The following is a 72,089-nucleotide window of genomic DNA, read 5'->3' as shown; positions in this document are numbered from 1 at the left end:
ATTCAGTACCTAGGGCATATTATTTCAACACAGGGTATAGCAATAGATCCATCTAAGATTAAAGCAATTAAAGAGTGGCCCATAACTAGAAATGTATCTGAAGTCAGGAGCTTCATGGGATTAGTTAGATTCTACAAAAAATTTGTCAAAAATTTCTCAAGGATAGCCTATCCAATCACTTCAGTCCAGAGGAAGGGAAAGAAATTTTTTTAGACAGAAAAATGTCAATCAACTTTTGAGTTTCTGAAAGAAAAACTAACTACTGCACTTATCTTGAGGGTATCTGATCCATAGAAATAGTTTATGGTTATCATTGATGCATCAGGTGAAGTTTTAGGGGGTGTATTAATACAGGAAGAACAAGTCATTGCTTATGAGTCTAGGAAACTGAAAAATCACGAACAAAATTATGCACCCCATGACCTTGAATTAGCAGCAATAGTGCATGCCTTGTAAATGTGGATACATTATTTAATTGGAAAACCTTTTGAGCTTCAATATGATCACCAAAGTTTAAAATATATTTTCACCCAACAAAATCTTAATGCTAGACAAAGAAGATGGCTGGAATTTTTAGTAGATTATGAGTTCAACATAAGCTACATTAAAGGAAAGGAAAACAAGGTGGTTGATGCCCTAAGCTGGAGAAGACACATCTCGAAAATGACTATGGTAAATTTTAGGTTGAGAGACCAAATTTTACAACATTTAGAACATGATGAGTTTTATATAGAAATCAGGATGACACTTATTAGAGATTCGTAGGATCAGAAGTATTCAGAGTTTAGCCTAGAAGAAGATGGATTGTTGAGATATCACCACAGAATTTATGTGCCAAATAACCTTGAACTATAGAGATTAATTTTAGGTGAATATCACTCAGCTCCATTCTCAGGACATCTAGGAGTAACGAAAATGTTATCTAATATAAAACCTTTATATTTTTGGAAGGGAATGAAAAGAGAAATAATCGAGTTTGTAGCAGGTTGTTTAGAATGTTAGAGAGTGAAGATAGAACATCAGTACCCAATAGGTTTGTTGCATCCAAATGAGGTACCTTAGTGGAAGTGGTAGGTAATATCCATGGATTTTGTACAAGGGCTACCTATGGCTCATAATCGATAGAACACTATCTTGGTAGTAGTTGATAGATTGACTAAGGTTGCACATTTCATACTAGGGAATTTATCTGATGGAGCACCTGAAATTTCTCATAAGTTCATAAAAGAAATTTTTAGGTTACACGGGGTTCCAGAGAAAATTATTTCTAATAGGGATGCTAGGATAACTTCTAGATTTTGGCAAACATTATTTACAGCCTTGGGCATCAAATTGAATATAAGTTTAGCCTATCATCTTAATACAAATGGTCAGATTGAGCAAGTAAATCAAGTATTAGAGGATCTCCTAAGGGTATATTGTATGGATTGACAGTATCAATGGGAAACATACCTACCTTTGGTTGAATTTGCATATAATAACTCTTATCAGTCTTCAATTAAAATGGATCCTTTTGAGGTTTTGTATAGCCGTAAATACATAACTCTAGTAAGTTGGAATCGATTGGAAGATAGGGTCATAGTCAGGCCTGAAATGCTTCAGGAGATGGAAAAGCAAGTACTTCAAATTTGTCAGAGATTGAAGGAAGCAAACGACAGACAAAATAGTTATGCTGATGCTATAAGGACACCTAGAGAATTCTCAGTAGGAGACAAGGTGTTACTAAGAGTTAAACCTCAGAAGAGTACAATCAAGTTTGGCAAGTATGCGAAATTAATCCCCAGATATGTAGGACCTTTTGAGGTTTTGGAGGTTGTCAACCCAGTGGCTTATAGGATTGCTTTACCACTAGCCCTTGCCAGGATGCATGACGTCTTCCATGTGTCTTACCTTAAAAAGTATATTAGTCACCATGAGCATATGATTGATTGGAAATTACTGCAGGTGCGAGAGTCAGGAGTGGTAGAGGTGAAATCACTCAAAATACTGGAGGTACGTAAGCTACGTTTACGAAATCGAGAAGTAACATAGTGCAAGGTCTAGTGGGACCAATATACAGAAGATAATGCCACCTAGGAAGATTATCATGATATTTTTCAAAGATATCCCTACCTTTTCTTTGAAGTTGAAAACTGAATACTTTATTTCTTTTATTTTTAACTGATTAAGTACTATTTAAAAAATTGTTATTATCTTCATCGAGGATGATGAAAAATCTAAGGGGGTGAGTATGTTACATCCCAAATTTTTCCCTAAAACATTAAACTGATTATAGTTGTTGAATTAAATTATTTCTTCATGATTGTGTGAAATGGAGCTAGTTAATTATAGTCGTTGTTTATTTCTTCATAACATGTGAAAATGAGCTAGTTAAATTATAGCCATTGTTTATTCCTTCATGATCATGTGAAATTGAGTCAATTAATTATAGGTGTTGTATCAATTTGATTATCATATGAAAATGAGTTAGTTAATTATAACCGTTGTATCAATCTATTCATCATCATGTGAAAGTAAGTTAGTTAACTATAGCCATTTTACATATATGATGAGCATGAAAAGTTAGTTACTTTGACATTGATGAAATCCCTAACGGCCACTTGATGACTTTGAATTAGCAATTTATAAATCTTGAATTGATGTTTTGGCGAGAATCTTGTTTTGAGTGATTACAAGAAGAAGACTAAAGAGAGAGGGGAAGCATTGCTAAATGGGGTCATTGAAAGGGGATGGTCGAATAGTCCAATCATTAGAATCAATAGGTTTGACCTAAAACTAGCTTGGCAAGGTTACTAGGGTTTGACAACATATTTCATGTTGGAACCGCATGAGCTATAAGTGGTACATTATAATAAATAATGTAAAATAAACATAAAATCTTACCTTTAAAGAATTATCAAATATTACTATTATTTAATTATTATTTTACATTTCAAATATGATCATATGTAAATAATAATAAAATGACACTATTACATTATAATTAATAATCCAATGATGCCACCCTATCATTACGTGCACGTAAGCATAAATGAGAAAATATAATAATAATAAAATAATTATAACTTTAAAAACCTTTCATCTTCTTTCTTTCTTTTATTCTATAAGTCGAATTGAAATGGATTCAAATGGTTCTTGTAACGGATGGAAGCCGTAGAGTCAGGCTTTTGTTTATATTCTTAAGCCTCCCAAAATTGTATCGTGTTTTTCAAATGTTTCGATTCAGCCTTTCATTACCTTTGCCGCCGAAACCCCAAACTAGCATAGATCAAAATTCAAATTCTTATCAGCCTAAACCTTTCATATCTCTCTGGCCGCGGATCACAGATCAAGGATTACCCAAGCACAAGTCTTTCAAGTCATTCAAGTCGCTTAGAGAAGTCATGTAAGGCACCCATAGCTTCATTACTCTTTTTATTTGCCAAGATTCAATGCACTGCGACCAAGTTTGTTATTATGATTTAAGTTCTACTAGTTCTAAGTTTCCCTTTTCATAATATAACATTGTTTAATGCATAAAGCCTATCGTTTTCCTTGTAGAGTTGTCATTTTCCTTAGTGACAGTATGACAATGATTAATGCATATAGTTTGTCGTATTCCTTTTTAAGTCTATCTTATTGCTTGTAAGGACTATTGTCTTCCTTGTAAAGTTAGTCGATTACCTTCTATGATAATATTACACTGATTATACATAAGTTTGATGTTTTCTTTTATCTATATTTATATCCGAATATGCAGAATTTCTCTGAATCACTTATGGTCAATGGCAAGAAAGTTATCACCCCAGATAGAATCAATTGCATCCTGATATAAATATAAATAACTAAGAGTGAGATATTGAAACCAAAACAAGAAGGAATTCACTAGGTGAAAATGCCAGTATGTGGTGAAGAAGGTGTAAAGTATCATTGTGATTTTTATCTGAAAGCACCAAGGAATCACCAACTTGATGGTCTGAAAATGGTGAGGAGGTGTAGAGAAATCTGCAAAACAAGAATGACATCAAAATAAATAAATAACATGATTAATAAATAATGTAGTAGCTCATGCATGTTCCACTCATGAAGTAAGTTGTCAAGCCGAGTGGTGGAGATTGGGTTTGTTGACCCACATTTTGAAATCCTTGGTGAGGGTGGAATTAGGAAGATTTTTCAAACAAGTGATCTTTGTTGATTGTCCATACGCTTCAGTGATTTTATCGAATAGCTGTTGGGACTTCAACCCACCTGGATATTGTGATGGCTGGACTTATGAACATCCCAAGCCCGATCTTGGGGTAGAGAGGGCCATTCTATTAAATTAGAATAAGTGGGGATAAGTAATGGTCCGCGGTTGGGAGGTTAAGCCTATGTCAATGCTTCTCCTCTCACCAATGCCAGGGCTTGGACAACTAGTAAAAGAAGTTTCACAAATTTCACTGTATGTTCCTTAAACCTCTGAATGTTTAGTTGTTTTTAGATGAAAGTTAATTACTTTTCAAATAGTTATTACTTTAATAAGATAAAGGAGTTAAATGTTCGCAAATATCTCAAATTGTAATTTGATAGATTTGTTACTTATTTTCAATTGAATAATTAGAAGTAGATAAATTATTTCAATACGTAATATCTCCAGTCAAACATTTGTTATTTACTTTCAGCTGAATATGAAGTTAAATGCTAACATCTCTTTTTGTAATCTTGGAAACTCGATAGAATATGTTTGTATTTCTGTTATATACCGTTGATTGAAATCATAGTCATGTGAAATGAAATAGGAAATTAGTTTAAAAATTGATTAGGAAAAACCTTACGTTACACCCATGTTGTGGGTGAGGAATCTAGAGACTCTTGAGGTGGACTTCTAACATTTTTGTTACTATGCCATTCTTGGCTTTATTTGTAATAACCAAGATTCTTTTTAGTGTGCTTTGATCCCCTTTGATGTCTTTAGGTTTTGGTTTTGTAAGGGCCAACCCTGTTGTTATCTTGTTGATCTTAATAAAAGACAACCTCCTTCCGAAGCCATCTATTTATAATTCATAAAAAAAAATTGGGTGGGACATCTCTTCGAGGAATATCATTAGCTATTTATTCTACTCAAGGAAATACCAATCATGAAACATTGCAATGAAACAAATGCAATTTTATGAGTATGGTAATAGATGTCTTGGAAAAAAAATCTTCAAAAACGGTCAGTTACTAAAGCTTTATCCAATGAATGACCATCAATTAAACTACAAGTCATGTCCAAGTCCCAACTTTTAGGTCTATATAGGCACTCACGTAGAAATTGAATATGAATAACCTTATATCCTATCCTTTTATTCATAAGGAATATAGTAACAAGAAGAGGAGCATTTGTTGGAAGTGTTCCAAACTATTTTCCTGCTAATAATGGTTTTTTTCAAGTATTTCGTAATCAAGGTTGCAACATTCAAACCTAAGTATCGAATTATCTTATTCAAACCTAAGTATTAGTTTTTCTTACATCTGTTACACTATAATTTTATCTAAGTGCTATCATCCATGTTTGATATTTCTTGTCAATGTTGATGGTAGCTTTTGTTTCAGTTTAGTTTTTATGTGATATCATGTTGGAACTATTTGTTCAACCTTACAAGCCCATGAATCACCTAACATGTGAGAAGTGAATATCAAGTCAACAATCTAATTGATGTATAAAATAACAATAAACAAATGAATATAATGAGTCCTTCTACAAAGTGTAAACTCTAGAGCAAGATTCAAAATGGTCTTGACAACTAGTAATGCCATAATGGTGAATTTTACAAAATCTTAAAAAATGTTAAATGCATACCCTAGATTCAATTGATCGTGTACTCCTTAAATGATGATCCCTCATAGTGACACCTAACAAAAATGATTTTGCAATGTCAAAGAAAACTTCCTATTTGAAAATATTTTGCAACCTTGACATCCCATTTCATGCTTTATACAATATTAAAAAATATAAAACATTTTAATATGCAAGGTGTACCACATCTTCTTTGTATTTTATTATTCTATGTATACCCTATAGAAGGGCTAAACCTAATAATAACAAATAGTTTTCAAGAGAAAGTATCCAGCATAAGACCTCCTAGAGAAGAGGCTCATAGACTCACAATTAATCATTATATTGTAGACTTTTGTCTAAACAAGAGCTCTAAAAGAGCTAGAGTCCTTGCCTTTTGCAAAAAATAGAAGGTTGATTTGATTTTAATTTCTTTGGTTATATTGCAGTGATTGAATGCAAAAGAGAATACTGAATGTTTAAAATATTCTTAAGTTAAACTATGGCTTTGATGACATTACATGATTTTTTTTGAAATATTCTTAACTACATATATGGCGAGTTACGAAGTTTATTTCTTAACAAATGAAACACCTAATTATTTGTGAAGCCAAAAATTAAAATCTAATTGTTGGTTGTAGGAAGAAAAGAGAAAGTTGATAGTGTAATTATTGGTTGTAGGAAGAAAAGAGAAAGTTAATAATCTAATTATTGGTTGTAGGAAGAAAATAGAAAGTTAATGTAAAAAATGAAAATGTAAAGAAATAAAAGAGCCAAAGAGAATATTGATATTTTAAAATTATCCGTTTGTAGAATTGTGGTCTAATATTTTAAAATTAAATTATACCAAATTTTTTTTTAACATTTGACGAATAATAAAAGTAGATTTAAAAACATCTTTTTATATCTCTAAAAAAGGTTTTAAAAAATTAATATCTTTATAATTTTAATTTTTTTGTGCATTATTTATTATTGGGCTAAATATTTTCAACCAAGAGCTTCTAATTAATTAGATGATTTATGTAGAGGACAAAGATATCGAATAGAGCTTGAATAAGGTACAATAGCTTCACAAAGAGACATTATGTAGGCATAATTAACAAGCATAAATTATAATTCTTCTGAAGCTTTTAGTCTTGTCATATTCCTCTCCTCCGATTGGTGGGCAGTGCTGTTGATCTTAGATCGAAGCACCCAAAACTTCTAGAAGACACTTGGGGTAATGTTAAATTTTTAGCAATTTTCGGAGTAAAAAAATCATTTTAACCCCTAGGAAAATGGGTGATGACCAATAAGAATTCAATATTTAATGAACATAAAAATATTTTAAAAATAAATCATTCCAAACTTTGAAATATTACATATCGATTTCTAGAAAAATTAATTGTGGCACGCTAGTAGAAACATTAGTTCCGTGCCTATTTTATATAGGCAACGACTAATAATACCTCCTACATATTAATCATTAATTTTTAAAATAATATCCTAAAATATTTATATAAGATACAATTCCATATATCGGGTTTAACTGTGGAGGAAACTCTGTAGTTAAGCGCGCTCAGGCTGGAGTAGTACTGGGATGGGTGACCTCCCGGGAAGTCCCGGTGCTTCACCCCTGTGAGCATCACCTAGATCCAATGAGTGCTAAGTGTTCCATTTATTCTCATGAGAGATGGATTCATGTTGAATCACTACTCATGAAACATGGGTCATCGAGTTTGACTCAAAAATCACACAGTTAAATCCTGATATTCACATCACAATTTGACTAGCTGTGGAAATCATCTCCTACTTATCATTCCATATATCATCAAAATTTTAATACAAACCGATATTTACATACATAATTTATTAATGCAAAGAGAAAGATGGCATTCCAACATGCTATCACAATGTAGAGATTATGCCACGTTTGAATTGTTTGATTTCATGTTAAAGGAAATTGTGAAAGATGTTTGACCGATTTTGCGAGTAAGTTTGCATTGGAAGTTGTGAATGGACAATAAACGGAACCAGCGAGATTATGGTGCGAGGAATTTCATAAGTCAAGAGATATTATAAATCGTTTAAAAAACAGAAGTGGGCATTTGGTCTAGTGGTATGATTCTCGCTTTGGGTGCGAGAGGTCCCGAGTTCGATTCTCGGAATGCCCCGTTTTTCGCTTTCTACCGACCAGCTTGTGTTTTTTTCGATTTAATAACTCGCATATATTTTAAGGTTATCAGCGGAGTTGCTAATATCGCGGAACTTAGAACTTATCTTTCATATAGATTGAGGATGTAATCAATTGTCAATTCAGTCAATTTTTCTTAGGTGAAGGTTAACCTTATTGGTCAAGGATATGAGGATGATCTTATGAGGTCAAGGATATGAGGATGATCTTATTGGTTGGCAACCAATTCTTAATTCTTTTCATTTCTACTAATTTTTGTTTGATAACTTGTATGCGAAGGTCAAGGATATGAGGATGATTTTATTGGTTTGCAACCAATTCTTAATTCTATTCATTTCTACCAATTGTTATTTGATAACTTGTATGCAAAGATCAAGGATAGGATGATGACCATATTGGTTAGCAACCAATTCTTAATGCTTTTCATTTCTAGTAATGTGTGTGGTAGGAAAGGATAGTCTTAAACCAATCTTAATTCTTTTCATTTCTACTAATTTTTATTTGATAACTTGTACGCAAAGGTCAAAGATAGGAGGATGATCATATTGGTTAGCAACCAAGTTTTAATGCTTTTCATTTCTAGTAATATATGTGCTAGGAGAGGGTGGTCTTAATGTTTTCATTTTTATCGATGTATGGGGTAAACTAATTCATTATTTGGGCATGGCCCAACATAAATCTTTGATGATTTACTTTCTAATATCTACTTTTCTGTGTGCGAATATTGTTGTATTCTTCTTTAGTAGATATAGAAAACAATGAAGTGTTTGATAATTAACTTTCATTTTTCATAACAAGCTAAATGATGTATTCACAATTAAGATTCAATTATTTAGTTTTTGAGTAAAGCTCATTGATCCATGACTCATATGTAGCGATTCACAAAAAAATGCCTCTCATAAAAATAAGTGACCCACTTTGCACTCATTGCATCTACGCAATGCTAGCGACCCCTTAAGCTCATCAATTGATAAATAGAAGATATTTTTAACAAGTTAAATAATGATATAGCTACCAAGATTCAGCAGTGTGGTTCTTAAGTCAAACTCATTGATCCAACGAGTAGCGGTTCACAAGAACTCATCTCTCATGAGAATGAATGATCCACTTAGCAATAATTTTATCAGGGTGATGCTCACATAAGTGAATCACTGGGCTTTCCTAGGAGTTTGGAGTTTCTAATATCAGGTACTAGAAGTTATCTTTCATATACATTATTTAAAGAAAAATAAAATCCACGTCCACAATACCCAAAAATTGCCAATCAGTTTCTTTAATATATTAAGCAAATAGATTGAGGATGTAATCAATTAATTGTCAATTTTTCTTAGGCGAAGGTCAAGGATAAGAGGATAACCTTATTGGTTTGCAACCAATTCTCAATTCTTTTCATTTCTACCAATTTGTTTTTGATAACTTGTATGCAAAGGTCAAGGATAGGAGGATGATCATATTGGTTAGCAACCAAGTTTTAATGCTTTTCATTTCTAGTAATGTATGTGCTAGGAGAGGGTGGTCTTAATGTTTTCATTTTTATCCATTTATAGGGTAGACTAATTCATTATTTGGGCATGTCCCAACATAAATATTTGATGATTTACTTTCTAATATCTATTTTTCTATGTGTGAATATTGTTGTATTCTTCTTTAGTAGATATAGAAAACAATGAAGTGTTTGATAATTAACTTTCATTTTTCATAACAAGCTAAATGATTTAATCACAATTAAGATTCAATTATTTAGTTTTTGAGTAAAGCTCATTGACCCATGACTCATAAGTAGCGATTCACAAAAAAATGCCTCTCATAAAAATAAGTGACCCACTTTGCACTCATTGCATCTACGCAATGCTAGTGACCCCTTAAGCTCATCAATTGATAAATAGAAGATATTTTTAACAAGTTAAATAATGATATAGCTACCAAGATTCAGCGGTGTGGTTCTTGAGTCAAACTCATTGATCCAACGAGTAGTGGTTCACAAGAACTCATCTCTCATTAGAATGAATGATCCACTTAGCACTAACTTTATTAGGGTGATGCTCACATAAGTGAATCATTGGGTCTTCCTAGGAGTTCATCCATCCACGTGCTACAACTTGGGTGCACTTAACCATGGGGTTTCCTCCAAGGTCCAGGGTTTACTTTAGTGGTGAATATTCGCCAAATGGCTAATCTCACTCATCGGGGACCTTGAATTTGGCGAATGTTTTGGCACTTTTTGGGTGGTGACATTGCTCGCAATTTATGAAAACTAGGTCGTATGCTTAGACCAATTGCCAATAATGATACATAATCATTTTTATTTTGATGATGACTTCGCCAATGGAATCTAATCTTTCCACATGGTAAATTAAATGTTTTCGACCACAATTTCCAAGGCATGTCTTAATTGATGGTTGCATTCACCAATCTATGGTAAACCTTTAAGTTAGGTTATAGGTAAAGTACATATATTTGACAAGTGTCTCTATTCTGGAGACTTTCTTAGGAAACTTTTATCCTTCTAATCTTTGGCCCAAAATAGATTATACTGTGGAAAAGTGTCATTATTTTGGAAACTTTCTCTGAAACTTGTTGTACTTTAACTTTTAAACCCGAAATGGGATTTAGACCATTGATTTAGGATCATCTAATGGTCATTAAATAGGATTATTGTACCTTGGATGATACAAATTTATGGTTTCTATATATTTTTACTTTTGGTTGCAATTTTCTGAAATGATTAAAAATTTGCCACGATTTTGCAAAATAATCATATGACGGGAAAAAAATTGCCAATAAAATTTAAAATTTTTTTATTTTGAAATTTTTTTCCCAATTCAAATTAATTTTTTGCTCTTAAAATAATGTTGGATTCATTATGATTTTATACATTTTTTCAAAGGGGGTTTTCTTAAAGTTATCCTTGCCAAGGTCTAGAACACTTAGTTTTCTACCCCATTTGCAAAATCCTAGGAAGTGTTGTGCCAACATCACCTAGATGTTAGGCCCTAGAAGAAGCATAAATAGATAGAGATCTCATAACATTAGACACCTTATAAAACAATTAATAATGCATTAATACATAAAATATTACAACTTGACCAAATTTTGGTACTCGAAGAGCTCATGGAGAATGATGAATAACCAAACAACTCCTAAGCAAATCCAAAATAGATAGCAGCAACTATAAATTAGTAAAGTGAAAATACATATCTAACCCACAAGGTTTAGTCTTAAGACCACAATACATATTGATCTTATATGTTTAAACTTCATATTTGAATCTGCTTGGGGTTCAAATCACCTCAACTACTCTACCTAGGTATTAAATTCATGATAGACTTTAAGATACAATCAAAAGAGTTCAAACCCGTACATGAAGGTCAAGGAGATGACATTGGTCTTATTGCTTAGCAACCAATCCTTAATGCTTTCACCTCTATTGGTGTATTGGGTAAACTAATTCACTACAAGGGCTTTGCCCAACATAGACTGTGCGAATTTTCCTTCTATCCACCTTTTTTTCTGCAAATATTGTAGTACTCTCCCTTTAGTAGACATCTATTAATTAAGTGTATGATAAGTAAGAGAAATTTTCAACAACAAGCCAAATTGTAATATTGCTATTATGATTCAACTATGTAGTTTTTGAGTCAAACTTATTGACCCATAGTTCATAAGAAGTGGTTCACAAGAAACCGTCTCTCATGAGAATGAATGATCTATTTAGCACTAGTTACATCTCAGTGATGCTTACATAGGTGAAGCACTAAGCATTATTGGAAAGTCACCCATCCAAGTACTGCAACTTGGGTACACTTATCCATAGAATTTCCACCAAGGTTAAAATCACTTAGCTTGTTACCCCACCTGCAAAACCCTCAACAAGTGTTGCATCAACATCACCTAGATGTTAAGCCCCAGAAGAAGCAAAAGTAGATAGAGATCTCATAAACTAAAACACCTTATTAAGAGGTTCATAATGCATTAGCACATAAAATATTGTAACCTAACAAAGTTTTGGATGCCCTAAGAGCTTGTGAAGAATGAAAAATAACCAAATAACTCCTTAGCAAAAGCAAAATAGCCAACAACCACTGTAAATTAGTTTAGTGAAATTACATATCTGGCCAACAAGACCTACTCTAGACACAATAAGACCATAAGACATGTATCGTTATTATGTGTTTAAAATTCATATCCAAACATGCTTGGGTTTCAAACTCACCTTAGCTGCTCTACTTAGGTATTAAATTCATGAAAAGGTTGGTATTAAATTCATGATAAGTTTAAGAAACAATCAAAAGAATTTAAGTCTGTGTAGCATTGATCACTCAACCAATCCTTCCCATCATATTTAAACATACTTGGCTATGGATTATTCCCTAAATTTTTTAGGAGAAACCTTATTAGACATGAAAGGAAATGTGTCAATGATAGATCTTAAATCGTGGCTAGCTTTAAATGTGGACAAAAATAATTGTAAAAACTAAAATCACTATTACAATAGAAAGTTTTTGATCAATTGAAATTCCCAAACATATCACATGTTAATTGTTTTAAATCATCCTTATTAGGAAAAATACAAACAATCTATTTTCCCATCCATTTGCTTAAATTTAACAATACACTGGCTAATAAGTGAGTTGCCATCTTGAATACTAAATAACTCCAAACTTGCTTAAATCATATAATGATTGTCACATATTTATCACTTAAGAGAAATGGTTTCCTTTAAAGTACTTGAGTTTATATGAAACACTAGAATTGGGCCTCATATTGTTGTCTAAGCATATAAAAACATCATAGGACCATTTACCCTTTCAAGAAACTTCATAATGAATGAATTATTATACTTCAACATAGATCAACAACCAAGATTTATTTCCATAAAGATACATTGACAATGAAAAAAATGAGCTATAGTCCATGATAATATTATTTAGCTTGGTCCATAATATTATTAATTATAATATTATTATTTATCTTGATCAAGGATCACACATGTGTGATGCCTAATCATCAACTGTAGATAAAATATACACATTTGCCTTATCATCATGAACTTACATAAACATTTGAAAACAATTACAAGACCATGAAATGTTCACATCATTGTGTGGATGTTGATAAAATTAGTTCATGTTCAGAGGGCCCCAATTTGATCTAAATGGAAGTAATTTCTTGTTAGCTACCATATTAGACACCACCAAAAATCTATAGCTCCATAAAATATTTTAAGATATCGTGTTTCCACATATAAAATTGAACTACAATAATGAACTCATGCACAAAAAAATACCAAAAATGTTTACTTAACAAAAAAGAACCAATACAACTCGAGCTTGACATTGTAGATTTGAACTAAAAGAACATGCATAGCATTGGTGGGACTAGAGCAACTAGACAAACTTGTAGAAATTATATCGCATCATACTTGAAAAGTTCTTGGATAAGAAGATAGTGTGTAATGTAGGAGTACTTATTATGAGTCACGTCCCACCTAGAAGGTATACACATTGTAATGTATGATCACTAGTAATAAGGTGAATATAGGGGAAGCATAAGAAAATATTAGAATATATCAAAGAGGTAAATGACTGAATAGTACAAATCAATTATTCTTTAGCTTCATTCTAATGTTTTATGTATGTTCTTAGCATTCTATTAAATTATCATCTATCAAATTTTGTTCTATGTCATTTAAAAAAAATTTGAGGCAACATTAGAGATTCACTAGTCTACATCCCCATATATCTTGTTGATATTCGTTCCACTGCCAAGACTCTACTTATGTCTTGTTGAGGATAGTAGGGAAATTTTTTAATTTAAATGACATACTAGATCAAAATGATAAGAGGATGACAAGGAAGATATGGAAATGTGCTACACTATGCTCTCAAATTATACACTATGGGAAGTGGTTAGGAGCCAAGGTATTGGGGAATGTAAAGGTCAAGAGGTCCAAAAGGGCCCCATCAAAACATGTGGTAGATAAGAAAAAATTCTAAATAATTACCCTATGGGGTAATAAAGGAGTAATGGAATCCAAACAAAAACATCCATAGAAAGTGGAGATAACTAGAATACTAGATAAATCAAGGATGAAAATTGAATTGGGAAAGAAGTAATAATAATAAGCCTAACTAGAGAGAAATGTGGACAAAAATTATGATGGCGAAATAAGAGAGACATCATAAGAGAAATGAAGACTTCAATTAATTTGAGGTATGGTACACTAATGTGTTTCTATTGTTATAAATAAGAAAGACATCAAAGGAAGTGAAGGAGATACCCTGAAGAGCTTACCTGCATGTCAAAATGAGGCATATAGTAACTAAATAATATAGAGAAAACTATTGTAGATTATGATAGATCTAGGACATCATTGTTAGGATAATCTAATATCACGAATACCCATACCCTACACAATCTCCTACAAACCTTAAAAGAAGGATTTATCCTCCATTACAATTAATCCAAATGGTGTATTCTTTGATTTTTCATAAATTTTGGAAATCATATTAACATTAAATTACATATATATGGAAAAGTAAGTCAATAGAAGTACAAGGAAATCAAGAAAGGAAGAAACAGATAAAGGAAAATCCATTTTAAAATTTGACAAAATAATCACAGTCACTAACTAATCAGATGCCACTTACAAAGAGAATAGTGAAATGCTTCTTTGAGTAATCAAAACCCTTTGACCAAGACCCATTCCCATAATCAGGTAAAACTATGACAATTTTTAGTAAAAGAAATACCATCAACAAAATAAGAAGAAAAGAAAGAATCACAAGATATCTCTTGGTGATAAATCTTGGGAGTTAGATTCCTCTTAAAATAAGATAAGGACAAAGAGAATAACATTATATAGTCCAAAGCATCAAGAATGAGAAAAGGTAAATCCCTCAAGTTTATAAACTTAAACAAGAGAATGAACCACATAAGACGAAAGCCTTAATCAAGATACCTATTTTTTGTGAGGACACTACTAAGCCCAGTGAACATGTATTATTATTGGAATCCTTATGAAGGAGAATATTTAAAATAATATGGGGACTTACTGGATCTTGCATTCTCTTTAAAAAGGAAGAACTAAACCTATACATCCAAAAACCATATGGTGATTTCAAAATCTTTAGTTTTTCTTCTCCATTTGAATATTCTTATTTACCTCAATTTGCACCTTTATTCTCTTCTTTTTTATCCTATATTTCTTCCTCTTGTAACATAACCTACTCCTACCAAGATGCAATATCAAACTCTAGAGACTCTTAGATCTATCTACTTTCTCTTCTTCAACATGAGTGTCGTGCATTAACATTGTTATTGTGTAGTGCTTGCCCCTAAGTCGCATTTCAGTTATCATTGCCAAACTCTTTTAGGCCAGTTTTATGTTTGATGATTAGTATTATTATTTTGTAGATTATCAGATGTTGTTTTAGATTCAGTTTATTATATGATGAGATTACTTGGTACTCTATATTTCATGTATGTATGATGATTATCACAGTGTTTGCAGTTATCGATGATGATTAGTTAGATGGTTATTGTACATGTTTTCTTATGAATAGTTACCCCATACTTGCATGTGTATGGTGTGCATGTTTGTTTCTTTATGTATGGCGTTTCTGATGTGGTTGAGGAAGGGAGTCGTAGTCACCTGCTAGTCGGGATCTACATGATGCATCACTTCCTGCCATTGCTTGTTTAGCTTAGAATATTGTGTCTGTACATGCATGGATTTTATGCAGGTTGCAGGTACCAGGTATCGACTTTCCTGAATTGCCAGGATGAGCGTACCCTATCGCATTATCTCAATGGTAAGAGAGGGGAGATAAATTCTTAAGTCCAAAATCCCAACCCTTTAAGCCATTTGTCCTAATTGACAATTAGGACAAGTATCTAAGTTGAGTACCCTCCGAATGCATCGAATGACGTTAATTTGTGATTATAACCCTTTGTTTGATTTAGTATGTGTTTTGCTATGATGGGTTTTCGTATGTTGTCTTTATGAGTCTTTGGTGTATTTTCTATTAATTAAGTCTAATTAAAAGATTAAATTAATGATTAAATTTAATAGAAATTATTATGACACTTTAATATTTAATTGTATTTAATTAATTGAGAAATTAATTAAATAAGAGAATTAAATTTGAAGATAAAGTTATTAGTTTAAATTTAGAACGTGATAATATTTATTTAATTTAATAATAATATATATTTAGAGTTCATTTTTAGATAAATGCTAAATATTATTATTATTTAAGTTAATAAATATTTTATCAATTAAACTTTCTAAAATAAATTAAAAAAGTGAAAAGATATTAAATTATTAAAAGATTCCAGATCGCATGATGTATGCATGAGGTTAAAATAAAAGAAATTAATTCAAAAGATAAAATAAGTGAAGATAATACTGTTATTTTTAATGTCATAAAGTGCACATGAGATTAAAAGTAATATATTAATTAAAAATAGAAGTCAAGTGGAAAATTAAATAAAGTTATTTAATAATCTGGTTAATGTGCATGAAAAGATAAACCAAAGATTAATAAAAGTTAATTTAGAGTTGAGTCTTGTGAGCAAAGAGTTCTCTGGGGGTGAACACACGATTAGTGCCCCGATTTTAGGGAGAGAACTCCTTTTCACAATTTGGGGGTTCATTTTTCAGGGAGTGGGGAATTTTGGAAGAGGAGAAAGTTTTGAAAGGGGGAATTGTTCTCTACAAATTTTTGGAGCGTAGCAAATTAGCATTAGTGTCCAGGTAGACGCTTGTGAAAATTTGCATAATTTAAATACGTTCTTTTAATTCTTGTCTTCTTCGTGTCTATGAAATATTTGTGCGTACTTCTTTGCAACAAATCTTTCAGTATTATATTTTGAATTTACTGGAATGCTCGTGGGTTCTTCTGTATGCGTGGGGATTAATATATCGTTAAAAAAACTCCTTTCAGTAGATGCGAAATTGTAAATTTATCTAGGAAGGGTTTGATTTTGAAAATGGAAATTTTTAGTTAAAAAAATTGAATGGTTATACTTAATTTTCCTATTAGATTAAAATTGCAATTATATATAAAAATAATAATTAAAAAAAAAATAATAATAATGATAATAAATTTTTTTTAAATGTTGGAGGGGAGAATTATATTAAAAACGTATTTAATAAATTTCATATAAATGAAGATGTTTTTTAAAATAATAATAATAATAATAAAAAGAATTGGGACAGGGGGTTTTACCCCACCCCGTCCCCACTTATCGTCGACAACCTTAATGCTGCGCTGACCGTAGTACAGACTATGGTAGCAGCTGGCCTGCGGCCGACAGTGTTTCAATAAGCCATGCGGGCTATAAACGCAGTGATATATATATATATATATATATATATAAATTTTAATTATCATTTTTAATATATTAAAATATATTAAAATTTGTTAATAGTTATTTTAATATATATTAATTTTTAATTATTATTTTAATTAATAATATTTATTAACAAGTTTAATATTATTAATAGATTTTAATATTAAATTAAATATTATTTAATAATATTTTGTTAATAATATTTATAATGTGAACTACATTATTGTTTATTAATATTGATAAACTTTATTATTATTTATAATGTTTTTTAAATATAGTTAAATTTTAATTAATAAAATTATTGATAATTTTATTAATTATTAAATAATAATTGTTGAGTTGGATAATCATTAATCAATTTAATTTATATATATAGTTTAATTAAATTAATGATGGATTAGTTAATATCAAAATTGTAGATCTATTTTAATATTATTTTTAATAATATTGTTTAGATCGAAACTACTTATTTATTTCAATAAGTTAAATAAATAACTTGCCTTTTTAGATCATTTTAGAAAATTGATTTAAACCAAGTTGGATAATTGACTTTCATTCAGATATGGGACTTGGGTTAATTGTAAGGGGTTAATTGCGAAAACTTATTACTTGAGACGTACCTAACACTGGAACTTAAACCTTACATTAACTCAACGATATATTATCAGTCATAACCAACTATGTAATGATTTTTGTTTTCTATGGGACTATTCTATTGTCTATGCTCTGGAGTTTTGGATTGATTTAGTTTGACCAATCTTAAGGTGTTTACCAGAGGCTTGGGGTTATGTGATTGTGATGTTGTGATGTCTTGTTTTCGATATTTTTTAACCCAACCATGGTGATGTGTTGATATGCTCTATGATGGATGTTTTATTGTTTATTATTGTTTTCCAGTTTCCTTGTGTGGAGCTGAGGTGTATGTTATGAGATACTCGACTTAACCATTTTTGAGTCCTCGATCAGTTATATTTGATTTTTCTTGTAGTCACTTTGGGAGGACTAAAGTGTATGATTTGTTCTTGATGATGTCATTGTGTGACATGTTTTGACTTGACCATTTTGGAGTCTTTGATCAGTATTGTGATTTATTTTGGGATACTTTCTGGTCGCTCGTTGGAGAACCATTGGATAATATGATTTATCATGGATGCCTTCAGATGCTGATAGAGATCTATCGTGATCATTATGATTATTATTTGATGCTAATCAGTTGCCCATGGAGAACTGATGTGGTTATTGTGGATTATATATATATGATGTTTTCACTCGCTTATATAGGACTGAGGTGATTTTATTATGATTCTTTGATTTGAGATTTCATGAGCCTAGGGTAGGTTATCTATGTGTAGTGTTGGGAAGTGGCTTGCAATGGGGGTCGGGGCCCTAAGAGGCTGCCTGGAGAAACCCATTGTAAGTTGTTTTAATAAGTGATAACATTTACACTAAATGGGGATTAAAATGAACCTAATAAGATAATTGTATGTTGTCTCCCATGCCTTGAGTGCTAGTACAGACTAGGATGGGGTAGAGAGAACGCTTGGTTGCGACCTTGCATTCCGTAGTATGCCTCGTCAGTACGAGAGGATACTAGTGGCCGCAGGAACACAGGGGACCCGAGATTCCTAGGGGATTGCTCAGGTAACTTCCAACGTGATTTGTGCGATGACACTTTCTCGCTTGCAGAGTAGGTTTCTTACGTTTCTGTGTGGTGCCTCTGGGTCTAGATGTCGATCTATGTGTTGGAACCTTTGAGTTAGTATACTTTTAGGATTTTTTGGACTTAGAGAGTATTTGTGATTATGTGATTTGATATCCTATTTGGGACTTGAGACTATCTCCTCAGCGTGGTGGGAGTGGACCATTTAGGTTCTAAACGATCGGGTGGTAGTGCTTTTTACTCTTACCATTTGAGATCCGTCCGTTGCTACCATGGCTGGAGCTTCTTGGGATGCTTGTTCATCATGTTTAGGTGATGTTATCTACTTTGGAGGATCATTTTATGCTTTATTCTTGCATGTTAGATTTCTTTATGCATATGTTGTAGCATGTTTTAGGTGTGACATCCCTATTACTATAGTACCGATGATATCTTCAGTGGCTTGGGATGTTATGTGTGGGGGATGGCTAGGGCCCATGATGGTCTAATGATGTTATTGACGGTTGGGAGGAACCACACACTTAGATTAGTTGTGTTGTATGATAGATAAATAGTTGTATTTTATGTTGGATGTTTATATCTTTTATGATGGATGGATGTATCATGTGTGGTATATGGTTTCATTTATTTTACTGTACTTTGTATCATGGATTCTTGGAGGATGATGTATCTTTATTTCTACTTATGTATATTCTTTTAGCCTTTCATACCCTGTGACATGTATAGTGGATGATTGAGCATTCCAAATTAATTTGCCAAGAGGCATTCAGAACAGATGTATATTAAATGGACATTGGACTTTATAATTATTCTTTCATGTGGATGTGGTAGTTGTTAGACTTAGATTAATTAAATTTAAATGTGACTCAATGTTTTGGGATCCATAAGGAATGTAACCTGTTATGTATGTTTGTTGATCATTACATGTTATTGCTTCTGCTACTATGTGTTTGATGTGTACGTTATACTTTCTTGTTTAAAAAAATAAAAAATGTTTGGCAAACTTAGTAAAACTTTAGGTTAATTCTTTTGGATCCCTTGGCGGGGCATTACATATTGTAAGAAAACATTTTTCATTATTGATTTTATTTACAACATAATGTTCTATCTTTTCAATGCATTTAGAAATACACTTTTGAACTTTCAAATCATTCTTCCACATTAAACAGGACACATTTTTCCAATCTATAATAGAATATCAATATTTCTTGCTTTCTATTGTATGACCTTCATCTTTACCAATCTCTTTACTTAGTAAAACATCATTAAGGAATCCCACATCTACTCATCTATATGCTTCCTCACTTCTAGCTACAATTTGATCTTACAAGGGATGCATCGCTACAATATCCTTTCCCATATTATTGTTCTTATCAAAATATTCATTGAAGTCAAACTTTTCCTTTTCTATTATAAAAATTTCTCTTCTTAACCTTAAAGCAATCCATACTTTTTCAACCTATAGCAGTGTATCATATTCTTCATCCTAATCACTTTTAACAAATTATTTGATAAATAAAACCAAATAAGTCATGGTAATTTTACAAAAAACAAAAACAGTTTCTCCTTCAGAGGTTGAAACATATGAAAAACTTCATCCTTTGTCAATGAATAGGTATTTGTAAATCTATCATGTACTATAATTTGATCAAATTGTTATGGTCTTTATAGTAATAAATAACAAGCATTCATAAGAATATGCTAACACATAGTACCTCACATGATAGTTCTTAATCTTGAACTTTACCATACATTTCTTATTTACCAATACTCTATGATTATCCTACAACTTTGTGATGCAAGAGCATTTGGGTGTAAAAGAAATCTTGCATCACCCAAAAATATTGTTTAGTTTTCCAATAAGGTCTATATAGTGTAGAGTTACTATTTCTTAAATAATTCCATTTTTAGTAAGTTGTTCATTTGAGATTAGAATTTTTAATTTCTTTCCTAGAGGTTCACTTTGGTTGTATGAACCTCCCACTAAAGTTCCATTGTGAGATCAAGTTTGGTTTGATGATATTGAAGCTTTTTTTGTATTAGCAGTAGGGTGAAAAAAGATGAACTCATATTTGAAGGCTATCATGGCTATAAAAGGGGGTTGAGCCTTGACTAAATTTGATTCTTCCAATAATTTTATAGAGAACTTCACGCCATTTTCAAAATGGGGCTATAATGGCCCAACAAGTGAATAAATGAAGAGTTATGATCTCCAAAAGTTGCACTACTTAAAATAGTAAAATAAAATTCTTTCAAAAACTCATTTGAGTTCCAAAAATTGTTAGGAGCCTACTCCAATTTGACTTGCTATAGAAAATATCTCCTACTTTTCAATTGATGAGCTTAAGGGGATTTCTAATGAATGGTTCATAAGGTGCAACACTTAGTGAAGGTTGTGCAAATGGGGTTGCAAGCAAAGTGGGTTTAACAATGGAGGAAACTCCATAGTTAAGTGTGCTCAAGCTGGAGTAGTACTAGGATGGGTGACCTCTCGAGATGTTCTAGTGCTTCACCTCTGTGACCATCACCTAGATTTAATGAGTGCTAAGTGTTCCATTTATTCTAATGAGAGATTGATTTGTGTGAATCATCACTCGTGAAACATGGGTCAATGAGTTTGACTAAAAAACTACACAGTAAAATCCTGATAGCAATATCACAAGCCTACTCCAATGTAAGAAATGATAAATACATATATTTTAGGGATATTTTGCCTCAAAATTAGGGTTTAGAGTTCCCAAAACCTTCTTGGTGGTTAAAATCCCCATGTATAAAGAAAGCTCACAGGGTTATTTAAGGGAGTTCTGATGGAGTATAGGTCACCTTGCATTTAATTGTGATGAAAATGCCCATGTGGTTATAACATGTCATATTTTTTGAATGTTGTAATGTCATTTAATTTCAGATGATAGAAATAAAATTTCATGTTCTTGCAGTTGTTCTATTCTTGCAATTTTTTTTAAATTTCTATATTCTGGTGTGTATTGTGTTGTTACGGGGTGCACCATTCATCACTATCCAATCCAGTGTGATAGGAATCTTGCATTTACACATGACTACTATTTATAGTATGTTTATATTTGAGAACAAATATTTTCCAAACTTCTTTTGAAAGATTCGAATGAGTTGGATAAGAATGACAAAAATCTTTCATTGTAGGATTATGTCTAGGTTTGAAGATATTAAAGTTTTCATTTTCAAAGTTATTGAAAGAATCATTTAAGTTAAAATTTTAAGGCCTTAAAGGATCTAAAATAACTTGAACATGTCTATGACAGGAAGAGTGTGTTATATGCTGATAGAATAGGTCATGAATAATCTAGCTCTTCAAATTGTTCTTCAATTAGACACCCAATTACAACGTCTCGAAGTTGGGTTATCTTAAAATACAAAATGTAAAAACACATTGAGCACATAAATGAGTTGTAAAAGATAGGTATATGTGCTGGTGTGTGATTTTCAACACATCATAATCCTTCTTAGGTTGGAGATAATATGTGCATTAATTTTTGGGTGATTTATAACCCATGGTTAGGTATTATTTTTTGATGACTTCATTAATTGTATTTTTATATATTAGAGGTGCGAGACAACAATGTGGTGTAAAAGTCTAATAGTTTTAAAGTCACCTTTGGATCTATGGTTGGTAATGCTGATATGGGCACTTTCTCTACAAGTTTATTATAATTTGTTGTTGTTTTCTCCATTATATCTTGGGTGGATTTTTTAGTTTTGATTCTTCTCATTAAATAGTCTTTCCCCATGTAAATCATTGTGATGTGTCGTGCATGTTACTTATGATTATAAAGGTTTGAGGAAGTTTGTACTTAAACACCCCTTAAGATTAGCGTAGGAAGTTATTTCACTACCATGATTTCCTTACAAGTGGTATCAAAGCCTAATCCCTTTGCTTTCAATTGTGGGTTGTTGGGGGTTTTCTAAAAAATCTAAATTTGATAAAGAGATTATGTAGAAGATACTTTGTGATCTTTTTGGAAGAATTTTCATATGGAAAGTTCATAAAGGAGAATAGAGGTGGATAATTTTTTTGAAAATAGTTTTGTAACATGGAACCTAAAGATGGGAGTCTATGACTAGATAGATTTTTGGGAAGTTATTGATGAGAATGTCATGAGACCTACAAATACTTCAAGAGGAGGTAAGTTTTTCTTACCTCCTCTTGAAGCATTTTGTGAGCTACTTGCTCCATTTGCTCTTCCTGAGCTTTCTGCTACAACATTCTGCAATTAATTCATTTTCATTCATTTGAAGGTTCTCAAGCTCCCTCCTTATATTCTGTAGCTTTACTATACAGACTTTATCAGTCCCCTTGAAGTTTGTCTCAAGGATATCCCATGCTTCCTTTACATAATTTGCTGCTGCAATCTTGGGAAATACTGTCTCTGTCATTGCTGCTTCAATAAGACTTAATGCCTTAGCATCCTTCCTCCTTGACTCTTTCAAATGATTCTTTTGATTATTGGTAAGAGTAGCATACTGAGCTCAGTCTGTCACATCATTGAACCCATTAACTTCAAACTCCCACAAATCATTAGCAACCATTATGGTCTTCATCTTCTTTGCCCATGTATCATAATTTTGTCCATTGAAGGGTGGTGGCTGCTACCATATCTTTCTTGCATCTCCTGCCCTGTTAAATATCCCAGAAAAATTTCCCTAACTCACTATGGATGTGGGGCCTCAAAGCTCTGATACCATGTGAAAAATAAATCACAAATTTAAAAAAATTGCTTGGCACATGAAGGTGTCGAGTGACACTTTTGTTCGGCACCTTAAGGAGCCGAGTGGTAGGAGGGTGCCGAGTGAGCTTGACACTCAAAGGGAAATGCTTGGCAACAATGGATGCCGAGTGAGCTTGGCTCAAACTGAGAAAATTATAACTTAGAGAAATTTCAACGTGAATGTTTCCACCATTAAAACCAGAGAGCCAAAGCTTGAAGCTTCTAAAAAAACTTTTCAAATGCAATGAATAGAAGAAGAACAATCGATTCAAGTATGCCTGCTTGCTTTCTATTCAACTTTGATTAAAAATATTACAAAATTTGGGAGCATTCGGCTTCAACTAGAAAACCCTAAAATAACCCTAAAACTTGAACAACTTCAATATGTCAAAACTTTAAACTTGCAGCTCTAATGGCTGCATACAATGGTGCCTAGAGCAATCACTACTTCAACAGGACAAATCCAACAATAAAAAACTTACAGAATGAATAGAGGAAGAAACATGTGTAACTACAGGCACAAACTTCTTTCCTTCTTCCTTCTCTGCTCTCTGACGACTGGATCTGTTGATCACTTCTTTTTCTGTGCAACTTCTAATCTCTTCAACTAGCTCTCACTCTCTATCTGGTCGAATGAATCTGATCATTCCATTTTGTCTTTTGACCTAAAACGCTTTTCCCTCTCATTTTTTAAACTCACCTACCTGCATTAATTTTTTTGGATGTTCTGCAATCCGTTAGGTGGTAGGTGGGCGTTTGGCTCCAGGGGCAAGACAACCACCGCATTAAATTCCAACAAGATTACCCGCATTCAAAAACTCTATCACATCTTGAGGCATCTGTGCAATCAGCTTCTAGGATGAGTCTGAAGTCATATTTGAATTATTCTCAAACTCCAACTCCCACAAACAGAGTTGATATAAATCCATAGAACTTCTCCCATTATTATCGCATGCTCTCGCCTGAGTATCAGCATGGGAAGTTCAACAAAAGAATCCCTTGCTGGATTGCATACCAAAACCCTTTCCACTTCAACGAAACCCTCCAGGGGAAATGTATACCTCTACTAGTGAGCAGATAGTACAAAAGGAGATCATTCCATGACCTAAGAGACAAGAGGACTAACCCTCCCACTGATGCCAAGAAGTCACCATTCACAGGAAAGTGCTTTGCTGTCATTGACGACATGTTTAAACGGTAACAATCTGATTGACTGTTACTGTTGAGAGTAAGCAGGAATTTCTCCCTCCACAGGGTGAAGCATTTCTCATCGGATAGACGACTGTTCCATTCCTTGCTCACTAGAAAGAACCTGGCAATTGATTCAAACGGAAGACGCTTCAAAATGCTCTCTATTACATCATCGTGTAACTCAGGCCATTTATCTGAATCCCAATCCCTACTTTCCATTGCACTACATTCAACCATAATTGCTTCAAAATGCTCTCTTATATGAAACAAATCTGGACAGAGGAACCCAACTGAAACCCTAAGTTTGCATAAAGCTTGTAGCTCCAATAGGATCGTGAACACATAATTTGTTTGCTTCAGTACCTAGTATTTTTATATGTGCGCACAAGGTTATGAAACATTATTTAGTATTTCTAGATATAGATCTGCACAAGGTCATGCAACTTTATTTAGTTTTTATAAATATAGATCTGCCAATTTTGGACTTCAAAAAAACAAAAGAGAGATTAATTACTATTATTTGTTAGGCATGACTATGTTCGAGCTTAAGACCTCTTCAATAAGAGACTCACAATTTATCTGTGTTGTAGGCTCTTATTTTTTATAGATTAGTTATTTATGTATTAAAAAAAAAAAAAAAAAAAACAATTATTATATTATATTATGAAATTATTTAAGATTTATTTATTGTTTAATTTGTTTAAGAAATATTATTTTTACTTTATGTTTAAAAGTTGTAGAATATTAATTAATATTATTTATATAATAAATCTTTTAGTTCAAACTCTGCAATTTAATTATATACAACATATTCTATTACTAGCAGTCACATGCTTTTGTACATGCAACGAGTGCATCGATAGGAGATGAGATTTAAGTAACAAATGTAGAATAAACATTAAATAATGTAAATATAAGTTTAAAAAAAAATGAAAATACAAACATAAAAAGGTTGAAGATTAAAACATAGATATAAAATTTACAATATTTAGGAAATTTGAATATTGCTTAAAAAATGTGTTCAATAATTTCAATATTTTACAATTAAATTCAATTTATCAAATATGAAAAAAAAAATCATTTAAAAAAAATCCCTCAAAAAATATACGAAAAATTAATAAGAGAAATACAAAAAAATAATATGAAAAATAACGACATCTCTAACAAATATTCTATTCACTAAATAAATTATAGAAATTGAAAAAACAATATTTAAAGAAAAACTAAACTAATATAAAAAATAATTTAAAGTAATTTAAAAACTAAAACTTATATCAATTTAAAAAATAAAAAATTTAATAAATAGAGATCACAACATAATCTAATGTGGAGATCACAAGTAATTATTTTTTAAATAAATAAGAAAAGAAAAACAATAGTTAAAAGTGAATATTTAAATTATAATCGTATATTATTCAAAATTTTCATTTAAATTATGCTAAAAAATATTAAATTTACCTTAGAGTTGAATAAAAAATGATAAATTAATTTATATAACTTTATAGAAGACATATAGCAAATTGATTTAAAACAAATATTTTAAAGTATAATAAAAGTATTATATATTCATCTCTTACTTAAAAAAAAATATTTTAATTAAATTATATTCTTAAAATAAAAATTGAAATCTATTTTTACTTAAAATACAAACTTATACAATATAGTGAAAACACATTATAATGAAGTATCTTAAAATTAAAATCATTTAAGTAAATTGAGACATGGCTAAAATTGGATTGATTTGGCCTATGGATGTACAGGTTGTTGCACATACAGAAGAATAAAAAATGTCTCTATCAAAATCGAAACAGAAATAATATGAACACACTTATCATTTAAGAAGACTTGATTCACAAAATTTGGTAGTGAACAAAGTGAGAGGTAATGTCAGTTTAATTACTCATTCTATTCTCGATGCAAGAGACTACGATTGATATCATTATTGAGGGTAATTGATACAAAGAAATATAAGAAAAATAGATAAGTATAGAGTGGGTGTTCCTACATTAAAATTTAAAATCTGGTGCAATAGGGAGTGAAAGAGTTCTAAAGAGTTTCGGGGTGAGGAAGAGAAGAAGAAGAAGAGAGGAGAATAAAAGAGAGAAAAGAAGGAGAAGAGGAAGGAGAAAGAAAAGCCAAAGGATGGAAGGATAAAAGAATGGAATGATGTGGAGGGTGGTAGGCACATTCCTAATCTGTAACACATGTCTTACGCAGGTAGGCTGTTGCTGTGGTTGTATAGTGTCACCTGAAGGAGGCATGGATGTGCGAGTAAAATTATCGGCTGGAGCAGTTTGTGTGCTGTTGTGTTTAGGGACATGAGTACCGGGTGAAACAGTGACTTCCAACTTCATTCCTACATTGCAGTGAGCGGGAATTCCACAAATGAAATACCTTGTCCCCGTACTGGTAAGTGAAATCCTATTATTACCCCCTTGAAACTCCTCTATTGGATTACTTGTGTTGCATGATTCATACACCCACTTCTCAACCTCCAAAACGTTATGCCATTCACCTCGGTACTTGAACACTATTTTAGTTGATTCAATAAACCTCTTGTTATTACTATTACTATTACTATTAACAAGGAAGAGGAGAAGAGTTAAAAGATAAATTTACCCAAGGTGTCGCCCATGTGGAATGTCTTGGTGGAAGCCTAGGCGGTATAATCTATATGCCAAAGTCCCACCTCTGTTCGTCTCCAACAGTGTACTGGGTGCCCATGGCCTTTGCAGATGCACACAAACACATACACAAAACTAACAACTTCACCAGGGCTGCCATTCCTTTAGTCCTCAATGTGCCCTTTTTCTTGTTCAAACTACAAAACAAGAGCAGAGAGGGGTAGGCATTTATGGTCCAGACCCTCAGTATTTATTGTCCCTAGCCTCCCCTTCCCACCCCCTTTTTCTCCTTCCACTAGTTGTTAAATGTTATTTCTAGATTTTCAAAATAAAAATACACCACGTTCCTATTAAAATTTTAAAAAATAATAGTGACAACCCTTTGTTTCTTCTAATTAAGGTGGACTCTAGATTAAATTTATCTTTTCTGTTGGTTTCCACACCACTAGTTACATTATTATTATTGTTGTTTCTATAATATAATGAGAATTCTTTGTTTTTTTTTTCTAATTAGGATGCACTAATTAATTAAGACTCAAGCTTAAATCTAGGTTCTCATACTAGTTAGATTATTATTATTATTACTATTTTTTTCATTGTTTCCATAATAAAATTTATAGGTGCTATTGTTAGTGTAGTTTTTTATTTTTCCTATTTTGCTAGGTTTTTCCTACACTTTTAATAATCTTGCTTAGGTTAATAAAACATGTCTTATTAGGTGAATGGTTGTGAGGTGTCACCTTCCTACATGTGAGCATCCATTAGCTATCTTGGGAAAATACTTTGCTAGCTTTAGTCCGATAGATGGTTGCTCCTAATTGGTTGGTGTTGCCACCTCCTCCCTCTTCCTAGCCTATATAAGCATGCTACCTGGCTTGTATTTGCATCTCTTGTTTTTGCGTCCTCTTAATGCTATTTTGCTTCCAGCATTTGCATTATTCTCTTGGAGACTAACTCTATGATGCTATTTTGATTTTGTATCATTTGCATTCATAGTTTAGATATTTACTCTTTGCACTAGTTTTCTGGGTTATTAATCTTTTCAGATTCTAACATGGTATCAGAGCTTTTCTATGTGCAAGAGTAGATTTTAGTTTCCTTATTTGAGAAATTCGAGGGGGGCAAATAAATTTTATTATAGTTTTTTGAAAAACGAAGTATGCTCTTCTCTTGCATCTTTGGATGATCCTGAGAATCATAAAAGCTTTGACAAAAATAATTTTTCTCTGGGGTTTCAATCTCAAATCTAACAACCAACTTGCATATTTGGAGTTTTCAATCAGTTTTGTAGGTTCCAGCATGCCATTGATGGACTTAAGAAGCTGATCCAACATTTGCATGTCATATTTTGGTTGCTGGGGTCATTTTTTGATTTTTGGAGCCGTTTTTTACTGTTAAAGGCATCTAATTTACACTACAGCAACATCTTTTGTACATCAACAAGAAAAACGATTTCTGAGTTTTGTTCGCAGCCCTGAAAAACCATCTGGGTATCTTTTAGATTTTGCATGCAAGCTGTATATTTTTCAGAATTGAGCATGCAAAGCTACAGCCATACCCCTCTCCATTGGCAGTCGCAGATTTGAATGCAGTTTTCAAATGTCTCGTTCTTGCTCATACGGACTCCAATTTTGATGATTCTTGTTATGAACTTTTTTTTGTGCTCTATCCACTAGTGGAGTTGTTTTTTTATTTTCATGCACGAATTCTTTAGAAATTGCAGATTTTCAGCCGTGACTGTGCACAGTTCTCGTTTTGGAAACTTCGGAGGATCATAACTTTCTCATATGACCTCGTATCGAGGCGATTCCTTTTTTGAAAGTGCATGATTTTTCGAGTAGATCATAGTGGTTCTATTTTTTTCTTTGATTATTGTGCCCAAGTTTCACTTCTAGCATATGCTCTTCATGAGGGTTTGTAATGCATTGAAATCAAGACCACTAAGTATCTCTTTCTAGTGGTAGTTGTAAATGCACTAAAATAAAGTGCCAAATCATATTTATTTGGGGGGGGGGTTCTTTGATTGAGTAAAAAAGAGGGGGCATTGTCGTGGCTGGGTTCTCTTCTTTCTAGCATTTCTTCTCTGCATTTCTTCATCATGGATCAAACAAATATGCCCATCCTAACTCCATACAATTACTTTGAGTGGAAATCACGCATGACAATTCACTTAAGGAAAGCTGGATTAAATAGGATAACTATGGGACTTGAAACTGAACCTGCTAAAGATGAAGATAAGCCTAAGTGGTTTAACAAATGTGATGAGGTATTTGGAACATTGTGTTTGTCTATTTCTCTTGACTTGCTATTTCACATTGAGTCTTTGGATACACCAAATGAAGTATGGACAAAGCTAGAAACACTATTTGGCACACAAGATTCAATGAGGGGTCATATGTTGGAAAATGAATTAATTAGTTTGAGTCCAAGCAATTTCAACACAATCCAAGATTTCTTCACCAAATTGAAATCACTAAGCCTGCAGTTAAAACAATGTGGAATTGAAAAGAAAGATGAACAACTGATTCTTAGTATTCTTTCTAAGCTAAGTTCAGAATATTCTGTGTTTGTCTCTACCTTATATGCTACTAAGGGTACACTTGGTACTCAATTCACCATGCCATCTTTAGATGATTTTGCTGTCAATCTCACTCGAGAACAGGACAAGCTAATCCAGATGGGCATTCTTAAGTCCTCTAAGTCACATGCCTTGGCTGCCAACCAAGGCACAAAAGAACAACAAGGACAAAGTAGTAACAACAATAGTAAGGACAAAAAACAAAAGAATAGCGAGGAGAAGAAGGATCAGATGCTGGTTTCTTCAAAAGAAACTATTGATACACCATCTTCCAAGGGCGATAAGCCTAAGAAAGAAAAGGTCAAATGTGCCTATTGTAAAAGCCCTGGTCATGATGAACATAAATATTTGCAGAAACAACTTGATCACTTGACATACATTCTTGAGAAGAATAATATCAATGTTCCTAAGTCTATCAAACAAAGTTCTATTGAAGGGTCTAACAAAGAAAAAGAAAATAGCAAGGGGAAAGGAAAGGGCAAGGCCCTTTTTGCAGTTGCTTCCTCACCATCCACTTGGGTTCTTGATTCGGGTGCTTCACACCACATGGCTTCATCTAAGGAAGAACTTGCATCCTTGGAGCCGTGTACTATGCCTTCTATTTTGATGGGTGATAACACTCTGGTTGAGGTGTGTGGGAGAGGGTCTGTTGATGTGGGGGATGGCACATTCCATGATGTTCCTTATGTACCCTCATTTTCAACTAATCTCCTATCGGTACACCAGATCACTCCCACAGGTTTAGGCAAACGGGTTGAGTTCACTCCTGATTCAGTGGAGATACGTGAGTTGCACAATGATTCTGCAGTTGCAGTTGGGAGAGCAGATCATCAGTCATGACTCTCTATGTTTTCTCACTTTGTTCTTGATCCTCCTTTGACTGTTTTGCTCACTCACTTTAATGATGTGAGCAGATTATGGCATGAGCAGTTTGGCAGTCTTAACTTCCACTACTTGCATCAGCTTAACTAGTAGAGCATGGTCACAGGGTTGCCTTCTACCTTGACACTGGAGTCACTTGGAATACATGATAGATCTTCTAATGGGTCAGATTCACTTGAGCAGTCTTCTACCTCCACTTTTGATGCAGAGAGTGATTCAGAGGACTCACCTCCTTCCTCTCCTAGTCATCATTCACAGGTTGATGATTCTCCTCTAGATTCTCCATCTTTTGGTCCACTTTGGGCTAGACAGACCTTGCAGTTTGCAGGTGATTGGGTTGGGGATCCATCAGACACCAAGTAGACTCGTTCACAATTCCAGGATGCTCTACATATCTTCATTGCTACTGTCTCAAATCCACAGTCCTTTCATGAGGCTTCTGGTATTTTTGAGTGGGATACAACTATGTAGGAAGAGTATAGTTCCTTGATGAGGAACAACACTTGGGATCTTGTCCCTTTTCCTAAGGGAAGAAAACTTGTTCGATGTAAGTGGATCTACCAAACAAAATTTGCAAGCTTTGCTGGAGGTGCGGGATGCTTCATCTTTTGGGGGGGCCTCTTCCTCTCACTTGGAGTCCTAATTTTCTTTGGGGAGTCTCTTTTCTCTCTCTTTTGGGGGAATTTTATGTACATGGGTACCTCATCAGGCTTGACTTGTCGGGACCCACTTCTACATCCACCTAAGCTTCGCTTATGGAGGGGTGTTAGTGTAGTTTTTTATTTTTCCTATTTTGCTAGGTTTTTCCTACACTTTTAATAATCTTGCTTAGGTTAATAAAACATGTCTTATTAGGTGAATGGTTGTGAGGTGTCACCTTCCTACATGTGAGCATCCATTAGCTATCTTGGGAAGATACTTTGCTATCTTTAGTCCGATAGATGGTTGCTCCTCATTGGTTGGTGTTGCCACCTCCTCCCTCTTCCTAGCCTATATAAGCATGCTACCTGGCTTGTATTTGCATCTCTTGTTTTTGCGTCCTCTTAATGCTATTTTGCTTCCAACATTTGCATTACTCTCTTGGAGACTAACTCTATGATGCTATTTTGATTTTGTATCATTTGCATTCATAGTTTAGATATTTACTCTTTGCACTAGTTTTCTGGGTTATTAATCTTTTCAGATTCTAACAACTATAAATTTATCAGTTCCATTCTTTATCACTCTACTTAGATTACATTTTGTTATATATGAAGACAATTTCTTTCCTATACAATCAGAATTCTCCACTTAAAATAAAATACAATATATACTTTACAACAAGAATCCTCCACTTTAAAAAATATAATATATCGAAACTAAATTTAACATTTTTTAATCAATATTTTTGAACTACAAGAAAGTTCATGATTTTCTAAATTTCTCATCAAGCATTGCCTAATGTAATTAGTTGAACACAGAGATAACATATACAAAGAACCTTCCAATAAAATTATGGAATGCAAAAGTGGAAAAGAAAAGAATTAAACAAGCTTTCTAAAGTTCTCACAACTTCTTACATGTAGCCTTTTTGAATCCTTACACTCTAGATCATCCTAGATACCTACTTACACTAATAACATGCAATTTGATTTTATTTTTTATTGTCCTATTCACAAATGGTTTTATCCTTTTTTTTTTCATTAATTTTAATTTTAAAAAATCAATTCTCAATAACATTTCAAGAACTTAATTGAATAATTTATTGGTCTTTTTAAATTATTCACAGTATTTATTTTTAGTAAGTACATCACATACACTAAAGCCCAATAGAAAAGGGGAATTGTATTGACTAGATACTACCTCAATAAATTTGAATCCCCCTCTATGTGTTGTAAATTGTTCTTTCTATTATGATTGAATCTTTATCTATGCACTGTGAATTCTAAAATTTGTGTTTTACCCATGTTGTGATCTATTCAGTTAACTTTTGACTTTTAAAATTGATTTAGATTTTAGTTTTTAAATTATTTTAATTTAGTTTTTAAATTATTTCAAATTTTTCTTTAAATATTAGTTTTTAGTTTCTATAATTTATTTAGTCAATAGACTTTTTGTTAGACATTTTTTTTTTTGTATTTCTCTTATTAATTTTTCATAATAGATTTTTTTGATGGGTTTTTTTAAAATGATTATTTTTTCATATTTGATAAATTTAATTTAAATAAATAATATTTATTAATCTATTTAAAATATTTTAGTAAACATTATGTTATTTAAATTAAAAATTATTAATAATCTAATTTGTTCACATAAGATTATATTTTAAATATCCACTTTTAACTTTTTTTTCTTTTCTTATTTATTTAAAAAATAAAAATAATTACTCGTGATCTACACATTAGATTATGTGCTGTTCTCTATTTATTAAACTTTTGATTTTTTAAATTGATTTAGGTTTTAGTTTTTAAAATACTTTAAATAATTTTTTTATATTAGTTTAGTTTTTTCTTTAAGTATTGTTTTTTTAGTTTCTATAATTTATTTAGTCAATAGAATATTTGTTAGAGATGTCATTATTTTTCATATTATTTTTTTGTATTTCTCTTGTTCATTTTTTGTAATAAATTTTTTGATGAGTTTTTTTTAAATGATTTTTTTTTAAGTATTTGATGAATTGAATTTAATTGTAAAATGTTGAAATTATTGGGCATATTTCTTAAGCAATATTCAAATTTCTTAAATATTGTAAATTTTTTTATCTATGTTTTAATCTTCAACTTTTTTTATTTTTGTATTTTCATTTTTTTAAAAACTTATATTTACATTATTTAATATTCATTCTACATTTTTCTCTTAAATCTCATCTCTTATCGGCACACTCGTTGCATGTACAAAAGCATGCGACTTTTAGTAAATAGAAAAGAAAAGCAATAGTTAAAAGTAGAGATAACAACTAATAAATATCAAAATAAGAGTTAAAAATGGAGGGAGATAAAAACTCACAGATAAATAATCAATGGAAAATATTTTCAATTTTTTGGCCAAACTCTTGAAAAATTTCTGTCAAAAATTTAATTTTCAGGAACAAAGTGTCTATCGGCTAAAATATATACATTTCACAAAATACAATTTAATTATATACAACATATTCTCTTAATATATACATTTTCACAAAATTCAAGTAATGAATCTATATTTTTATCTTTAAATTATATTTTCTAATAATAAGTATATATAATAATCATATTCTCATTATAGCTATATAAAATATAATAATTATTTTTAAGAAATGTATTTAATAGGCATCTACATCAAATTTTCAACTCACAATTCGATTTTCATTTAAATAAAAGAAATTGTGAGAGTTTTGAGAGGGATATATTTATTCATAATCCTCACTCTAATTTAAAGAAGAAGAAAATTGTTTTAGATCTATCAATTATATCTATTATTTTTTAAATTGTATATGCACCAATTTTCATGCACATAAAATCATACAAGATTTGTACACAATTATTATATACTAATTTTTTTCGATAATTTTGAAATATCAACTTTGATATTGACATAAATATAAAATTGTCAATAATTACAATGAATAACAATTTCTAAATATATGAAAAGATCATTTAAAATAGTTTTCTACGTATACCTTTTTATTGTTGTATTAGTTTTTAAAGATTAATTACTTATTAAATAATTATTCTATTTATTTCCTATAACATATAATATATCTTTTAGTTCAAAATTTACAATTTGATTATATACAAAATATTTTACTGATATATTTATTCATATCTTTTTTTCATATAAATTTTTATAATAATTATTATTATGAAATGTGTTTAATAGGCAATTATATCTCTCAATCTATTTTATTTATATATTAGAAAAATAAGACTTATATAAAAAATTATTGATAACTTCATAATTTAAATTTCTCCACCTACTGTTCAATTTTCAAATGAAATAAGGGAAAGGGGGTGAGGGGTCCATAATATAAAGGTTAAGCAAAAGTATTTTCATGATATGGAGGAAAATAATGTGTTTCTATGGAGTGGGTCCATAGAGTTTGTCATGTAGTTTTATGAAAATTCTCCCAAATGTTGAAGGAACTGAGAGTAACATCCAAATTCTCAATGAGTTGTGACTAACTAACTAACCACCATGTTTATGTCGATGAATTGTGAATGGTCCCATTGGGCATGCCAGAATATAGATTGTTGATGCCTTCAATATCTCTTAGATGAACAACCTTATGGGAAGCTTCAATGAATGTGCTTTTCACAGGGCAACCTCTAGAATTTTAGAAATTGACTCTTCATTTGTCTTTTGGAAGAAATGAGATAGAAATATCTTGAAATATTAAGAGGTGATATGCCAAATCATAAGAATGCCACTAAACCAACTGTCTAGGTTATTCTAGAAATATAATCTTGAGGCAATTATCTAACCAATAAATATCAATCATAAAAGCACAAATTTAAAGCCCATAACCATAGACATAAAATGAAATACATAGTAATAGCTATAAAGTAGATAAACTAAAATAGCTTAATCTATTTCAGTATTAACTATAGATATTATCACTAAAGTCACTTAAACAACACATAAGTAAATAGAAAAATGAGACTTTGATTCCCAAAGATTCCACAATTGATTCGTATTGACTCAACTGGAGTATTTAGGTACAACTTAAGGCTAAATAGACTAGCTTTTCATTAAGTACTCCTAAATTCAAAAGTTCTCATAATTCGTTTTCATTACAAAATACATAATGAATCCCATGAGCTCCTTGTTAAGCCAATAGGCTTTGTGTGCCGAAAATGTATTTTGTTGTCAAAAAGTCGCAAGACTCTTTCCAAATAATTATCTTTTCTGGTTAGTCCTCAACTTTTTTATTAAAAAAACATAATGTTTTCTTTTGCAATTTAATCATGCACTTTTTAAAAACTATAACTAGTGGATAAGTTATTAAAATAGGAAAATTCCATATGAATTTAGTTGTTTCTAGAATAACTTTGGGAAACTTTCCTCTTCTTATTCTAAATGTGTTGGGAAACTTGTCTTGCCTTTCCCTCTTCTTATATCCATCACTTTTTCATAACTTTTCATTATTTTATACTGCATAGCCTTCTTTCTATCTCTCTTTGTTTGCATAATGTGGGAAATGAGCTCACTAACTTTACCATAGAGAACAAGATGGTGTTCATGTTTGTCAACAGTTTAGTGGTTTGCTATAGCTTTGCATTCACTACTTATGGTTTTATGTATACAGTCTAGATGATGATGGCACATGTAAGGAAAATACTTTCCCAGGGTAGTTTTGGGAAGTCTGATGTTCATTACTTTGTGCGAGGTTCTTGCATGTGTACATCGATTGCAATGAAGTTGTGGGAAAGATATTACTGCCTTTGTGCTACATAGCTCTTTTACTTGATGGAATTAATCAAAATGTATGGTTAGGAGTAGAACGCTACGTAAGGAAAATGGTAAACAAAAATTCCTTCTCATAACTTTAGAATTCCTCTTACAAAAATTATTAAGATGAGAAACAATATGAATTTAATGTGAAAATATGAGAACCTATTAAAATTATATATATATGTTCTTATTATTTATGACTAGTTTTCTTTTTCCTCGAATTTAGCATCCAAACTAGTACTTGCAAGTTCTAGACAGGAAAAATTGATATAATTTAAACCATGAGTCATTCCAACTCTAAAGATTTATGAATATTTTTTATATTATGCATCAAATTACTTTTTCTTTTCTTCTCACATATTCAAGTTTTTTTCTTTGTATTACTTTAATAAATCAAGGAAACAATTTGGTATATTTTAAAGTTTGAGTTGAAATTAAAAAATATATCAGCCAATAAAATTACTCTACTTAGAATAAAACAAGACATAAATTAGTAATATTTGTAAAAATCTCAAACATGTTCTAAATATATTTATATTTCCTAAATATTTAAAAATTCATCTCTTATATTCTTAATTTTTAACTTTAAATAAGATCTATGATTACATTATATTTTACATTTTTATTTTAAATCGCATCTCCTATGCAACTACTAGTAATTAATGTGTAAGGATGTTTTTTGCCTTCGCTTGTTATGCCTAGTCTACGCTTGGAACCTACAACATAATGAATACCATGAGCTCTAGAAACCCCACCAAGGGATGACATTTATACTATAAATAAGTAGAATGCTATCCATTTGCCAATTTAAAAATCTTAAAAGCAGTAATGTTTTCGAGACTTTTAACGAAACCATTAGTTAAAAGTGAGGGGTTATAATAAATATAAACATATTTAAAATCTAATAACGTAAATCACATATTAAAACTAATCATATCCTTCTTTAAAAATAGTAATATTTAAATGCAACTACTTATATATATATATATATATATATATATATATATATATATATATATATATATATATATACACATTTAAAAACATATAATTAATTTTTTTTAAATACATTAATAAAAAAAAAAATCCTTATGAGGTGGGGTTGTGTCGGCAACACGCTGCCAAAGGTAGTTGTGCACTACTCTTAGGAATAGTGGTGTGTTGCCCTTAAGGCAGTCCCACGCTGTCCTTTGGACAACCATGCAAGGGGGTAACCCCCTCCCTAAAATAATTGTTTTATTTTTAATTTAAAATTGATATATAATATAAAATTTTAATTATATATATTTTTAAATATTTGTAGGTATAGGCTTGGAAGTTGAACTTTTTCCCAAGAATTTTTTTTAATAAAAAAAAACATCTACAAAGATATTTAAATCAAAATGTAAATTCAATTGAAATAAAATTTTAATCAACTGTAGCCTCAAAATTAATTCTCTCCCTAAAATTTTCTTCTGTAGAACAATTGAGAATCTAAATTGCGTTGATACGGATTTGGGAAAAAAATCAAGAATAACAACTAAGATTCAAGCACCTAGAAAACACAAAGCAAATAGATATTTTCCAATGAAACATTTAATCTCGGGCTTTCAAACCCCACCTCATGCTAATGCTAAAAATATGGCAGCTAGGTGAAATTCCTTCAACCAAATTCTTCGAGCCACCAAAATTCTCTTCTTTTCCAAACCCTTGAGTTGCTCCCCAAAAACCTATGTGTGCAATAATGACCAAAAAACCCTCTAAGATAGAATTCTAATTCCCTATTAAGGTTTCTGTCTCCATAAGCTCTAAAAATATAATTATTTAATTTAATTATTCCTTTCATGCATAATTACTTATTTTTAAATTAAAATATTCTTTTTTTTCTCCACTTTATTATTTAAAGAAAATTCATAAAAAGATATTTATTTATTATTTAATTAATAAAGATAACTTAAGTGCATTATTTAAATGTCACTAAATTTTAAATCTTTATTAATTAAATAATAATGCTATACATTATTTAAAGTTTAATATTTAAATTTAAATTTTTAAATCCTTTAAATCTAGTTTTTTAAATTAGGACTTTAAATTAAATCTTTTAATTTAATGAATATCTGTATAATTCCAATAATGAAAAAATTGTCCTATTTTACCATTTTTCCATTTAAAAAAAATTAAATAACATTTAATAATTCAATATCAATGATTAATCCAAGAATCATAAATAAGTATTCTATCAGGCAAATCACAAAGTCAAACCACATGAAGCGCATAAAGAAATCAACCAAAGTGAAAATCAAACTACATAAGCACGTAAAGACTTGCGGATTTAAAGAGGATAGACAGTCTATTATGAGTTCTCCTTGCAGGACAAGTATTTATGCTATGTCTGGGATTGGACCTAATCATTATCTTCCCATTCTCACCATTTAAGTATTGTAATAGGACATGCTCATCCTGGCAATTTAGGAAAATTGATTCTTGGTACCTACATCCTGCATACAAGATGACCATGTACATGTACATAAATATATCTAAACTAAATAGACAATGGCAGGGAGTGGTACACCATTAACACATAAGTAGCCATAATCATTAACAATATTTGAAATGTAATCAACTAAGCAATTATTACCGATATATCTGCAATCTAGGTTATGCAACAATATCATATAGTTGAACTCAAATATCTCTAAAACTAACCAATGCATGAAATAAGTCTAAAAGAGTTTGGCAATCAGAACATAAAAGCGAACTACAAGAAGGCATTACAACCAAAATGTAATTTCCTTCTATCTATCATGAGGGTCATGCCACTAATTCTCAGAAGAAACTATGAAAAGGATGAAGAACTAAGCACAGATGATAATTGCCTTTGTGAAGATGGAAAGATAGTGTTTATAGTTATCATGTCTTTCCTCTTTTATATCTCCACCAAACATCTCTCAATATATTTTCATGAACTTTCAATTTGGTCTTTGTGAATTTTCCCTTATTGGGATATTCCACCTCTTCATGCTCAAAGTACTTCTTAGAATCATTGATCCACTCAAGCAACTCTTATGAACTTAGGTTACCATAAAATGTAAACAATACCACCTTTTGCCTCTTCCTAATATTGGAAATTGCCTTCAAAAATATACCTTCTTTAAGGTCTCTCATATATATAGTCTTTTTATTCTTTGAATAGTCCTTCTTCATCAACTACATATTCAATTTTATCTTGACCTCTTCAATCCATTTTTTTGTCTAACTCCTTGTGTAGTGCTTAAATTTTTCTCTTGAGAAATGTAAAATTCATTTTAGGAAGTAGATTTGTTATGCTAGCATTTATTCCACAATGCATCACTTGTGGAGGCATCTTGATCATGAGGGCACCCAACCATAAGTTGTAGTGAAAATTTCTTGAGGTTCAAGACTTCGTCTACGCACTCAAAAACTGATGATCTAATACCACTTGATGAAGAGAAAATCCACATTGCAACAACAAAGGAAACACAAGAAGAAAATACTTTCTTATTGCTCCAATTAGATAGAAAATTACAACACTCCAAACTCAAATTAGTAGAAGTTGGCAGTTGGAAATTGTGTAGGTTTTGAGTCAAACTCATTGACCCACGTTTCACGAGTAGTGATTCACACATGAATCCATCTCTTATAAGAATAAATGGAACACTATGCTCTCATTGAATCTAAGTGATGTTCAAAGACGTGAAATACTTAGCTGCGATTTATAACTTGATTAGAGATCTTACATTGAAGCATAAACAAGAGAGAAACATCCAGATCTCTCTCTCAAAACTCTCTTAGCTACTCGTGATAAGATTTCTTTATCCCCAGAGTCTTCATAAGTTGTGTTTTTCCCCTTCGCTTGTTATGCCCTACAAGTCTACGCTTGGAACCTACAACATAATGAATCCCATGAGCTCCAGGCAATTCATGTGTAAGGAAACCCTACCAAGATATGGCATTTATAATATGAACATGCAGAAAGCTATTTATTTGCCAATTTAAAACTTCATCTTCACCGCGTAGAGGAAAACGTTGCCTCGCCCCGTACAGGCGATAAAAGGGCACTGAGTATAAACGCTAGAAGGAGGGCTTGAACCTCCGACCTTGTGGTTAACAGCCACACGCTCTAACCAACTGAGCTATTCCAGCAAGTGTGAAGAAGAACTGCATTACTCCTTTACCTTGTATCAAGCCGAGATGTAATTTTCCCGTGTAAAGGCAAAATGGTCCAATCGAAAAGGTCCCACCGAGATTTGAACTCGGGTTACTGGATTCAGAGTCCAATGTCCTCACCACTAGACCATGGGACCGCTGTGAAATCTCCTTAGGCCATCACTCTACTTTACTATACAATGAAACATCGAATACTATTTGTCATCCCCAATAATTTATATTGCACTTTGTGCCTCGGCGAATAAGCACCTAGATCGCATTCTTGACTCGTGGACCTTAGTAGCTCAAGATCACTCCAAACTCACATGGGGCAACATGGATTTACACTATCACCTAATGGTCATATTTGATGCGTTATTTCTCCTTGTGGGAAGAACCTTGTAATTCTCTTCATGATTTTATTTATTTACATGGCAAAGGGAGAGAGAGAGTAGAATCTTTCCAATGAATGCAGGGGCTCAAATGCTAGAGCTAGACGTGGACGTAGAGAACTCCAAGAGAAAAAGGAAACCTCCCATTAGCAGCATTGATAATAGTTGCCTTTAGAATAGTAGGGCCCGATCTAGCCTATTATTATAGTTTAGTTATCCCTACTATTCTCCTTGAACAAATTATTTCCCCACTATTCTATGGTGGAGATAGTTCAGTCAACACCCTCGAATTATAAGTGATTGGTGTAATAATTGGTCTTTCTCTTTCCAACTAATCCCAGAATGAGTGTTAGAGACACATCGAACAATAATGTGTACCCTGATTATGAATGCATAGCCTATAGATAGTAGGGGATGACGCTTTATCAAGGATCAATCGGTTGTGCCTCAAGGATCGATGTAAGGTTGTGTCCCCAACAAACTTGAAGGGCAGTTGAACACGCGGGCAGAAACACATTCAACTAAGGACAGTGGATGGGAGAATAGGGGTGAGAGAGGGAGGGGGGATAAGAGAGGGTGGGATAGGGGGAGAGAGAGAGAGAGAGAGAGAGAGAGAGAGAGAGAGAGAGAGTAGGGGATGGGAGAGTAGGGGGTGGGGATGGGAGAGTAGGGGGTGGGAGAGAGAGAGAGAGAGAGAGAGAGAGAGAGAGAGAGAGAGAGAAGGGGATGAAAGAGTAGGGGTTGGGAGAGGGAGAGAGGGAGAGAGAGAATAGGGGATGGGAGAGGGTGGGATAGGGGAGAGAGCGAGAGTAGGGGATGGGAGAGGATGGAATATGGGGAGAGAGAGAGTAGGGGATGGGAGAGCATGGGATAGGGAGAGAGAGATATTTCACATAGTGCATGTACACCTAATAGTGCATATGCACTATATGAAAATACCAAAAAATGGTTATAAGGAAAGTTTGAGTCCCTAGTAACCCATATTCTCTTTTTTGTTTGTTGTCTTGATGTAATGCACTTTGATGTAACACAACTTTGAACCTCATAGCTACAAAACTTCACTCTTCAAACATAAATCACCTCCTTCAATATTCTAGTAAATGATAAACTGCCCATTCTAAGACACATTACTCAAAACAAATAAGTGAGTACGGGTTCCCATCTACGAACTAGACATTCCTTTCGAATGTAGAGATAATAAACAATCTCATATACCTGCTATTTGTCTTTGTGTTCTTACCAAGACCGGACTCCACCTTGTTGTGTTCGAGTTTTTCCACTGAAACCAAGCTTACCTCTTCATCTTATTGGGTTCATTTTCCCCATTCATGGCCTCCTTTCACTTCTATGTTGCCCTCTCTATTTGGTTATGTTGTTGTCACCCATCATCTCGAGTGTCTTACGAATATCACCACCTATGGCTTTGATGCATGCCACCACCTACTCAGCCTTTGACTCACTACAAATCGGGTTCTCGTTTCATCTTCTTCAATGTTATCAGCATCCTCCTATCTCCATGACCATTTAAACATATGAGTTAGTTGCCAAATACTTATGCATGGTGGCATTCTCAAACAAAAATATACTCCCCTTCCATTATTGTTTTTGAACAAGAACCATTTTATTGTGTGTTAATGGGTTCTATAAGCTATAAGATGACAAACCAGCCATTTGAGATATATGCACACAAATACCAGATCATTATCCTTGTCATTTAGTTTTATACCAATGCTCATTAATCCTTCACTTAATAAAAAACAAGAACTTGCTATTGGTTTCTAGCTGATTCTTCATTCATAGAACCAAAATTAGATTTCTTTCCCATATTGTTATGTTGAAATAATAACACATTATTGTAATAAGTTACTATAACCGAATTCTCTTCAACCCACTATCAAGAATGATAGTTGTGGAGGAAATATGAATGGTTGAAACATATTCATAGCTTCATCATCCCAATTGGGATTGTTATCATGACAAATCAATCAAAAAGACAGAGAAAACTAGCTCCACAAACTTCATTACATTAAAAACCAAAGCATGAAATATAAAGCATAAACAATATGCATGACTGTCTGGCTAAAGGCTAGAGTGCCAACTCTTTATTCTATTCTTTTGTGATCTCACTCTCTAAACTCTTTTTCGTAACCTCTCTACTCTCGGTTTCCTCTCTATCTCATTACATGCAAATCTCTTTCTTTTAAAGAGATGTATTCTTGGTTTGTTATAAGAGCCAACCACTAACCACTATGGATGACATTTAATCCATTTTTTAAATACATCACAATGGTAATTTAAACCATTTTCTAACACGTTACAATGATATTTTAATCATTTAGACCATTTCATCACATGATTCTCAAAAAATGCAACATGTCTGCAAACATTTCATGGAATTTGTAATATTTCTCCAATGGTGAGGTGCCTCTGCACCATGTTTGTTCTGTTGTTCTGACAGAAAACATAGGTTTCATGCTATTGGAAGTTGGCAAACACCTAATTCAATCATTGGATACACTATTTGAAGGCTTTTTGAACATTATTTGTATAGAAAAGGTTAGTGGAGTCCTTTTTAAATATTTTTTGTTACTATATAGACAAATTTCATTATAATTTGACAAGTTGTTTAATATATAGTGAATTCATTGAATTATGTAATGTTTGAATGAATTGTTATTTGGAAATGGTTAGAAATTTGACAAGTTGTTTAATATATATTGTATATTCATTGAAATAATCGTAATTTATATATGTATTTGAATGTTTTTTAGTTTACAAATTGTAAGTAATTCAGATGTTTGAGTAATTTGACAAGTTGTTTAACATATAGTGAATTCATTGAAATTCATATATTTGAATGAATTATTATTTGGAAATGGTTAGAAATTTGACAAGTTGTTAAATACATTGTGTATTCATTGAAATAATTGTAATTTGTATATGTATTTGAATGATTTGTTATTTACAAATTGTAAGTAATTTAGATGTTTGAATAATTTGCCATATAAAAATCATCATCATGCCAAGGAAGAAACCAAAAACTCAAACAACAGAAGAGAGGGAGAGAGATTTTGAAATTAAAAGAGATAAAATGAAACTACCATTGAGCTGTTGTTTTGCATGATGCTTAATGATAAGAATCCTTTCAAACTCCTCTCTTGAAAAGCTAATCTAGGGATCAAATCCAAGGTTTCGGGTGATCTTGCAACCTACTAGAATCTCCTTAGTTGAAGATAGAGGAGAGTGTTCACAAGGAGGCCTTTGTTGGTTCAAATAACTTCAGATAAGATGTTGAATTTGTTTGCTACTTCAAAATAAGACACACAAAAAGAACTATGTTTTTGTATTTTTTTGCTTTTCAATGAATGCAATCTAACTATGCAACTAATATGAAATCCTAAATTAACAAGGGGTTAGTAAAGAAAATAATAAAGGTAGGGCAACAAAAGGTTTAAGCAAATAACATGAAAATAAAATCCTAATAGACATAAGATATAGAAATAACACGTCTGTGAGTTAAGCCTTTGAAGAAATCGGTGGATAACCAATGAACATAGGAGCAACGCTTCCTTAATTTCACTGATGCAATTGTTGATGGGAATTTAGCAACTGTTAGATATTTCATTTTTCATCAAATCACAAGGCCACAGAAAATGTGCTCATACGAGACAAAAAATTATGCAAGAACAAAATGGGTGATCTCTTCTTGAACTAGATATGTCAGCAAAATTTGTAAAACTGTAGCAAACACCAAAATTAAAAAATCACACAACTAGAAATAATGCAATAAACTTTTGGCTCAATCACATTCCACAAACATACATTCACAAAACATAACACACTTAGGTAAGAATCACTACACTTCAAATGTGAGCACCAAAAGCATATATTATTGCAAAATAACAACAACCCTGATTACATATTACAATCTCGTATTTGTAAGAAATCCTCTCCTCAATTTGTGTTGAGAGTGATAGATATCTTTATGTAATCATATGCTTCTAAATTAATAAAACAAACTAATTATGACAATTTGACTCTCTAACTGGTGCTTAATAGGACTCTAGCCATTTTTATATCATTAATTGGATACATGAGCCTTTACATGTCTTAAAACAAAAAAATAATGAGAAAATAAGAATAAGAGAGCCATTATTTTATGTAAGAGTGTCTAGAAGTGTCAAAAATAGAAGCTGCATCTTTACTAGGCATCTGTCAGAGTTAAACTGCTGTTAGAATGTGTTTCTGATGCATGGAAAGCTCTAATTTTGGAATTGACAGTTAACTATTAGTGCACCTCAAAATAAACACACCTCAAGCACTAGTGCACCTCTAATGTGATAGATATCTTTATGTAATCATATGCTTCTAAATTAATAAAACAAACTAATTATGTACAATTTGACTCTCTAACTGGTGCTTAATAGGACTCTATCCATTTTTATATCATTAATTGGATACATGAGCCTTTACATGTCTTAAAACAAAAAAATCATGAGAAAATAAGAAGAGAGACATCATTTGATGTAAGAGTGTTTTTAAGTGTCAAAAATAGAAGCTCTGTCTTTACTAGGCATCTGTCAGAGTTAAACTACTGTTAGAATGCGTTTTTGATGCATGGAAAGCTCTAATTTTGGAAATGGCAGTTAACTGTCAGTGCACCTCAGAATAAGTGCACCTCTGATTCTCTCAAAAACTTCCAAAACACTTGTTTGCAAAAAGTGCATCAGCACACCTAGCACACCAATGCAACAACGCACCTCAGAGATCAAAAAATGCAAAATTACACCGAGTGTCAAAAATGAAATTCCTGGCTTCCTCTTTTATACCAGAGCTATGTCTGGGTACTTGCCCTTGAATTTCTCAATTATCTCAATGACTTGTGCTGCATCTGATAAATCTAAGGCATTACATTTATCCTTTACCTTTTTCTTATAGTTACCCACCTCTATACGAGTTTCAGCAAAATCCCTGAGTTTTGTATTGATCTCTAATAAAACTTCCTCTGTCCTAAATGCCTGTTGGATATCTTCATCATTGGAAATTTCATCAAAAGTCTTCCAGAATCTCTCAACTACTACCTCTATAGGTATTAATTTCTCCCGTGCATCATCCTCATAAATGTCTAGACATGCATCACTATAATGTCTCTCAACTTCCAAAATTCACTCTTAGGCTTGGTCCTTAAGCCTGTGGATCTTCGCATGTAATGATTCCATTATTTTATTACTATCCACTATCTTCTCAATCCAATCATCTAACTTCTCTAGCTCCTTAGTTGTATACACATCCATTAATATTCGATACCTCTGGCCTTTGATTGCTTGTAATGCCTATAGATCCTTTCCCCAGGTATGCATCTCATCCATTACGCCAAAATCTTGGTTCAAAATTGCTACCAACTTATCCACATTCTCCTGCATAACATGTAATAGCTAGATTCCCTTGGATAATTAGTATGCCTTTCTCCTCAAAACTTTCTTGTCATTGTTGACAGGCATTCAAAAATGGTGTAATTGCACTGCTCCCCTATCCCTTCTCTGAATTGTTGCATTTAGAGTTTCTTTTAGGTTAACAAGATCCAAGGGGCCAACAAATTCGTTCAAATATCCCTTAAGGATCTCATTATGTCATTGAAGTGTTATCAATTTCGCCCCATCCTATTCTAGGCTCTTGAAAACTTCCTTCATCCCTATTGTAACCATTAGCTTTGCAGTTTCTAAGGTTGGCTTCCCAAGCATGACTTCATGGATATGATAATCCATAGGAGTCAATTCTTCAACATTTGATTTTGGAGGAGGCATAGCTACATGAGCAAAAAGGTCATGATTCTGATCACTCATGATAAAGGCTAGTGCTTGTGCATCCTTTGGAGGTGAATCAAGTTTCCTTAGTACTTCTATTAGTTCCATTCTATCCTCCTCTTCGGTAGTGAACTATTTTTTTTTGTTTCTGATCACTTCTTTTTAGAGCCACCTTAGAACATGCTACACTGGGGACTTTCCTTTAGAGGATGAAGGAGTTTGTTGTACAATGCCTTTCCCCTTATAACTCCTTTTTTGAGTCTTCTCCTTTTGTGAAGGATCCACACTGAGAGTCTTCATTTTCGTGGACTCCACAGTCCTCACCTTTGTGTCCTAAGAAGTTTTTTGTGGTTGTTCACTTTCCCTTCCTTCTTCCAACTTCCTTGGTGGATACTTGTTGTGGCTCTTCTTGATTTTTCATTTGGACTTGTTCAATTTTTGCCCCTGGAGGAAGAGGGGTAGTCGATCCCTTGTCAACCAAAAATGTGACTTGTACCTGGGATTCCAAAACTATCTTAGGTCCTTGTGATTTAGGGGGCATCTGAGTCCAATCCTTCTATTGAGGTTGATTGGTCAATGTGTCTCTGATCTTATCCCCAATCAACTTGGTACCCATAGGCATAAAGTCAAAATATGACATCGTAAAGACATCAATTCCTTCTACATACTATTCACCTATCCATTGTTGTATCTCATCCTCCGATGTGGTGGTTTCCAAAGGTCCATCCGTGATAGATGATGGCATAATCATAGAGCTTCTTCTTCGTTCTTGCTCTATAGCCCTGGCTAGCCAAGTCCTTTGACTCAAGGGTAGATCATCCTCCTCATCCTCATTACCCTCTTAACTTTAGCTTCTTCCATAATGGGTTCGTGGATGGATGGAAAAGGGATCACCTTCTTGATGACCTTTTGTCTCCTCTTCACTAGGGTCTTAATCTTTCTTCTTTTTAGCACTAAGGGGAAGACTTGTTCTACTTGTCGAGGTGGGGAAATGTCTTGAATCTTAGTTTCTGCCTCTATTTGGCTTAGTGCAATGGTGGCACTTGAGGATCACCCTAGGCTTGTGTGGCTTCCGCATTCTCCGATCCTGGTATGTTTTCCTCTCCTTGATGTAGAGGTGTCAGGATTTCTCCTTCTTCTAGTTTAGCTTGTTGGGAAGAATTCCTCTTCCTTTTACCCTTGGCTTTACCCTTTTGAGCTCTATAATAACCAATTCGCCAATCAAGTTGGTGCACTATCTTTGGCCTTACTGGCGACTAGGTTGTAAACGTAGGGATGGTGACCTTTTTCCCTCTACCTTTGGCTAGACAGGCTTGTGCATGAAAGATTATTGTTTTAGGAATTGGATCAAGTTTGAAAGGTTTCTTGATCCAACCCTATGTCATTTTAATGATGTACCTCACCCTATGGCTGATATCTGAATTCTCTTCTCTGTCAACCTTAGCATTCATGATAGGCCTTTCCCTAATTTGATCCCTATTGAACAAATGATCAAGCAATTCCTCTAAGTCTTTTTGTAGTGTGTTGAATGGAATTTTTATCTTCAAGGCCTTCTCAGTCAGATACAAAGTCATCCTACAATAGTCCTTGATTCAAATATCATAGTAATTTTTTTGCATTCATCCAATGATCTTTAATGGCTTCCTCATGGTTAAATGCTTTGCAAGCCAAGTATTGTACTCTCTCGATATTATCAAAACATGGCCGATGAGAATTGTATTCTTCCAAGGGATATTGATCCCATTCACATTCAAAAGAGGGCATAACTTGCCTTTGATCCACCTAAAAAGGTCCTATAGTCATAGGCCAGGTCCAACATATTTTATGTTGCTTTCTAACTCTATCATAGGAAGACAAGAGTGGTCAAGAAATCTCTAGGAGAACAAGTCTATCACTGGGATACTTTGGAAGCTTCTTGGGGTTAATGGTTGTACCTACCACCCTTAGATATGTAAATGTCCTGAATTAGATATAATAAGCCCTGACTAGTAATATCTGTGCCACTGCATCATTTGATAATCTCTTTGCATAATCCCCTTCTATGAACTGGATTATAGCGAATATGAAGGCATCATTTATAATTTAGTACTCTTTTCTTTTCTCTAAAAGCCTCTTCTTCACCAATTGATGGTATACGATATATGGCCAAACATTCACATCTTGCATGCTACCCCTCTTGTATAGCCCAGGATAATATGTGGCTCTCACAGCTAACAAGTACACCAAGTATGATGTCGTATAGAATTTCCTATCGTTCTTTACTACCACCAACTACTCACACAAATTTTGGATAAGATTGAAAGTCCAATCCAATGGCATTTCTGGTTTCTTTACTATTTCAATAAAATGCATCATAAAGATATTCACGTGTCTAGTTGTCGATAAACCCATAACTCTACTCAAGAGTACGATTGAGTATCCAAGATCTTCTTTCATATATCCTCTGGTCATGTCCACTTTGCTAATTTTCTTTCCCAGAGGAGTCTTCTCAATAAGGTACGAAGATTGGATAATCTCAGAAGCCTCTTCAATGTGTTCCCGATACCATCTTTTTGCTTGCTCATAGGTTAACCTGATGAACTAATCTGCCCTCAGGAGATGGAACACTTTCTTGATGTTCTTAGGTCAAAGATCAAGAATAATCTCTCCCATTATGCTCTTTGCAACCCTCTCTTTGGGAACAAAGTTTTTTGCAAGTTTCATAATAAGTTCTGAAGATTACACTGACACCGAGTGTGAAACTGCATTGAAAAGTCCTGATCAGATGAGTGTGGAAATTATTTGGGACCTCTGAGTGGGTTTGTTTCATATCTTGAAGAATTCTCCCAGATCTGTATGTCCCAAATCAATATCTCAGATTTCAGATTTTCATCTTGAAAGCGTGAATTTGTTGGATTGCCTTGGAACTTAAAAATACAGGTTTTGGTGCCATTTTCTCACCAAGGGAAGATGAGGAAGATGCCATTGTATATGCATAATAGGATTTTCATTAGTCCAAAATTAAGAATGATAATCATTAAAATAACACCTAGTCCTATCCCAAACAAAAATCCTAAAAGTTAGATGCTTCGAAAACACAAAAATAACCCCATTTTCCCTTAGAAAGTCAAATGGTGCACCTGGCACACCTAATAGGTGTGCTTGGTGCACCCATTTTCAAAACAAATTTTCACTTATAATGTGTGCATCAATGCACCTTATGGGTTGCATTGATGGTCACCTCATAATTACTTAGTCATTCTATGTTTAAAGGGTGTGAAGTAGCACATCTAGTTAGGTACGCTACTGCACACCCTAATTCTGTTTAGGCTTAAGTTTGTTTTTAAATTATTTTAGTGTGCTTTTTGGGTGTGCACTAGCCACAAGCTAGGTGCATTAGTTTTTAAAGTTTTCAATGGGTTTGGAGGGTGCAGAGTAGTGCACCCTACAAGGTGTGCTACTATGCACCCTCTTAAGGGTTTTGTGTTTGTGTTTTTGCAGGGTGTGGAGATGGAAGGAGTACCACACCTTTGTTACTATAGAGCTACAACAATGTGGGGGGTATAGAGATAGAAGTGGGAGAAAACCAAATGAGAGCGAAGGTGATGGGAAATAGGGAAGTGGGGGCTTATATAAAACCCCCACCTTTTTGGAGCTGTGCAGGTGCACATGTGCACAAAGGAGATGCCTTTAGACTTTAAAGGTTTCTAGTACACCAAGCACACCTATTGAGGTGTGTTGGTGCACCTTTTATTTGTAAAAAAGGCTCCCTTCATCCAAATTTTTGTCTTTTTATCAACTAGGTTCTTCAGTTAGGATCGGGACATGGACTAGGAGACTATGTAAGACCTCAAAAGGACTCAAATCCTAGACTAGGAATCCGAAAAGCTCAAAAAGAAGTAAGGGGTCCCCATTTAGTTAAGTAAATAAGGCGTGTATTGTGGAACCACAACAACTACATGAACAAAGAAAATTGCAATGCAATAATGAAGAATTGTCTTTTGAAGATGATCTGGTGGATATTTTCAATGAAAATTGAAGTGTCTCATTTCTCTCTAGAATCTGCACCATCAGAAAGATCTTAGCGTCCTGATTCCAACGCAACTTGAACAGACAAAAACAGAGTCTGTATGCAAAAGTTATGCTTGGTCAAAGTTTGGTCAAGTAGGTGAACCAGAAGGCTAGATAAAGAGTGAAATTGGACCATCTCAAAAGTGGTCAATAGTGGATTTCAAAATTAAGAGTCCAATGAGAGCTTTCCAACAGTGTTTGTTTCATCAAAAACGGAGCTTGTATGAAGAAGTTATGGCAATTTGAATTGTGGAGGCAAAATGTAATAGTGCTGACATCAGCATGCACGGTTATCATTTTGATCCAATCTTAGAATGACACGTGGCATAAGCAGGCAAATTAATTTGTGCCACATGGCACCTCCTCCACCAAAGTGGCATTTGGGTTTTGGTAAAGTTATTGTTTTGGGTTTTGAACCCATAACCTCCCATCATCTATTTTCCCTCCTATCCACTAGGCCATGCAAAATCCTTTGGATTTTTTTTTGTGCACTTTTTATTTGAATCTTTAAAATCAATCCTCCACACATAATTAAGCACACCAACCACTCCATTATGCACGTTTTTCAAGATATGGTAGTGGTTTCGCAAAAGGTTAAAACAATATATGGTTTAGTAGTTTTGGGATATGGTTTAGCGCCAATCAATTTCTAATTGATGTCAAGAAGCCTTATTTTAGGCTTTGAAATTTGTTAAAATACCCCAAATTTAATATATGGTTAAAAATGAATCATATATATTTTGTTTATTGTTTTGGGGTTAGTTTTATTTGTAAGGCTCATAATTATAAAAGCCAAAATGGGTTATTTTGTTATCTAAAAATGGGGCTATGTAATTATTATGTTGGTTATATGGTTTTAAGACATTTTTGGTCAAAATTATGTATAAAAGGAGGTGATTTTGTACTTGGAGAGGCAATCAAAGTTGGAGAATTATTGTAATTCTAGAAGGGAGACTTGGTGAAATTCTTCAAAGGAATAGGGAGATTTTTCTAGGAGATTTTTGGAGCCATTTTTGTACTTTTGAGATTTGCTATGCTGTTGAAGTGCTAGAAGAAATGGTCTTGGTGCATAATTGTAATTGATTTCTAGAGATTAATCGCATTGGTCATACTCTATTGGAGTCGACCCGGAGACGTAGTCATGTTTGTGGCAAACTCTAAAATCAAATTTTGTTTGCACTTTCTATCTTCTTCTCTCTCTCAATTCCGTTTATTTCACCTCAAGTTTTTTTTAGCTTTTGATGCTTAATTTCATTTATGTATAAATGTATTAAGACTTCCAATAATTTGATTTTATTTAAGCATTCAATACTACAATTAGTCTAGATCTGTTTACAAATCAGAAGAGAAACATGAACAACCAATACAAAGAAACAAAGAGAAAGAATTGGAAAGACAAAGAGAATGAATGAGACTCTTATGCTCAAAAAGCCAATTGAATTGTGAAGCTACATCATCTTCCAATGTTGGAGTCATATCATTAGCTCATATTGAAGAGATGCTAATTTCTACATTTGATAATGTACACACTCCATCATGTCATGTTGAAGGCACACACAAAGAGAGAGAGAGAGAGAGAGAGAGAGAGAGAGAGAGAGAGAGAGAGAGAGACTAGGGGATGGGAAAGACTAGAGGAGATGTTTGAATAATTTGACAAGTTGTTTAATATATCGCTAATTCATTAAAAATTATATATTTGAATGAATTGTTATTTGGAAATGGTTAAAAATTTGACAAGTTGTTTAATATATATTACGTATTCATTGAAATAATTGTAATTTTTATATGTATTTGAATGATTTGTTATTCACAAATTGTAAATAATTCAGATGTTTGAATAATTTGACATATAGAAATCATCATTATGCCAAGGAAGAAACCAAAAAATCAAACAATGGAAGAGAGGGAGAGAGATTTGGTAATTAAAAGAGATAAAATGAAACTACTACATGAACAAAGAAAATTGCAATTCAATAATAGAGATTTGTCTTTCGAAGAGGAACATGGACCACCAATACAAAGAAACAAAGAGAGAGAACTGGAAAGACAAAGAGAACGAATGAGACTCTTGCACTCAAGAAAACAATTGAATTGTGAAGCTACACCATCTTCCACTGTTGGAGTCATATCATCATCTCTATTGAAGAGACACTAATTTCTACATCCAACAATGTACACACTCCATCATGCCATGTTGAAGGCAGAGAGAGAGAGAGAGAGAGAGAGAGAGAGAGAGAGAGAGAGAGAGAGAGAGAGTAGGTGATGAGAGAGGGTGGAATAGAGATAGATGAAGGGAGAAATGGAGAGAAAGAGAGTAGGAGATGGGAGAGGGTGGGAGAGAGAGAGAGAGAGAGAGAGAGAGAGAGAGAGAGAGAGAGAGAGAGAGAGAGAGAGAGAAGGGGATGAGAAAGTAAGGGGTGAGAGAGAGAGAGGGAGGGAGAGAGAGTATGGGATAGGAGAGTAGGGGGTGAGAGAGAGAGAAAGTAGGGGAAGGGAGAGGGTAGGGTGGGGCATGGGAGAGGGAGTAGGGGGTGGGAGAGGGAGCATGCACGAGAGAGAGAGAGAGAGATGGGAGAGGGTGGGATGAGGGGGGGGGGGGAGAGAGTAGGGGATGGGAGAGGGTGGGAGAGAGAGTAGGGGATGGGAGAGGGTGAGATAGGGGAGAGAGAGAGAGAGATTAGGGATGGGAGAGCGTGGGATAGAGAGAGAGAGAGATTCTTCACATAGTGCGCGCACACCTAATAGTGCACACACACTATATGAAACACCAAAAAATAGTTAGAAGAAAAGTTTGGGTCCCTACTGGCCCATATTCTCTTTTTTGTCTATTCTTTGTTCTACTATTCCGATAGAAAACATAGGTTTCATGCTATTGGAATCTAACAAACACCAAATCCAATCATTGGATTTACTATTTGAAGGCTTTTTGAAAATTCTTTGTATAGAAACAGTTAGTGTATTCCTTTTTAAATATTTTTTGTAACTATATAGACAAATTTCATTATAATTTGACAAGTTGTTTAATATATAGTGATTTCATTGAAATTTGTATGTTTGAATGAATTGTTATTTGGAAATGGTTAGAAATTTGACAAGTCATTTAATATATATTGTGTATTCATTGAAATAATTGTAATTTGTATATGTATTTGAATGATTTGTTATTTAAAAATTGAAAGTAATTCAAATGTTTGAGTAATTTGACAAGTTGTTTAATATATATTGTGTATTCATTGAAATAATTGTAATTTATATATGTATTTGAATGATTTTTTATTTACAAACTATAAGTATTTTAGGTGTTTGAATAATTTGACATATAGAAATCATCATCATGCTAGGGAAGAAACCAAAAACTCAAACAACAGAAGAGAGGGAGAGATATTTGGAAATTAAAAGAGATAAAATGAAACTACTATGGAAACAAAGAAAATTACAATGCAATAATAAAGAATTGTCTTTCGAAAAGGAACACGAACCACCAATACAAAGAAACAAAGAGGAAGAATTGGAAAGATAAAGAGAATGAATGAGACTCTTACGCTCAAGAAGACAATTGAATTGTGAAGCTACACCATCTTCTAATGTTGGAGTCATATTATCATCTCATGTTGAAGAGACACTAATTTCTACATCCAACAATGTAAACACTCCATCATGTCATGTTGAAGGCACAACATCAACATATCAAGTAGGTGATATTCCATCTTTTGCATCTTATTTCCAAGACACATCATCTTCGATTCAAGGTACACAAAACACTCAACCTTATGTTGATGTTCAAAAGGTTGAGGGAATGGAAGAGATTATAAAACCTTTTAGAATTCATTTTAGAAGACCAAAATATTTGATTGATATTGATTCTAACATTTTGAAATCAATGCCTGACAAGATTAGCAAGCGTACTTGTCAAAGTTAAATTTAATCATATGTGGAGATTATTCTTTGAATAATTAAATATTATAAGTCAATGCCAATTATTTGTTGAAGTGATGAAGAATTTGAAATTTAGGCCCATGATGAAGATTCTTGGGCTAAGAACGGTGGATGATTCAAATGAAAAAATTATTGTAAAGAATCTAATGAGTGCATATGACAAAGTGAGTTCTATATCACACACCAATGATAGTAATATAACAAGATGTGTACTTACATCAACAATAGTAAGTACCCAAATGAAGAAATCTTGACTCATGAGAAAGATAAGCAAAAGATTGAAAATTGGTAGAGGTACTCTAAGGAGAGCCATGGTAAGGCATGCGAGAGTGGAAGATCCAATGAAAAATGAGTTATGAAAATTTAGCAATAGACTACCACGAAAGGATAAAGAAATTAGTGAAGCTTTGAAATCATTGATTGAAGATTTTTGGACAAATAACACACATGTTTCCACTAATCAAAGAGATGTTGTAGGAAAGAGGATTGGTAGCCAAAATCATGATCCACATGCAAAACATTTTTTGGACCCAACTCAGACACATTTTTTTGCAAATTTAATTGGTATGTGTCCTCAAATTTGAATAAGTAAAAAGTTTTTTGAGATGGGTAAAAATTTTTATGTGAAGATAAATCACACACACATAACTTGCTATTGTAGGATACATATTGAATTTTCTAACCATTTTGATGTTTTTAGGCATGCATGTGTGTTTTTGCATTCTATGTTTGTTTTGTAGGATTGTGACATGAATGAGCTACCTAGATCTTCAAGGGAATTCATATCCAACATTTTATGTGAAATAGGGGACATTCAACAATTTGACAATATGTCATGCTTGGATGGTACATTCTTATTTTGTGGGTCTTTGCAACTTATATCAATTTGTGAGCATATGGATAATAAACATACAATTGGCAATGAAATAGTAGATTATGAAAAATATAAGACACTGACATATGCTCTAAATGATGGGAAATAGGGTAAAAGATTTAATTTAGTCATTGCAAAAGTTCCAGTGTATGAGTTCATGAAGATTATTTGTGAAAAGATTATTTACGAGTATGCAAGGCATACACATAGAGCTCGATGGTTGGATTTGCAATTCAAGTTGTGCAAGGATACATTTCCATTGGATACCTTTGCTTTAGTTGTAGACTTCACAAATAACTACACACTACAACCACAGAATGAGGTGAAAGTAAGGAATTATACTTCTCAATAGGTTTCCATATTTTTTAACATAACATTCATGCATTCACCTACAAGTACAAAGGATGATAGGAAGATATTGAGGGAGTACCATTTTTACATGAACGATGATCAATCACATTCTACAGAGTTTTTACATGGTTGTTTTCAACTACTTTATGGAGATTTGGAAAACAAGGGCATACCATATTGCCAACACATTATTTGGTTAGACAATTGCACATCTAAATTCAAGAATGCATAGATGTTCCATTGGTTGAGCAGGATGCACAAGTTATCTAGAATTCAATATATGTGGAATTTCATAAAGGCTAGTCATGGAAAGGGAGAGCACAATGGTGTAGGTGCATGCATCAAAAGAGCCTTAGCTCATGAAGAATTAAAGTACATAGATGGAGAAACATTGAAAAATGCAAAATCTATTTTCTAGTGGTGTAACACTATAATGAGTCTAGGTAAGGAAGTTGAGTCTATGGTTCATATTTTTTTTGGTTGATAAATAATAATAATATTACACCATATGAGGATTGTTGCACACTGATCTGATCAAGTGAGTTGCACTCTTTTAGAAGCTCTGATGCAGGTTCATGAAGTATCCACACGTAAAAAATAACATGCTTTTGTCCATCATGTGCAGAGAAAAATTGGGATGAGTTTGAGTCAACTGAATGGGTGGACACATGGGATATATGGGTTTTGGATCCAATTGACACCTATCATCCCCCACAACCACTAGAAATGGTAGAGATGGATTTATCCATTGACTTTGACCACTTGTTTGATCTAGTGCAACCTGGTTATATATATATATATATATATATATATATACAATGAAGAAGGGACATATTATTATTTTTTTCATTGTGTCGAGGTCAAAAAAAATTGGATCACTTGGTTACAAATGGTGAAGGTTTAGAGTACCATATAGGTACAATGGTTGTAATTAGTACATGGCTTAGACAATATTCTATGAAGAACCCTAACTTGTGTTATTCGAGAATTCGTAAATAGAGAGGAAGACTCTTCATTATTCAAACCTTGTTGTTGTGTCAAATGTACACTTGATAAAATATGGTGGAAAACCACATAATAAGACTCTTTGGAAGGTTCGTGAGCCAAACCATGAGGAAATACTTGAGATATTAAAATGTAGAGCAGATCCAACTAGTTCATTAGATTGAATATAATTATAAAAACATGGACCTCTCTCACTTTTTTTGATGCAAAGTGCACAACTCAATACTCAAGAATGATTGGAAAAACTAAAATAACTTATTCCCAAATTCTCAAGCCTTCAATGTCATGTCCCCTTTTCAAATAATTAAAAATAATAATCTTTGCTAAGGCAGGCAGGCCCAAAAAGGTGAAGTTTCAGCAAAAAGGGATAATATTTGGAAGCGAATGGACTAATAAATAAAAATTATTATTAAAATATGTTTTATTAACCCCTCTTGGATGTGAGTTAGGGTTATTCCCTCTTTTAAGGGGTTTGGATTCATTTTGAGCTCATTCCAGAACTTGATTTTTGCTCATTTCTTTGTTATTCTTCAGAGGCTGCCAAACCTGTGGAGAAGGAGACCCAAGAACGAGAGTTTGCAGGTTTCTAGGGAGACCCAAGAATAGGAGTTTGCAGGTTTCTAGGAAGGCTAAGGATGGGAATTTGAAGCCATTCCATGTGCATGCTCATGCAGAGTTTGCCTTTGTGCTGAACAGTGCAGATTTGTGAATTTTCGGGTGTGTTTTTTGTAAGAGTTTGGTGTTTTCAGTTGAGTATTTCATATCAGTTTGGGTTGCTGCTATATATCAGACTTTTAAATGTTAAAATAGAGTTGAATATATGTATTGCGATGTGATTAAACTTCTGAGATAGATTATTAGTGTTTTTGTGGTGTTTCCGGGCATTCTTGTGTTAATTTCGAGAGCCTGATGAGCATAGTTTTTGTCTTACATTTGTGAACTATTGTGTAAAGGCTATACAGATATGGAAATGTCATTTTGTAGGCTGTTATGCTGCTGAAATTTTTGTAAAAATGTCCATTTTTAGATTTATTAATAATTTGTGAAGTGAAGTTTTTGGCACTATTTCGGTCATACCCGATTTGGGTTTTATTGAGAAATTGGTGGATCTTTGTAATATTGGTTGTTTGATTTTAAAGATCTGATTTGAGGCTTGAAATATCATGTAAAATCAAAAAAGGGACATTTCATTCAACAAGTTCAAAAATCCTGCCATTCACCAAACAACACACTACAAAAGGTCAAATCCCTCAAGGCACTTGACCTAGGGCTTAGTTGGAAAAATCACAAAACACATCCTCCAGTTTAGGAACCCTGGAATCTTCAATAGGACCCTACTAATTACCAGTTCGCATGTGGCCATGAAATTCTAACTAGGGCGATTGCAGTTAGAGGTCCATCTTTGCTGAATGCACCAAAATGTTGTCCTAAAATCCTTGCTTAACTAAAAATGCAATAACTTGAACAAGAAAGCACATAGAAATATGAAACCAAAAGAAAATGAAATCTAATTCAATGATCTATCTCAAAAATCCATCATATCTGGTTTGACAATCCATATAGTATGGGAAGAATCCAAAAAATAGAGAAAATGACTCCAAAATTGAATTTTATTCTTTGTAAATTCTTCCAATCCGGACATTAATACCCCCTAGACCTCACAAATGAGGCATTTGTCTCTCCCATTTCTATTCCAATGGTTACAACCAAGATTTGAATGGTTATAACCCATAACCACTAAGTTGCATTTTTCAGCAACTTTTACAAATTTGCAACTATGCAACTTTGCATAAAAAGTGCAATTTTTGCATTTTTCACTTGATTCCACTTCTAGGATTTGGAAAAGGTTCCAAAATACCTAAAACCAACTAAAACCACCTAATTCTAGGCTTTCTCTATTAGGAAGGTTTTAAGCTTTTTTAGGCTTGTGCAAATGATTAGAGGATGGATTAGGATGGTTTATGATTAGCTTAGGGATAGGCAAGTGGATGGCATTTAATGAGGGTGGGTGAAGGAGGAGATATTTGTTAACTTTGGCTTGGGTTAGTAAGTTTTAGCCCATGTTTAGAGAATGTGACAAGGTTAGGAGGGGATTAGGATTAGGTTTAAAGACATCTTCTAGAAGAGTCTAGACTTTGGATGAGGATAAAGACTTTCTAGAATAGTCTAGAATTTCCTAGGATGAGGATGAAGACTTTCTAGAAGAGTCTAGAACTTCTTAGGATGAGGATAAATTAGATTTTTAGGAAATAAATAAAGTTTTATTTATTTCAAGGGTTTGGATTGAGGAGATATTTATTAAAAAATTTTTAATAAACATGAGGATTAATATTTAATCTTAATTAAATATTTTGAGTTGGGATTAGGGGTAGGAAATGATGGGATTAGCCTTTAATCGAAATTAAAGAAGGATTAGAAGATTTTGGAAGAGGTTATTGGTCATAAGGAAATTGGCCAAGTTTTTGGCAAATTTTTTTATTATTATTTATTTTTAGGATTTTTGGTCAATTTATTAATTAAATAATTAATAAATAAAGAAATAATGTTTAAATAAGATTTAAACATTTTTGGGAGGGATTCTTTAATTAAATATTTTTAATTAAGATAAAGAGATTTAATGGCATAAAAATTAATTAATTAATTAATAAATGATGATGTCATCAGGGATTTTTTCAAAAAAATAAAAATACTTTATTTTTTAAAGGATTTTTAGGTGTCTACATTTTGCCCCTCTTTGATGTGATGCCGCAAGTGGCATGGCATCAAAGATAAGAAAATAAGATGCCCAAGGCTAGAGCAGAAGAGGAGAGAATGGACTGTGAGATGCCCCCTCAAGAAGGCAGCGGGGAGAGAAAGCGAGGCTTGGTGGCTTCTTGAAAAATACAAAAATCTGGGATGAGCAAGGAGACTCAGATTGGATTAAGAGAAGAGGTTTAGTTAGCTCAAACTCTTACTATGGGAGAATGATAAAGGGAGAATCAGAGGCACAAGAGGAAGCAAGCTTAAGATCTCAGGGATTGCAGAGGATGAAGGAGCGGAGCGCTATAAAAAAAGAATCCAGGATAGGGAAATGGATGAGGGGATTATAAAGCTGATGCAACAGGATTTCAAAGAGTTAGATTGGTGGAAGATGGGTTTCGGAGATCCTTAGGACTAGGATTGTGGATCTCGAAAGATGAGGCTTGGTGGGTTGATTTGAATTGGTGGATCCCTAAGACTAGGATTGTGGATCTCTAAAGCTAAGAGTGATGAGTGATTCAAAGAGATACTGATGCATCAGCTGGGGTAGGAGAGACGGATGCTGGATATGGATGGGGGATAATGGAGATGAAGGAAAACCATTGAAGCTTTTTGAGCGGGGGGATACTTCAAAGAGAAGTACCACCATGTAGTTGAGCACTAGATTTGCTATAGGACTATTGGTTAATTTCCAAGGTTACCAAGAACATCAAGGCTTTTTCACCAACCATCCAAAGGACTGACAAACTAACTCAAAACAAACACGCAAGGATTTCCCCAGCATCACACATGAATCCTAGAGGAAGCAGCGTGGAAACGACACTGGAGAACCCACAAGCAGAAAAGAAAAACAAATGAAAGACCTGATCAAGACCTTACGCTCTAATTGCCCCATTCACAGCATACCATGATATGGAAGATCATGGCAACCTTGAGGAGGGAACAAGGAGATTACTTGGAAAAGATACTTCAAGACCCAAAAGGGAAGATCCCGAATCAAAAGAAAGTGAAAATCCAAAAGAGAGCCGTTTGCCAACGAGATGGGTAGGACAAGGTACTAACGGACCAAGATCAGACACGAGGAAAGCTATATCCTGCAAGGACCTATCGGAGAGCACCGAAGCTGGTGGATTTGGATGAGTGATGCGTCTGGCAAGATGAACTAAGAAAGATAACACTTTGGTGAAAGGAAATCTAGCTAAAGGATGCATTGGAATAGCTAACCAAGATGTGTGATGGGTGCAAGATGCTGATCAAGGAAAAACTGACACGAACGCTGGATAGATGCAATGGTACTAAGCTAAAGAGGATGTCCAAGCTGACAGACCAAGATATTTACAAGTGAGCTAATCAAGATATGGTACAAGCTAACGGACCAAGATAGTTACAAGCAGGCAAAAGCTCAGGATGATAGGATAGCGGGATGGTTCAATGTTGTGCAAGATGCGAAAGCTAAGGGTGGGGTGATAGTGAAAGATATGGATTTGGCAGGATGCATCCAATGATGATGAGAGATTTTGTGACCAAGGATAGCTAGAGGAGCAGGATGAGATGGCTGGATAGGATGGTAGATAGCTAGGATTATGATGGATATAAAGAGATGACATTGGGTTTGCATGAGGATAGCCTAGAGCTAGATACCAATGACAAGGGAGGATGGACAAGACAAGATCTCCAAGGAATATAGTGCCCCCAATTAGAAGATAACATGCGAAAGGAGGTCTTATGATGGATGTGATAGGATTGAAGCTAGGATGGAAAAAGCTGAAGGGGCTAGGGAGATGGATGATAGCTGAGATGATTGGCTGAAGCTGCATAAGATTAGTGGATGGTGTGAGATGGAAGCTGGAGGATGGAGGATAGGTGGATAGATTGGAAGATGGAGTTGGATGTCAAGAGATGACCAAAAGCATTAGGGTGATAGGCTAAGCTGGGGATGGCGGGATTACGCATGACGCCTGTTTGCCAAGTTTTCATCATGGTACTTGCCCAAGGCACTTGAATTGCCAAGTTTTCACCAGTGGACGCTTTATTTTTCTTTTCTTTTTTGACTTTTTGACTTTGGACTTAGCTGGAATGATTTTGGCTTTCTTTAGCTATTTTGGCTTTTTTGGGATTTTTCACTGGCTTTTGGAATGTTCAATTTTGTTGCTAGCTGTTGGTACACTGGATGTGTGATTTATGCAATAGATCAGATTAGATGGGATTGATGGTAGGAGATGGAGGGATGAAAATGCTGGAAAGGAGCATGGGATGGGGATGCTTGCAAGAGCAACATTGGCACATGTTGGAACGGGTGTGAAAAGAGCATATGGGGGATAGATGGTAGATGCGGGCGTGATGGAGGATTTGTGGAAGCATGCTTGGGGATATAGGCACCCAAGATGGAGTTAGGAGATGGGGGACATGAGTCACTAGATGGGGGATTAGCAATGGTGGATGCCATTATGCATTGGGTTTCAACTTTTTTCTTGGGGATCCACATGGTTTTGGATTTTCTTTTCATAGGCTTTTGCATTGTTTTGCATTCTTTGATTGGATTTTGCCTTTTTGGAGTATGTCTTTTAGAATAGACATATGATTGCCTAGGATGTGGATTTTTAGCTTTATGCATTTTGAAGTTGGCATTCACATTGCTATGGTAAGCTTTGGGAAGATGGTTAGGAGAAGCTTTGTGAGATGGAGAGGATATGAAAGAGCATGTAGGGGGATGATGATGGATGATGTGCCCTGATATGTGCCTTTGTTGATCTTGCATAGAAATGGATGGAATAGGATTTTTATGATGGCTGATAGGAGGATGGAGGATGATAGATTTTGGGACATAGGGACCCAAAATGGATTTAGCGGATGAAGGGGGGATATGGTAGGTTGTTTTGGGTTGCAAAGATGGTGGAGGGGGGATGACATAAGATTTCTTGAAGGAGTGATGGGAGGCTGGCATGGTGGGCTTGGAGATAGGCTTGGTTTGGGGGTGTGGTGTAACAACACCTTTAGATGGTGAGCCTTTGGATACATATCCAAGATCATGAAATCCTAGATTTTTTTGTACAATAATAGGCTTTCTAATTCCTTGCTCTTGTGGTCCTAAACCTTGACCTTGATAATGCCATCGATTGAGCATTTGAACAAGCTAAGGAAACTTTTTTGCTTGCAGAAAATGGTAGAAGTGATTTATTAGGTGTATTGCAATGGGGAGATACTGTTCTTAATTCTTCTGCTGAGAGAGGGCCACCGTGGATGAATGTAAGTGAACCAAGAGGGTAGATTATAGATGGTGGAATAGCTTGGATAGGTGGTAAGATGGAAGCATGGAGCGGGGGAGATGGAAGGATAGGATCTTAATGTAGCTGGTGGGATGACAAGATATCTTGTAGTGGAGGAGATATGGCTCGAGGTTTTGGAGATGGAGGAGATGGTGACTGCACTATGGATGGAAGACATGGTATGATGATATCTTCATTTATGCTTTGGGGGATGTCAACATGCTTTTGGGCAAGATCTTGATAGGATTGGTTTGGAGTGGATGGTGTGATAGGAGGTGAAGGGATGGATTCTTCAAAGGCAGCGGATGGATAGATGGGAGATTCAGTAGTGGAGATGGGTGAGTAGAAGATGGATGCATAAGGGTCATTACGAGAGATTTGGGAAATTCTTGGAGGCGATGTGGATAGGATTTGGAGGGATTTGACAGGTGGTGGGATTTTGATGCTTGCAGGAAGTGGAATGATTTTAAGCAATTTGATAGATGTTATGGGGATGATAGCTATGGGAGATGGAGGTGATATTATAGATGGGGAAGCTTCATCACTGACTACTTCACATGGTTGGATTAGATGACATGGCTTATCGACTGTTAGAGGCAACTTTTCTTGTATTTCCTCTAGGAGATTCCTTGGAGACTCGTGTGTCAGAGGTGGAGGTAGATTGATAGGAATAGCTAGTGTGATGGGGGTGGAAGATTGGAAGCTTGGTTGATTGGGTGATGGAGGGGAAGCTGGAATATCAGATGGCATGACTAGATAGTTTGGAATAACTCTTGGATTTTGGGGGATGCTTGGGGGAATGTTTCTAAGGATTTCAATATACCCATCATAGTCAACAAGATTTTCATCATCATTTGAATAGGAGGTGGCGGGAGCAAGGACAATGCGACCAAACACATCATGATAGGATTGGTACTTCATGCTTTGATGATGAGTTTGATGGGGATGGGGTCTTGCGTATGGATGAACACGAAAGCTCATGGTTGGATTTGGGTTAAGCACAGATTTTGGATTGGCTGATGAAAGATTTCCTAGGGAGAATCAAAGTTGCATGACAGACCTAAGGAGGATTGGCTGGAGATTTTTGGCTTTCCTGTGGATGGAAGACTTCAAGGGCATGCTATCAAAAAGTGAGAGTTTTTCTTTCCTATGCGCTGGATTGGTGGAGATTGTGTCAACCTAAGAATAGACTAATGATCCTATGGGCATGACACGAGATTGATCACTTGTGGATCCCAACCTTTAGCTCAAGGTGATGAGGGATAATAGGTGACAAAGCTAGATTACCGTAGACAAAGCTCTGTCAAAAGGATAACCGTGGTGAGGCTGGTGGATTGGTCAGATTGATTGGATAACAAATTCTAGCAGAATGACAACAACTCTCTAAAGGCTTGGGTGTGATTTTGGATTGGGTTTCTAGCTAGCTAGGGGTGGATGATTTGGAAAGACTTTGGATTTGGGATTGTTCTAAGGAAAAGAACTAGATAGATTTGGTTGCAACGGGGGAGCTTGGATGATTTTCTGATAAGGCAGTGACTACGCTAAGTATGCCTTGAGCTGGGAGATTTCTACTTTTCTGGGATTTCGACCAAAATTGGCAAACATTCATTCAAAAGCTATGAACAAACAAGCAGACAAAAGTTTTGAGCAAGCACGTCAAATACACCAACATCCTAGGAAGCTTTCTACAAGGATGAAATTTGTTATAGCTATAGAGTCCTCGATATACACAAGGTACGTGAGGCCCAAATCCGTAGATGAAACCAAAAAGATGTCACACAGCCGAGAGGAGCGGTAACCCACTTCTCCTCTTTCACTTCTCAAGGGTATAAAGTTCTTTGAGGCTTAGCCTGAGTGACAAAATTTTGATCCCAAGAGAGGTGTCTTTGGATTGACCTCCCGATCTTTATACTCCACCGGAATGCTGGAGTTGAGGTCATCCCAAGGGGTGATGAAATCCCCAACCAGGCCTCCTAAAAATTGTAAAACAAGACCACATACATGATCTTGGGCTTAAAAGACACGCATTCATTCCAATTGATGATTTAAATTTTGTAAGCTATGATTGAAGACACTTGAGATTATGGCATACAATGTTCATTCCAATTTGACAGCGTCATTAGCATAATGAAAGTCAAGAGATCGTCAACATAAGAAATGCGAGCGCCATTGAAAATGTGTCAAAACCATGCGATGTTCATTGATTTTTAGGCATTCAAGATTGAGTGTGAGTTTATTTTAAGCCCAAAACAAAGATGTGTGAAACTCGGTTGCCAAGCGCGTGCCCGGAGGCCCTCCACGTCAATAGTTGTTCAATTTTAGTGCCCAAACTTGAAGTGTGATCGATTTAATCTAGAGTTTTGGTCATTTAAAATTTTTGATAAAGTTAAAGCAAACTTTCAAAGACCAAGTGAGTGAGTTAGATTGTGGAACATTTAACACCTTTTTCAAGTAGACCCATCCCCATAAATGGTGCTGAGATTGCAACCAATGGTTGAATTGATGGGTGATTAGAAAAGAGGTGAGGCCAAAGAACTACTCAAATTGATTTTTGCAAATTTGTATTTAACTTAACAAAGTCTCTTAAATATCCAAAAATCAAACTTTACCTAAATTGGATGTGGAAAAGAGATTTGTTTTGTTCAATTTTAGAAGCTCCAAATGAAGTGTTTGATATTGCAATGGTTAATTGATCCTTGGCATTCAAGATTGGATTTGTTGTTTTAATCATGCATTCAAGGAAAATTTGATTTTAATCCATGGCATTCAAGAGTGTATTTAGCAACATGCATTCAAAGATAAGTGATTAAACATTCAAATTTTTTCCTTTGAGCATTTAAGATTGAGATTTTGTGTGTTGTTTTAAGAACTTTGAAGTGCTTTGTTTTAACCTTAGATCATTCAAGATTGTTTTGGACTCAAAAGTGAAAATGACTCTTTGGACTTTGGTTTTCATTCAAGATTTTGTGTTTTAGTTTGCATATTTTAAGCCCAAAAATGATATTCCTAGATTGCTTTGATGCATGAAAAACCTAAGAAACATTCAAGATTTTGTAACAAGACATTTGTTTGAAACAAATTACAAAGCTTTTAGGACAATTTTTGGCAACCATTTAGGACTCTTAGTTTTCATGAGATTTTTAAAAGAGCTTTAAAATATTTGCAAATGAGGTTCATTTTATCCTTGATTGATGCTTTGAGTTTGATTTAGATTTTAGTGTGCACTTAGTGTTGATTTTGAACCTTTTGAAATGAAAACTTGAAGTTCTTTTTAAATTCCCAAAAATGAAGTGTTCCTAACTTTGCATGAATGCATCTAAAACCTTGATGTTGCAAGGATGCAAATGATTAGATTGGTTTAGTTTCACTTGTTAAAAGATTTTTTATTTTTTGCAAATTTTTAATTTTTTAATGGATTTAAGTATGATTTGGGGGTTCATATTAAGCACTAAAAAGAAGTGTGTATGATTTTGCTTCCTTAAAAAAAAAAATGGCCAAGATCTCCCACAAGAAGAAGAAGAAGAGGTAGATGGAATAAGAAGAATATAGACAAGAAGAGGAAGAAGAATTCCAAGTGCTTTGTCCACCTATAAGCTTGAAAAATTTGCAAATTCTATGAGATAGACTATGAGTTCCTTTGTCTTCTTCATGCTCATGTGGACCTACAAAACCAATTTATACAATCCTACCAATCACAAAAACAAGAAAAATTAGCCAAAATCAGCAAATGACATACAAAACTTGACTAAAAAAGCTAATGAAGATCACCCATGCGGGGTCCCACCGAGCGTGCCAAAATGTATATGAGCAATGTTAGTATGCTAATAGAAACCAAATTTAAATAAAGCTTCTACAAACTAAAAAAAATTCATAAACTTCAAGATAGACTAAGATGAACTCTCAATTGAGAATATAAGCCATTAATGGACTCTCTCAATGAGAAGCTCTCTTGTTGAGTGGCTTTGTCTAAAAAGATAGGATGTATGCTCAAGCTTATGCTTCAAAAAGGGCTTCAAATGGAGTTGAAATTTGGGTGTGAGTGTATGGTTTTGATGTAAAATGGCTTCTTAAAATGGCATTATGACTTTACTTCATGGATTGTGTTATTTTGCAAAGGGGAAGGATCCAATTTATAGGCAAGAGGCTTGAGGGATTGAGGGCTAAGATGCAAGGATGGAAAAAAGCTCATGGAGGGCTCAGATTGCATGAGAAAAGAGCACATGGATTGTGCTTCTTTATAGCCAATCAAGGAGTGACACATGTCACATGGTGAGAGGATGGAGGAAAGGGGAAGGATGAGTCAACAAAGGCGGCTCAAGGGGTAAAATCTTCATAAAGACCCTCATAATGACTTGTAAGAGCAATAAAAGGGCTTGTAAGAGTCATTTATGACCTAGTGGACTTCATAAAGTTTTATGGTTGAGATATTTTGAGGGTGATGAGAGCAATTTCGACTTGGACTTGATTAGAAAGGTTTTAAGCTTGTTTAAGCTTGTGCAAATGATTAGAGGATGGATTAGGATGGTTTAGGATTAGTTTAGGGATAGGCAAGTGGATGTCATTTAATGAGGGTGGGTGAAGGAGGAGATATTTGTTAACTTTGGCTTGGGTTAGTAAGTTTTAACCCATGTTTAGAGAATGTGACAAGGTTAGGAGGGGATTAGGATTAGGTTTAAAGAAATCTTCTAGAAGAGTCTAGACTTTGGATGAGGATAAAGACTTTTTAGAATAGTCTAGAATTTCCTAGGATGAGGATGAAGACTTTCTAGAAGAGTCTAGAACTTCTTAGGATGAGGATAAATTAGATTTTTAGGAAATAAATAAAATTTTATTTATTTCAAGGGTTTGGGTTGAGGAGATATTTATTAAAACTTTTTTAATAAACATGAGGATTAATATTTAATCTTAATTAAATATTTTGAGTTGGGATTAGGGGTAGGAAATGATGGGATTAGCCTTTAATCGAAATTAAAGAAGGATTAGAAGATTTTGGAAGAGGTTATTGGTCATAAGAAAATTGGCCAAGTTTTGAGCTAAAAATAAATTTTTTATTTATTTTAGGATTTTTGGTCAATTTATTAATTAAATAATTAATAAATAAGAAAATAATGTTTAAATAAGATTTAAACATTTTTGGGAGGGATTCTTTAATTAAATATTTTTAATTAAGATAAAGGGATTTAATGACATAAAAATTAATTAATTAATTAATTAAATAATTAATTAATAAATAATGATGTCATCAGAGATTTTTTCAAAAAATAAAAATACTTTATTTTTTAAAGGATTTTTAGGTGTCTACACCCTTATGTATTATTTATTTGTCCTCTAGTCCACATGTAAAGGACATGTCATTCTTGTCCTATTGTCCACTTGTGAGGACAACTCTTTTTTGTATTTCCTTTAATAAGGAAAATAGGTATTCCTCCTTAAGAAGAACTTGACACTTTGCACACACCTTTTATGAATGTGGCATTCATAAAAATGGGAGTTACATATGCAAATATATGCAACTCCTTTCTCATCTCTTTAAAAGAGGTGCTTCTCTCTCTCATTTTCATCTAGTCTCCATTATTCACATCAAGTTTTTGATGCTATTGTAAATGAGCTATTTTGCTGCATTTCTTCTCTCTCTTTCTCATTCTTAGGCTTTTGCCTCATTCATAATACTCACAAGGGGTTTTCTTTGCTTTCCCCTAATCAAATCCTTGTCTCTTGTGTTGCTTATCTTTGGTATTGCTTCATTGATCTTATATCATTTGTATGGTAAAACTCTTCTTGCTCTCTTGGATTAAATCTATTATTTCATGCTATTTCATTTTATTATATTTTATCATTTCAATCACTTTTTCTAACATGGTATCAGAGCTTTCTAATCCTTGTTTTAAGCTTTTGTGAAGGTTACCATATTGGAGAACTTTGTTGAGAGGAGAAGTGAAGAAAAAAAAAATTCATTCCTATTTTTTTTTGCAGGTTTTTTATTCAATCTTCAAGTTTTTTTCTAACCCTCTTTGGAAGGTTTACCGCCAAAGAGTTTTTTATTTTTTTATTTTTTCTAACCTCCTTTAGAAGGCTTGCCGCCAAAAGATTCTTTATTTTTAATTTTTTTATTGTATCTAACCCTATTTCTGTTGCAAGTTTTTAAAGTTTTTTGAAATTCAAAATTTTTTTTTCTATTTTTTATTTTAGAAAGGAAAGTACAACAATTCGTATTTTTCTTATATCTCATAATTTATGATCTGGGTTTGGTTGAAATTTTAACAGCATTTAGAAAACATAAAAACAAAAAAACCCTTTAAATTTCATTTGTATCAGAATAGTATTGCAAAAGTTATTGTACTGTATGTGCAGTATTATTTATTTTTCAAGTTTTAAGACAACAGTTCGTATTTTTATGATATCTCTCAATCCGTGATTTGGGTTTGGCTGAAATTTGAACAACATTTAGAAAACATAAAAATGAAAAAACTCTTTAAATTTTATTGAAAATAGAGTTAAATTAAAAAATTTATCGCTCTCTGTATGTAACACATTTTTCTAGTTTTCCAAATTTTTATTTTTCCTGTTTCTTCAATTTGACCAGTGGTTTTGCAGGGAACATTTTAGTTTTTTAATTTTGACTCTCTAAATCTCTTAATAATTATTTAACATTCTTGTGGATAATAAGTCTCACTTTTTTATTTCAAATCTATTATTTAAATTTTAAACGTAATTTTTAAATCATGTCGACTTTAATTTCAGAAATCAAGTTAAATAACTCAAACTATCATGCTTGAAAAACTCATCTTTTATTTATATTTCATTTTAAGCATATTTTAGATGTTGCTATTGACCCTTCTATAGTTTCTGGTGCCTCAGCTACACAAGATGAACAAAATGCATGGAATACTAAAAATGAGGAAGCCCTTGGCCTCATTGGTATATCTCTTAATCCAGATTTATATGTTCTAATTTTTCATTGCACTAATGCCCATGAAGCTTGAGATATTTTAAAGCAAACGTATGACAGGCCATCTGAATCACGCAAGATTCAATTGCAAGACAATTTGAAAGACTTAAGGTATATTGATTTCAAATCCATGGATGAATTTTTACTTAAATTTGATTATATTAAAATTCAACTAATTGGATTAGGCGTTACTCTCACTAATATTAGATTAATTACCATTATTTTAAAGAAATGTCTTCTTAGACAATTTCAACAATTTATTACTAATGTTTATTCTCAACTTGCTATTCTTACTTTGTCTACTCAATTAATTATAGTATTTTTCAAAATTTGTTACGTCAAGAGGAAGCTAAGTTGTTACAATTTGGTACTTTTAGATCAAATGAACATTCTTTTGTGTCTAAAAATCAAAATCAAAATCTTAGAGCATCTTATCATGCTCTAAATAATAATCAAAATTAAAATTTTAATACTCACAATTTCAATAATAATCATAACAATCATAACCTTAATAATCGTCACAATAATAACAACCTATTTAATTCTAGACCTTCTTTTAACAATAATTATAATCAAAATACAAATCGTAATAATAATCATCCTAATCAATATAATAGTCCTAATAAGAAACTTCATTGTACTTATTGTGAAAAATATGGTCATTTGACTAACAATTGTTTTAAAAAGCAAAATGATAAGCAACCTATCAATAACAATAATCAAAACTCTCATCCATCTCGTCATGCTTTTACTGTTAGTTACAATGTTCCTAAAAATTTAGAATGGATTATTGATACTGGTGCATCTCAACATGTTACTTTTCATAAAGAAGTGTTTGATTATTTAAAACTCGATCCTTCTAATATTCCAATTCAATTAGTTGATAATCATAGTTGCAAAGTTGAAAGATTTGGTAATGTTAGTATTCCAAATAGAAAATTACATGATGTCCTTTATGTTCCTGAGTTGAAATACAATCTTCTTTCTGTTATAAAATTATGTCAAAATTACAAAGTTGAGTTTCATAGGGACATGTGCTCTATTATTCATCCTAACACTAATGAAGTTGTTGCTAATGCTAAGTTAGGCCATGATAACTTATTTAAATTTTCTAGGTTCACCTCTTCTAGACACTCTTTGCACAAAGATATTACTTTTAATATGGAGCATGAAAGGCTTGCTCATTTGAAAAATGAGCATATCTCATCTAATACAGTTGAAAATTTACCTCCTATTGCTTCATCTAAGATGGCATGTACAAAGTGCATGAGTGAAAACATGCAAAATACCAAAGGTTATCAAGCTTATAATCCTATTACTAAAAAAGTGCACATAGCACAAAATGTTTGTCTTGTAGGAAATGGTGTGCATGATTCTTCTAATGTTCAAAATGAACAAGTTCATGAAAGCAGAATTGTGTTAGTGGAGAACCAACCTCCTTCTCTAAACCCTACTCCTCATATATCTACCTTTATTCCTCCTATTCTTTCTTACAATGGTAATGGTAATGATGCATTTATAGATCATGGTAATAATGATAATATTTATAATGGTAATAATGCTAATGTTGAAACAAATGATGCATTCATACATCTTGACTCTTCCTCTAGTGACAAATTTGTTAACAGAAAAAATAAATGGTTTCAAAAAGTACTTAGTAAAAGAGATCAATTTTTAGAATGGGTGGACTTCAACCTAGGAGGATTAATTACTGCAAATATTGTTTGATTTTAATAATAGTCTTTCATCATCTTTGGCATTTCTCTTTAGTATGTTGCCTAAAAATTATGTTCTATATATGATCTTAATTCTATTTGCATGTTTCATACCATGATAGTTTAGGTATATTTATTCATGTGTATATATGGGGGGCCACATATATATCCTGATAAATATACAAATTTTTGTGTCTCTTCTAACTTATCAAATATGAGTGCATTCTTTATTTCACATAAGTAAATTTATATATATATTTTTTTTATTCTTTGGGATTATGAGTTATTATACACTATTGCCTTCAACATTTATTTTGTTCTACTGATTGGCACATAAGTGCAGTTTATATTTTTTTAGCATCATTCTATTGCCATATTGGCACTTTATGGTTAATACCATTTATTATTGGAGTTTCCCTCCAATTTTAGTTAATTTGACCCACCTTGAAGGCATTTTACTCTTATTTGAAGGC

At 33.3% G+C, this 72,089-nt stretch overlaps 3 non-coding genes across 3 annotated transcripts; 1 reads left to right on the top strand and 2 right to left on the bottom strand.

The window, feature by feature from the left end:
• Positions 1 to 7,857: 7,857 nt before the first annotated feature.
• TRNAP-UGG (transfer RNA proline (anticodon UGG)) lies at positions 7,858 to 7,929 on the top strand. The gene has a single exon. It is a non-coding gene; the product is annotated as a tRNA-Pro (tRNA).
• A 32,529-nt stretch (positions 7,930 to 40,458) lies between these two features.
• TRNAN-GUU (transfer RNA asparagine (anticodon GUU)) lies at positions 40,459 to 40,532 on the bottom strand. The gene has a single exon. It is a non-coding gene; the product is annotated as a tRNA-Asn (tRNA).
• Positions 40,533 to 40,621: 89 nt separating this feature from the next.
• Positions 40,622 to 40,693, bottom strand: TRNAQ-CUG (transfer RNA glutamine (anticodon CUG)). Its single transcript has one exon. It is a non-coding gene; the product is annotated as a tRNA-Gln (tRNA).
• Between the last annotated feature and the right edge of the window lie 31,396 nt (positions 40,694 to 72,089).

Source organism: Cupressus sempervirens, chromosome 1 (genome assembly GCF_028749045.1).
Source record: "Cupressus sempervirens isolate cs-2001-9-10 chromosome 1, ASM2874904v1, whole genome shotgun sequence".
NCBI classification, from domain to species: domain Eukaryota; kingdom Viridiplantae; phylum Streptophyta; class Pinopsida; order Cupressales; family Cupressaceae; genus Cupressus; species Cupressus sempervirens.
The sequence above is the reverse complement of the archived record's forward strand: the minus strand, read 5'-3'. Positions and strand labels throughout refer to the sequence as shown.